This window comes from Notothenia rossii, assembly GCF_949606895.1.
Source record: "Notothenia rossii genome assembly, chromosome: 6".
Classification (NCBI taxonomy): domain Eukaryota; kingdom Metazoa; phylum Chordata; class Actinopteri; order Perciformes; family Nototheniidae; genus Notothenia; species Notothenia rossii.
Window position 1 is genome coordinate 80836460 of NC_136909.1, and position 71933 is coordinate 80908392.

Consider the following 71933-nt stretch of genomic DNA (forward strand, 5'->3'; position numbering starts at 1 on the left):
GAGAGGCTGATAACTACAGCTCAGTGAGGTAAAGGACTCTTGAGTGTTTAGATAGTTAACTTTAGTCTAAGTTCAAACGGTTTGGTCACAATTTATGTAAACGCATATTTCCAAGGCACTCCTTTACAATTATTGGGATAAACAGGTTTGAAATAATTTCAATGTATACTATAGGACAGTAACCAAAAATATCCTTTAAAACTGGAGATAAAAAAAAATGCATAAATAAATAAATGCTAATAGGTCAAATAAGATATGAATGAACAACACAAATACAATAAGTTACATTCATTTGTTATTGGCTATGGTAGGTTATTGGTTATGTTCACAAACTTATTTGATTACATCCACTTGTCTAAGATGACAACAGAGACTTTCGACCCAAAACCAGCTGTTGACTTGTGGATGCAAGCATCTAATCGCAGACTTAACCAGAGAGAAAGTAGTAGGCCTACATCATCAGCTACCATGTCTGACAGAGAGGAAGACAGTGAGGAGAACAGTCAGGAGGGTAGTGATGACAGCTTGTAGGATTACTGGTCGTGCTAATGTTGTCTTGTGTTCACCTCTGCATGTGTGTTCAGTGCCGTGTGTCAAATAAAGTCAAGACCCCCTCAAAAGTTACGGTTTATTTCATTTTAAGGATGATCACCAAGCAACATCTCCAGGTGCTCCTTTGAGAACCAGGGCAAAAAAGTTATGTGCACCCCTTAAAGGTGGGGTAGGTTATTTTGGAGAAACCAGCTCGAGTGCGCTAGAATTTGAAAATACACAGCCGGAAAAAATCTGCCACTTCCTTCAGACTTCCTTACAGAGCCCCTCCTCCAACACACACAAACGCGCACATGACCAATGAGGGCACGAGATAACTTTGTGCACAGATGGAAGGCTGACAGGCAGGTAGGCCATCCAGTTATTTTTGCCCGGCCGGCTAAAATAATTGGTCGTGCTTTATACAGTATACTGCGGCTTCCACAGATTACATTTTTGTATGTATTTATTGTCAAAGCATTTAATATATTCATTGCTATCGGGATGTTAAGAGCATTCCATGGAATATAACACAAAGTGTTTTCTGAAATAAATTACATTACCCCACTTTAAAATTAAAGAGATCAAAAAATAATGTTTGTAAGCTTTCAAAATGTGGATTGAAATTAGAGAGGGAGTGGAGTGTGTGTGTATTCCTTAGCACACAAAGTCTGCACACTAATATATCAGCTCTCTCAGTTCACAGAGAGATAAGCTCCAGTGGCGCAATCGGTCAGCGCGCGGTACTTATAAGACAGTTCCTGCAGAGCAATGCCGAGGTTGTGAGTTCAAGCCTCACCTGGAGCACTTCTATGACTGGTTGGACTGTAAACTCTGGTGCTTATTGCTTGACAAAGTGTTGGCACTGTGCGTGTTATGTATTACATATTGTGATACAACACCTCGGCCTGCCACTCAGTCCTGATTACTACTTCAGCGAACTCATTACAATGATTCATTGTGTTTCCATTTCCAAGACTCAAGTGCTTTAACTCCTGAAAAAAACAATGTTGTTCTTGATAACCACTGCATTTCTTCAGCCATCAACTGTTGGGTTCACTCGGGAAAATCATGTTTTTAAATGAGTTAAGCTGCATCATTTTGATGATCACCTTTCTTTCTGTTATGGAGGAACAAAGCCTCCTTGCTGTCAGAGGACGTCAGTGTACAGGTACAAGCTGCATTATTGAATGCTCCAGGCACAAAAGTTATTATCACAAACACACTTTCACAGATCCATACTTTATTATATTAGTACAAGTCTTTTCAACAAGTCTTAGGGTGAGAAAGCACATTGATATCTAGGATCTGAGCGTTTCTTATTGACTTTTCTGGGAGTATCTGCAGAGTTATGTTTTCAAATGTGACGTCTTCATTTGGAGAAACAAGTAACCTTTGTCCTCGGATGACAAAACAACACATCTGATAGATTTGGAACATAAACTGATATTTTTCTGGAGAACAAATGCTCCTATTTTTCGTTTCAGCTTTTCTTGGCAAAGCAACACATTGTGACAACCCTCAGTCCAGTTGCCCCTCACTACCAGATAGTACGTTTGACCCCCGCCCATTTTGAGTGTTTGATGCCCTGCGCGGCCTGCACGTCGACCCAGTTCAGCCGGGTGTTGGGGATCTCGTCCACGGGCTCCGGGTCGGGCCTCGCCCCCTCTTTGGGGCTGGCCACCACCACGGGCAGGGGGCCGCGCTGCCCCTGGTACTCCACCACGTGCAGCTGCTTCTTGTCCGCCAGACTCTGGTGGATTTGCTGCAGCATGGAAGAAGAGAAAGAGGTTGGTGAAAATAGGAATAAGGAGAAGTAGGTAAAAGATCAATGTGATTGCGACGCGTATCTCAGCGGGACAATTTCAAAAACCGTTGGTTTGTCTGATGGTAGAAAGGAAAACAGAGATAGAGGAAAGTTATATGAACAGCTCCAGAGACTAAACATCTGCAGTGTATCATAAAAAACATAATGTACACAGAGACACATCCTTTTCCTCTACATTATACACCTGAACGTCATAATGCTTTATCCCTTTCCGTTTTGTTTTACTCTTTGTTTGTTTTGTTACTGGTTTTTTGTTCATTTTATTTTCTGTGTCTAAAGATTTTTGTGTGAAAGCACTTTGTAACTTTGTTCGAAAGATGCTATGTAATCAAAAGTTAATTATATTATTATTATTATTATTATAACTTCAAAAGTGCATGGAGAAGGAGAAATGTGTGATTTTGGTGGTACACTTTGTTTCAAGGCCATTGCATTTCAGTTTGTGGGGCTTTAGGGTTGACCCTGATAACGGCTTAAAGCTTGTCTCATAATCAAGATGTTTCCAAGAGTTCCTGGAGATTTTTTTTGATTATCTGAAATGTTTAGGACCTCCCTTTATTGCATGGTAGCAGATACATTTTTCTTATGAAACCGTCCCATTGGAAAGCCCTCCCACTATCTCAACGTGACTTCACCTGATTGGCTAATCCGGTGAAGAAGGCCCTGGTGATGTTGAGCAGATTGACGGATCCTTCCACCTTGCAGTACAGGTCCTTCACTCCGATCAGTTTGCAGAGAGTGATGACGGCTCGATGGCAGCGCAGACCGTAACCTGCAGAGAACACAAGATAACATAAGACTTTATTTATCCCTGAAGGAAATTGTTGTGCCAGAGTTACACAAATACAATTAACACAGCAGCATATCTGTAAAACTGTACACTAACAGTGCAGTAAAAAGAGCAATTCAATATTTACAGGAAACATAGACGGTCACATAATTAATGTAAATATTAACAGTATTTAGTGGTGCAAAAAAACATAGTGGCAGATACACGTTATCATAGCACATTATCAATAATAATATTGCACATGTATAGCAGCGAGTGTTTGGTAATGATGGTAATGGTATTTATATTGCACACAGTGTTGGTGTGGAAGCTCTCAGTTCTTCCAACATACACACATTATCATCACCATGGGATACAAGGGGGGGACATTTATACAGTACGTTTTCTCTCACGGTATGTCGTCTGATACGAAGTGGGAAAAAGTAAATTATATTAATATTGCATATACAATAAAAACTTTAATATTGTGGGTTTTTTTAACCATCCTTTAGGGGATAAAGGAGACAATGTTTAGATTGTATGACCGTGAGATTTTACTAGTCATTGTTCAGGATGTAAAAAGGTGACATTTGTCCCAATATGCAATCAAAGAAATAATGATAAAAACGTTGCAATATAACTATCAATATGTATCAATATTTACATCAGTTAAAATATAGCTTTTCATACTAGAATATTAATATTTTACTGATAAAAGTACCAGTATATTTTTATGTAGAAATGGTTTGGAAAAGTACCTGTAAGGAAAAGGTGTTGCCTACATTTCTCTCATCTCACATTTTTCCTCATCACATGAAGTAATCAAAAGTAAGCTACACCTACCTACTAAATACTTAATGAACAGAGACGTACCTTCGTTTTGTTTCGTCATGCGGAGCGTCGTCCTCTTGAACTTGGAGTTAATGTCATGATAAACTGTTGGAGAGAAAAACAACCGAGTTACACTCTCTGGATTCAGACCTGGAAAGACAGAGAACATAAACACCTTATAACAAAGAGTCTGGTGAAGTCATGGTGCCAAGTGAAGGCTCTGGTGTTTCGTTATGCATGTTTCCTCCTGCTCTCCCTCAGGTCCTGTGTTTCTCTACCTGCCCACCAGATGTCCTTCCACATGCAGCAGCTGTGGATCATTATTTATTCAGACTCTAAATCCCTGAGCAGGAGCTGCTGAACCACGCCTGACAAACGGTGAAACTGTACAGGAAACTGCAGCTTGATGTTGCTCTTGTGTCACATCCCTTATAAAACACCACTCGCTGCTCTCCATTAATTAGACCCTCCAGAAAAACGCGATTCTGCGATCGCAGAATTTACCACATAATCATCAAGATGGCGCAGATTTTTAAAAGGTCGCATATTTATCAAAAGGCCGCATAATCCCCGCATTTTTCCACACAAAGTAAAAAAAAAAAAAAGTTAACTCGTCTTGACGTGACGTCCTCAGCTCGTGCATCACAGAATGTAAACAACACTGTATAGAGTGAACGTGCGGACGATAGAGAAAACACCAAGATGAAAAAATCTAATCCATCTACTTTACCGACGAACATTTTTACTAAAGACCGGGCAAAAAGTGGGGGGAAACTATTCTGCACCACGTGCAACTGTGTGTTGGAGTATAAGAGAACATCGACGGTGACGACCCACTTTGATTCATTCAAACATTCGAAAATGCTTTCTGCTGCTGCGGACAAGAAAGCCAAACAACTCACGTTCACCGAGGCATCAACCTCCAAAACCCTTTCGAGGGCTACAAGAAACAAAGTGAGTAGCCTACAAGATTGAAGCTGGTCAGATAATGAACGACTAAATGAAAACAGAATGAGGCGGAGAAGTGTGTGTGTGTGTGTGTGTGTGTGTGTGTGTGTGTGTGTGTGTGTGTGTGTGTGTGTGTGTGTGTGTGTGTGTGTGTGTGTGTGTGTGAGAGATTAAAATAGCCCAATTGCTTTTACAATAAATAAACATTGAATGTGTTTAATTGAATAGTAAAGGGGTTTAACGTTAGTGGCAGGTTGTGTGTGAGAGAAAATAAATAAGACAGCCCAATATTAAAAAAAATATTTTTTCCCGTATATTTAGCATATTTCGCAACTTCCCGCAATTTCACCGCATAAAATCACATAAAAACCCCGCATGTTTAATCGCATAATCAAGGATTTTAGCCCGCGTTTTCTGGAGGGTCTAATTAGTCCTCCGGTTTGAATACATTTGACTGAGTGAGTGAGGATTCGCTCTTGGATGCTGCACCATCAGAGGAGAGGAGTTAAGTAGAAGGAATGAACTGAGATGATGGATGAGAGGCAGCGAGAGAAGTTTGAAACTCAGAGGAAATGTCCTGCTGGGTGAGGAAATCTAAGATGCCATACTAAATGTCTCACACGCTGCACAGGAAGAGGAACATTTGCAGTCTCTGCAGGAGGTTCAGGTTCATTTGAAAAAGTGCGTCTTCTGTGTGAGGCATGACTCACAGACTGAAACAACGACACTGTCAAAGCAAGTAGAAAAAAAAAGAAGCAAATTCGTCCTCCAAGAGGTTTTGATTTCTTCCAACAAAAGTTTGAAAAACGCCAAAACGAAGCATCAGACATGCCGCCATATTCAAATGTATTCTAATTGATTCATTCGTTAACTTTCACTGAACACTGGAGCCACATGCTTATTCATAACCAACCCTGGTCCTGTCCATGGAGAGAGGGAATACTGCTGCCAACATGGACTGGAAGGTCAGTGGAGTGCTTTGTTTTGGTTCCCCACCAAAAACGACATTTTGTGGCCGGGTCCGAAACATCCAGATGTTGGACTTTCTGATAATGCATCTTAACATAAATGATGACAAACTGTTAATCACCAGCCCTCATCTGGTGGAAGAAATCCCAGGTCTGGACCACCACCAAAAACTAAAGTGGCCTGTATGCAATCTGGCCACTGGAGGTCACACATTTACTTAATTTGTTACAGCTTATTGACTTTCGAATAAACAAAAACCTTTCGGGTAAAAATAAAGGTGACAGAGGATTCAGCGTTTGAGCACAAAGGGTGACAAAAATGATCGTAAAGGAACCTGATCAATCACATATTTTTATTTGATTGCAAAACTAGCAAGATAAAGAGGCCCTTTTATGGGTTTTGGGGGGGGGGGGTCCCTTTCCTGTAGTGTGTTATAGTGGTATGTAAATGGTCCGAAACTGTTAAAATCCCTAAGTCCCCTCCAGAAACGCCTCCATTAGACTCTTTTGTTTACTTCCGTTACAGAAATAAATCCCAACAAGTTTGTCTTTCTAAAAAAAACTGTGAGAATAGGACGTAAGAAGTAAACAATTAATCACATGACGCTCCAGACAGGGTGCAGATGGTCCAACAGTGAGAGCTGGCATCCATGTGGACCTGCAGAATTTAAATATACCGCAGTTTTGAGCTCAAACTGTGAGGAAATACAGACTCCTCTCGTCTGGAACCGGGCCGAAACAGGAAGCCAACGTTCCCCTCCGGTGGGCGCTGGACGATGACTCACACATTCATCTCCCAGCAGCAGCACAACAAGCCAAATGTCGTTTCACAATGAGGAAGTACAAGTGGTGCACTTTCAGACCTCTCTTCACAAACCCCTTTTTTCCATTATGTGGCTTGTGTAGGTGCTAGCAGGTGATTTGAGGGGAAAGTGCTGAACAAGTGGAAGAAGAGGGGGAGGAGTGGGGAGGAGATGAAGGAGAGGAAGAGAGAGAAAAGGAAACTAGAGGACTTTAGGTCATGGAGTTGTGGAGTGGGAGAGGGTGTTGTGAGCGCCTCGGTTTCTAGAAGTAAAGCCACATTCATTTTCATGAGACAATGCTACGTGACTCACAGTTGGATCAGTATGAAACTAATTCATCTGTTAAAGGAAACTGAGCTGCATCCGAAACCATCTTGTTATTAAATTATATATATATATAAAGCTGAAAACGATATGAATATTAAAACGGAAACTTTGACTTCCACATAGGGCCTGGGAATATCAAATAGATATCATATGTGACCTGCTCTATCGAAATCAGTCGCATTGACCCGAAGACACATTTTGAGTTGTATACACTGCGGGAAAGAGTATATTCATAGCTTTCTAATGATATCAGGATTGTTTTTGTATTCCAAATATTAAGCGAAATATGTCACATTATATAATGACTTTTAGAAAAAGGCCTTCAAAGTTTCCTCGTCTCTGGAATCCGTCGATCTGATTGGTTATTAGCAAATGATCAAAATACTACGGAGGGAAGATATTTTCGTTTGGATTACTGGTCTGGGGGAAGCTTGCGAGTCTGTGTGTGTGTATACGTGTGTGTTTGTGTATTTTTGCGTTTGTGTGTATTGCGTTTGTTTCCCGGGGAAAACCCTCACGAGAAACGCCGGCTGTTGTTATGCCTGCTGTGACGTCAAGTTACTCCGTTCTCCGCTTGTAATTATGCCGTTACAAGCTTCAAAGTTGTATTTATCATCTGAAATTGCCGAAACAAGTTTAATATTCTGAAAGCCAAGACTTTGTTGGTTTAAAATCAAACAAAACACCCGAACCCCGAAAAAATAGTTTTTTACGCAAATCCACGTTTATTTTGAAATGAGCCGTTGTGACTTCCGACTGATTTCGATAGAGCGGGTCACATATGGTGATATGAAACAAGAAAAAACAAAGTTAGAATATGAACAACTTGGTAGCCGTAACATGAACAAATGAGTGTTGCATTAATCAACGGTAGTGTTTCCATGCTGAGTAACAATGAGGATGTTGTTAAAGACTAAAAGGAAAAAAAGGGGAAATGCACTTACTGGTCTTGTCGTTGTATAGCTCTATGTAATGCAGGTAGTGGATAGCTCGGTTCTTGGCCTGAAGATCACACAAACACATTGTTGGCATTGGTTTGCTACGTTTTTTTAGAATTATTATTATTATTATTAGCATCTAAGTTAGGAAGTTGCTGCAGTCATAGAAACATTTTATTAACGTGATTGTTAAGTTACAAAATCATAAGAAGCAGAACACAAATGATTTTCTCTGTGGGACTGCCCTGTGATGAAGCCTTTTGTAAAGAAAATACTGAGTTACATAATAATTGTGTACAGGCATATATTTATAGATGTATATGTGATGTGGATCTTGTGGCATTGATCAGGCAATATTTTTAAACTGGTTAGACTTTCTTGTATTACAGAAATCTGAAGGGACCAAGTATCTGTTGATGATATACACAACAGTTTGGATTTGTAGGCAAACAATTATAAATGTGGTTTTCCTAATCTGGGTTTAGTGGAAATGAAGGGTCCTGTTATTGACTAAAAGCTATAAAAGCACTACTAAATTAGCCTAAATGGAAGTTATTATTCATCAAAGCCCTGACACTCTGGTAAAACAATGTGTTGTAGTACGTCAATTAGTATTGTACTACTCAGTTTGACCTAATGACTCAATTATATATAAATACAAACATGGGGATATTAACACAAAAGCTGAATAACTAACAAAGAACTCTGCGGTCTTACCTTCCTCAGGGCTGTGTTTCTGTCTGCTGCTTTACCCACTGCAAATCCTGGTGGAGAGAAGAGAGATGAATTTGGTATTCATTGTTATCAATACTGCAAAAAAACGCATATATCATATATCTTATATGGTCATTGTAACATGTGTATTAAAGCAGCCCTAGCAGCCTCTGTAATGACAGATTGAAGGCAGGTGGATCTCAGGAGTCTGTGGAAGAGTTTCCTCAGCATTTCTGCACATTTGATTTTGTAGCTCACTTCTGAAAAGCTGTCAAATATATTTCCCCGTATCTACACAGAACACCTTATTTTCCCAATTTGAGAAATTCACTGAAACTGTCAAAGATTGATGTGATTCATGTTCAGAAAACTTTTTTTTTTAAAGGACATTCTTCTTCTTCTTCATTTCTTTCAAATTATTCTCCGTGCTGTGAAATAAATGTAATTTGCAGAGTGTCTAACCTGCGGCTCCTTTGCCGTTTCCCACGGCGATGAGACAACTGATGGACCTCTTCCTGCCCTCCTTAGCCGTCATTTTGAACACAGTCTTCACCTGCAGACAGCAAGAGATACAACATAAACAACAAACACTAACACAACCTGACTTCTATCACCTTCTGCGTATTTTAGAATAGATTTAATTCATGATCCCAAATTGTGAATTGATTTTTTAACACACTTATTATATAAACATTTATACCACTGTGTGTGAAGTGCCTGAAAACACGTTGAAATACCAACTACACACACAAACCAACTTAGAGAGTTTCCTTTGTGTGTTTTGAATATAGCTATAACTGTGTTGGACATGTTATTGGTGAAATTGGTCATTGTGTGCCATTGTGTTTGTACCAAGTGTATTTAATCAGAGCAAAAAATATCAGCCAATCAGCGTAAGCCATTTGTGATCTGATGTTATTTGTCTTTTTTACCCAAATCTCCCACATGAACAACGAGAATCCAAAACACACATTTAAAGAAGAGAGGCTTGTTTTCACTCTTATTGTACATGTTATAATAATGATGTAATCTTGTTTGATTTAAATCCAGTCTTTCAAATTGTCCTTGATTCCATAGTTTTTGAAGTTTCTGCTCCAGGCTAATAAAGGTATTGTTCCAACGAAAATAAGTGTCTGTGTGTGTTTCTGCGTAGGTGAAAGCATTTGCAGTTGTAGCACTACACCAGATTGTTAAGACCGTTTATTGTGTGTGTGTGTGTGTGTGTGTGTGTGTGTGTGTGTGTGTGTGTGTGTGTGTGTGTGTGTATGTTCAATCCAGACCAGAAAACCTGTCCAGATTTGAGTGACTTTTATCGATCTGTTATTAGGTACAGCGAGCAAACAGTCATCTAACACACACACACACACACACACACACACACACACACACACACACACACACACACACACACACACACACACACACACACACACACACACACACACACACACACACACACACACACACACACACACACACACACACACACACACACACACACACACACACACACACACACACACACACACACACACACACACACACACACACACACACACACACACACACACACACACACACACACACACACACACACACACACACACACACACACACACAGCAACCTGTCCTTCCTCCTGCACCACGCAGGCTGATTTACAATCTACAATTTATCACCAGGGGGCAGCATTGAATCACTACCCAGAGAGGAAGGAGTGGTGGAGAGAGGGGAAGTGATTAGGGGAAGGAGGAAAGATGAGGCTGGAGTTAACGAGAGGGGGGGAGAGAGAGAGAGAGAGAGAGAGAGGGTAAAGGAGGAAACACAGAGGTCAGAAGAGATGGATGAGAGAGGTGGAGGGCTTGAGGGAGGGGAAGAAGAGATTAAAAGGAGATTTTAAGAAAGAAGAAGGGACAATTAAGGATGAATTGCCTCTTTAGACATGACATTATTTAGATGACAAAACGAAGAGGAAACAAGGAAAGGAAAGTAGGAGGGAACGCAGCGAGGAATAAAAGAAAACTAAAAGGAGGAGAGACGAAAAGGGAGAGGAGGCAGGGCGACACAAGTGAGCAGCAAAGAGTGAAAGGTCTCCGTCTGTCCAGAGTCACAAGCAATGTGTGTGTTGTATTGTACACGTGGATGTGTGTGTGTGTGTGTGTGTGTGTGTGTGAGAAAAGAAAGAGAAAGAAAGACTGAGTAATTGTCTGATGAAAAGAGTCAGTGTGTGTGTGGTGTCTTGACAACAGATGAACACACTGCTGACTCCGCAAAAAACGTAATGAAGAACGAACACGAACACACATACGAACACACACACACATACGACACACACACACACACACACACACACACACACACACACACACACACACACACACACACACACACACACACACACACACACACACACACACACACACACACACACACACACACACACACACACACACACACACACACACACACACACACACACACACACACACACACACACACACACACACACACACACACACACACACACACACACACACACACACACACACACACACACCAGCTAGCCAGTTAAACGTATGAGTTCATTAAAGCAAGTTAATTAAGACATTTAGAGCACTGAATAGAAAATCTTTTAACCCTCATGTCTTATGAATAAAAACATTAGTTTTAGGCATTTTTATTTTCAAACTACTTAATAATTCTATGTTTAAAGCTGCGTTAATCAGCTTTTTTCTGTGAGCCAATTGGGGCCCAGAGAAAGCTTACACACACTTGATGAATCTTGAATAATGTTATAGCGAACTATTGCCAGTTTAAACATCCAGCGTCAGGATGTGGAGCAAAACTGGCCGATGTTTGTCAGATATTACTCTCCTTTTAGAAGTGAAATGAATCCACGTCTCCTACAGAAAGTGTCTGTATCTACGGCCTTGTGGTTTTCGAGCCGCCCGTACAGGACCACCAGCAGCTGTTCAAAGATTTGATCTGAGCATCAACACACACTTCATCTCGTACATTTATATTCCCGGCACAGAGAGCAGAAGTGACAGAAATACAGCGCTGAGTTTGAGCTGGGGGAAAACTTCAAAGTCCAGATCTGCTTCCAGCTTCAGGAGTTACGTAACACACATTTCACTGAGGGATTTATAATCTGACTGCAGGGGCTACAGCAGAAGGATTGGGGTCAGGGCAGCAGCAAACACCAACACACAACCCTACAGGCAACCACACAGACACACACAACCCTATAGGCACCCCACAGACACACACAACCCTATAGGCACCCCACAGACACACACAACCCTATAGGCACCCCACAGACACACACAACCCTATAGGCACCCCACAGACACACACAACCCTATAGGCACCCCACAGACACACACAACCCTATAGGCACCCCACAGACACACACAACCCTATAGGCAACCACACAGACACACACAACCCTATAGGCACCCCACAGACACACACAACCCTATAGGCACCCCACAGACACACACAACCCTATAGGCACCCCACAGACACACACAACCCTATAGGCAACCACACAGACACACGCAACCCTATAGGCACCCCAGAGACACACGCAACCCTATAGGCACCCCACAGACACACGCAACCCTATAGGCAACCACACAGACACACGCAACCCTATAGGCACCCCACAGACACACACAACCCTATAGGCACCCCACAGACACACACAACCCTATAGGCACCCCACAGACACACACAACCCTATAGGCACCCCACAGACACACACAACCCTATAGGCACCCCACAGACACACACAACCCTATAGGCACCCCACAGACACACACAACCCTATAGGCACCCCACAGACACACACAACCCTATAGGCAACCACACAGACACACACAACCCTATAGGCACCCCACAGACACACACAACCCTATAGGCACCCCACAGACACACACAACCCTATAGGCACCCCACAGACACACACAACCCTATAGGCACCCCACAGACACACACAACCCTATAGGCACCCCACAGACACACACAACCCTATAGGCAACCACACAGACACACGCAACCCTATAGGCACCCCAGAGACACACGCAACCCTATAGGCACCCCACAGACACACGCAACCCTATAGGCAACCACACAGACACACGCAACCCTATATGCACGACACACACAACCCTATAGGCACCCCACAGACACACACAACCCTATAGGCAACCACAGACACACACAACCCTATAGGCAACCAGAGACACACACAACCCTATAGGCAACCACAGACACACACAACCCTATATGCACCCCACAGACACACACAACCCTATAGGCACCCCAAAGACACACACAACCCTATAGGCACCCCACAGACACACACAACCCTATAGGCACCACACAGACAACCCTATAGGCACCCCACAGACACACACAACCCTATAGGCACCCCACAGACACACACAACCCTATAGGCACCCCACAGACACACACACACACACACACACACACACACACACACACACACACACACACACACACACACACACACACACACACACACACACACACACACACACACACACACACACACACACACACACACACACACACACACACACACACACACACACACACACACACACACACACACACACACACACACACACACACACACACACACACCTTGTATTGAAGTATATACAGCAAGTTTTTTTCATAGCTAATAAAAGAAAAAAACCACCAATAAGTTATTAATTGTCATGTTTCAACGGGACTTGAATATACTCATAGCAGTGTTTTGTCAGAAGGGTCTGTAAGTCTCCAGTGATCTGGAGCTTTTGGCTATACATTGGTCATTTTAGGCGACATCCACCCATTGCTGCTAATAAAGTATATACTGAAATAATGATGTGGTTCTGTAAAAAGGAGGGCAACAACATATTCTTTTAGAAACTCTAACTGTGCAGAGATCCTCTCCAGATGGCAACACTGTTTTCTGTGAATTAAAATCCAACACAAGATGTTATTTCTCATGTTTCAATGTGACTTTTATCTACTTGTCAGAAATGTGTTTGTAGCTTTACATTTCTCATTTTAGGTGAGATTCACACAACGCTCTCAATTAAGTATACACAGTAATAATAGTTTTTGTCAAAGCTTAAAAGCAAATTACACGCACTCAACATTCTGTGTGAGTCTTTTGGCTGCAGGCCCGTAAAAGGAGGGTAACAACATATATTTCTTGCTGTCTAAGAGTCTCTCCAGATGGGATCTTATACACTGTTTTTGTAAATTACAAACAACAAGTTCTTATTTGTTATGTTTTATTGGGACTTTTATCTAGTTTTCATCTGGTGTGTGTAAATGCACCAGGCGATGTTTCGCTTGACATTGGTCATTTTAGGTGACATACACACAATGCTGTTAATAAAGTATATAGAGTAATAATAGGGTTTTTTCCCCCCTCAAATGCAAATTACACACATTCAATATTCTGTGTGCAGTGGCAGCAGGCCTTTAAATAGGAGGGCAGCAACATCTCTCTCAAAGTAAACTCTCCACTTCTGCAGAGATTCTCTCCAGAAACACTGTTTTTGTAAATTCAATCCCAACAAAGTTCTCATGTTTCAATGCGTCTTCTTTTTGTCAGAAGTGTGTGTAAATGCCTGCAGCGATGTTGAGCTTTTGGCTTTGTATTTATCAGTTTGGGGGAAGTTGCAGCAGTTTGGGAGTGTTAGCGTTAGAGCAGATGGACGAGAGACAGCCTGGCGGTGGGAGGAAGCTTCATCTCGCTCTCACTGTTTCATCTCTTCTTTTCTCAATCTGTTGCTGCGTGTCTCCCTCTCTATCTCTCTCTGAGCAGGGGAGGAGCTTTCTCCACAGGGAGGCAGAAGGCACTGCAGCACAACCCTCCGCCAACGCTAAACACTTCTCCGACTGGCTGTGGCACAACCACACCTCGATTATTTTTCTAGGACTTTAAGTTGATATCTTGACTCTGAATAGTGAATCGAGAGTCTGTTGAATCCCACTAAAAGAAAACATGTCGTTCATATGCTGCTCTATCGGATACATTCTTGTCGGAGTTACGCATTTCTACTTTGTTTAATAGATTACATTTAGATCAATATTCTTATGACTGACCAAACAGCATCAATTCATTTGTTGGTCATGTGATCACATTGTGTGTATGGCACTTGTGATGTTTTGTCATGTTTCTACACCTGAAAGAAAGGTAGGTAAATAACGCTTTAAAATTGAAATACAAATATGTTAGAACAGCAAACCTTAAGGATGTGGATGTGAAATACATCTCGTACTGTAAAGTCTCTCGCAGGAAAAAAAAAAGTATAACCTCTTGAAATCTGAGGGTCAGTGAGATTTGAACGTATTTAGATCCAGATTAAAGTCTCCGTGTTCATTTTAAAGCTAAGGCAAAAAATGATAATCATCAAAGGTCTGAAATCTTAAACAGCGATCACTGTCCAAATAAAACTCTTCTGAAGTTTTTGAGATATCCCGCCCGCTGACAGATCCTGAAATTATGTTTGTATTAATTAAAACGATCTATATCTTGCACTGCTGCTTCAAATGTGTGGTCAGACTCATACGGATACTTTTAAAATAATCATGTTGTCTTGAAAAGCGTGTGTCATTCAAGGAAATTAGGGTAAAATAAATGCAGGTGATTTGTTATACTTCTCCATATACTGTATTAAACTCTGTGGGAAACTTTACAAGTGTAAAAGATTATTTTACAACAACAGATTATATTCTCACATTTAATTGATATTGTTTTACTTGTTGGCAATTTAGAGTAAATGTAAGTAAATATACAGCTTTGTGATACAAGAGCTCTGTTAATCATTCTAACAACTCAACACTGTTTCATTTAAAGCATCTTCACTGTAGCAGTATCACAGTAAATACCACCGATGACATTCCAAGAGCACGCTTGTGGACTGTCAGGGGGGGGGGGGGGGGGGTGATTAGCGCCGGTGCTACGCCGTGTTGTGCATGCCCACTGCACCTCGCGGGAGCGCGCCACAGCGTAAAGCATAAACTCCCAGACATTTCAATGATTTGTACGGCATAGTTAGGTCTGGAAACGACATCAGGGCATAACACCGGAGCCCTGCTGCGGGGAAACTTTGGCGCTGTTCTGAGTTTGTTCTAATCCGTCAAAATGACGGACTGCTTTCAGATTTTTCCGTCATTGTCAAAAGAATTCCGTCATAGACGGAATATATGCGGTTAACGCGACCTCTGGGTGCATTATAACTTTCTCAGTAAGGTACTCAGATGAGTACCTGGAGTCAGTGTTTGGTACGCCAACTTCTGGCTCCACTCAAAGTTATGTGATGGAGCCATCTATGGCGAACGGGGGTGGGGGGGGGGGGGGCTAGCTAGCACTTCAGGAAAGTCGACGGGGGGGGGGGGGGGCTAGTGGAGTACTTCGTGACCACAGAGCGTGAACGTTGTGATCAGCTGTTTTAGGGCAGTTCTCCAGTGGAGGGGGGGGGAGTCTCCCTCCGCAGCCAGTTGGCGTAATTTTTGGCACAATTCCGTTGTACAGACCGACGTTAACAGCAGCCCCGTCTGTGAACACGGAGACCGACTTTGCTGTCCGGTGATCTAACCGCCTTCTGGAAAAGCTTCACAAGTATGTCGGTACGCAAATGCGCTTTGACGAGATTTCAGATTGTTGCAGTGCATGCGTACCAGTTATGTGCACCCCTGGTTATATTGTTACTGTAGATAATTTCAAGAGGTAGTTAAAATCAACCTACATTTTGCTTCTTATTTACATTTTAGAAAGAGTTGTATAGTCTTGTATCTATATTGATATAAGTGCAGATATATTCACTTCAAGCAGGTCATAGCAGCAATTACTATGGTATGACTTGCTTGGTGTGAATATATCTGCACTCTCCTTGTTGTTTGGAGTTTGAATCTCGATGGTTTTTGCCTTTATTGTAAGTCGCTTTGGATAAAAGCTTAAGCTAAATTCAATGCAATAATGATATTAGACCAACTATTCTGTTACCCCTCTTAAAATCACTGTGATCAAAGGCATGGTTGAATGAAGATATATGATTTATATTATTGTAAGTACAATCGATAAATCTTCTCTGTGGTTGAGAGAGCATAATATCGGACATAGTTGGAGAAGCACCATTAATTAAAAAAAAATGAACAAATGGGATTTTAATTGTCTTCAATTACAGAAAAAGTCTTTATGATTTGCCGATGGATATCTTAAAATTACATTTACAGAGGAACGAGGTAGTAAACTTTTAACACCCTTTATCACAAATACAGGTAATGCTTTTAACAAATTAAAAGTCTCTCTATATTAACGCCCCCTCACTTTAGATATTACGTTTTGTCGGAGCCTCCTCTCAAAACTTTTAATCCAATTGAAAAGTTTTTGCAAAGTTTCTTTTTAGCATCCAGCCAGCTATCTGTTTACTTTCAAGGTTATTGTCCTCAGACAGAGAGAGAGGGAGTAAAAAGAGAAACCGTGTTGTGACACTGACGACACTCCATCTCCGTTAATGAAATCGCTCAGTCCTGTCCAAGAGGCTGGAGGGAGACCATGAGCATCACTTTCCCTCTAAATACCACTCTTTCTTCACCGATACCTCGGCCATCTCCCATCCCTTGCTTTTCTTTTCATCTCAGGTCCAATCTGGTGTTATTTTACTGAGACTGTGCCGGAGACGAAGCCTGACAGACATTTTTGAAGGCTGCAGTTCGAAATGTTAATGTAATGGATTTAATCATACAACATGGTGCCTATTTTTTTTTTTTTTTATTTCCCCTCGCTTTATTTAGCTTTTTTCCCCGTATTCTACTTTTGTATGTCTCTACATATTTCTTAATAAAGTTAACATGTTTCGTACGAATACAAAAATTATGAATGTATAGTTGTAGATGCCAGGTCAGTCACCATTTTAACTTTGCATTCTTTAAATCATGAACTTATATACTGTCGTTGTACATTCTCTCCACAATTACAGACAAACAATAAATATTTTGGCTGCCTCAAACAAACATTAAATATTTTGGCTGCCTCAAATGTTAGATGTAAAGTTGTCAAACTGCCCTTCTTGTTTTATTTGTGAATTGTTAACTTTTAGTGATTATTAAGAAGAACGTCAAACATTAGTCAAACATGTATACAGCATATTACAGTAAATACACTTTCATCATCATTGTTTTTGGAGTAAACCCTGAACAATATATGGGACTCCATGTTTTGAATGTATAGAGATGATCAGATTGATATAATTAAATGTAGAGTATATTTTAGCGTAGGTGTAAAGACTTATTGTTAATGACACCTTGTTCCTTTCCTCTCTCTCACCTCCTGACTTCCTAAACTCACTCTCACAACTTTTCTTACTCCCGTCACCCCACCCCTCCTCTTCCTCCTCCTGTTGGATGTGTTCACTAATGGCATGCGGGCGACATCGTCCTTGGGAGACAAGCCTTTTATTCCTTTATTCCAGTAAGCCCTTTTCATTTCATTAGGCCTGCATTTATGGTGGCACACACACACACACTCTTATAGAGGGAGATAGCACCATAAAAGCTTCAGTCAGTTTCAAGGGGGAAGCCTAATGTCTGTGACACCACCTTTATTTATGCAGACAGGGAGGCTGGGGAAGACTATCAATGACACACACACACACACACACACACACACACACACACACACACACACACACACACACACACACACACACACACACACACACACACACACACACACACACACACACACACACACACACACACACACACACACACACACACACACACACACACACACACACACACACACACACACACACACACACACACACACACACACACACACCAGCTCAATACTTTTGTGTGTGTGGGGGACCTTGTGGCATTACCCGCATTAGTTTAGTACGGACAGTCCATTAGTGCTGATTGAATGAAGGTAAAAAATGGCGCCACACTGAGAATCTAAATGAACTGGGTCTGTTACTTACAGCAGATCTTATCTTATCTCCCACACACACACAACACAAAATGTTTTTCTTAAAATAAAGCATCAAAGTGTAAAAAATATTATGGTGATTTCTCTTCAGGTATAACAAGGGTTATATGTGCTGCTTACTCTTTTAATTGTAGGGCTTATTTTGCCTACTTCTTGAGAGAAATTCCTCTTTTTTATTAGCCTTTTGTTCAGCATGGATACAAATGTGACATTTTAGAAATATCACTTGTTGGCCTCAGGAAGGACTTCAAATGCAGGTCAGAACCCAACTCTTTAACATCTCCCCTCACTTCAAAATGAGTAGACATTTAGTGTTATCCTTGCACAGCAGATGTGCCTCCAACACCAGCAATGTGTTCACGCCACACTGGATCTCCCACCACTTTACATTTCCTGAAAACAGTTTCCCCCACTGAGGCTTTCTGCTTCGTTGTTCTGTACAGTCTCATTCATTCACTCCCCCAGGTTTAACTCATTGTTCAGCTGTTGGTGATATGCCAATGCTGTTTTCTTATTTCCGTCACTCCAAAGCTCAGAGCACGTTGAAAAGGTAATAGTTTGATATATTTAAAGGAGCCCTAGGATGCACATTTTCAGGTTCATATTTGTATATGTTGTCCCTCTACTGTGACATGTTTACATGCTATAATGTTCAAAATGCTCTGATTGGTTAGCTGGCCGGCTCTGTTGTGATTGGTAAACCGCTTAGAGATGTCTCGACCCTTAGCCAATCACGTAAAATGTATTGGAGCGCTAGCCAATAGAAGCCTGAGAGTTACAAGGTGATGCCACTTTGTTACTTAAGTTAACAAAGAAGTCCAATGGAGGGAACTTTGGGGATTTTAGCCTTTGCAGACCATTTACATGCAAACAAAACTATATAACACACAACAGGAAAGTGGAACCCCAAGAAGCACAGCATTTTGTATTTTTGATTCAGTGGTGTTTTTTTGATACTCTAAATGTAGCCGTCTAGTTTTTTGTGTGTACTGATAACATTGAGAAAATATTAATATCAACATTCACTCACCTCGATGACACGTGAATCGAAGTCCTCATAGGTTTCTGTGAAGAGTGGGAAATAAGTTTAAATGACTAGGCTTGTACACTTAACACATTTGGCACAAGCACACACACTGTAAACAGATTAAACCTCGCTCCTGTGAGTGTTGCAAATACCCAGAAGCCCTTGCAGCAAGCGCAACGAGTTGACACTTCTCATTGTCAATGACCTCTGAAGGATGTTACTCTCCCAACAGCAGCCTGAGCACTTCTAAGCAATTAACAACAAACAAAGGGGCCCAAAGGAGAACACACACACACACACACACACACACACACACACACACACACACACACACACACACACACACACACACACACACACACACACACACACACACACACACACACACACACACACACACACACACACACACACACACACACACACACACACACACACACACACACACACACACACACACACACACACACACACACACACACACCATCTGCAAGAAACTAAACCTGATCAGAGAAAAGCTACATTAGTTACAGCTCTGAGTACGTGTGTGTGTGTGTGTGTGTGTGTGTGTGTGTGTGTGTGTGTGTGTGTGTGTGTGTGTGTGTGTGTGTGTGTGTGTGTGCGTGTGTGTGTGTGTGTGTGTGTGTGTGAAAGTGTCTGTTTATATAGGAGTGTGTGTTTGATGGTGAGACAGCTTACAGCATGGTGACAAAAGAGAGGCAATATCAAGAGGAGATGAGAGAAGCAGGCTGAGGAGGATGTGAAATAAACAACAAGCAAATAAGAGACTCGATTCAAGAAGAAGGAGATGAAAAATGTGTTTTGCGACTTCAGACGCTCGTCCCTCGACTGTCAGCAGTTTGAGGTAAATAGTTTAAACTCAATTTCAACAGCAATGACCGAGATGTAAACAAATGATCAGGCTGGGAACAGGAGGAAACATCCAGGTGTTCCTCAGGGTTTGTAGTGAAGAGTTGATTAAGAAGGAGATTAAACTGTATGGACTTCAGAGACTTTACAATGCCTTCATTTTTACCCTTAACCAAAAGTCCTGATATAAACCCTCCCTCACGAACAGGGAGGGAAAACTAATAATGTTGGGTCTAGACCTATTTTCCTTACACGATTTGTTCGATCAAGAGACGCCAGGGGCTATATAGACTTTCCTGCCATGACTCATAAGAATCTACAGCGGGAAACTGCCTTTCTTTCTAAAGTTTTGCAAACTAACACGTGCTTTTAAGTCTCTTCCAAAAGTTTGAAGTTAATCTGGATAAGCCTATAAATCAATAAATCAATTATACTACGAGATAAATACAGTATATTAAAATACTGTAGTGAATGTTTTTTTAAACTCACTAGACTCTTTTCTGAAGTAGTCTACTAATCTACGGCCATGCTAGCAGCTCTGTGATGCTGCATTTGAGCTAAAAGCATGCTAACATGCTAACAATGCTAGCATTTTGTTGTTTAGCAGGAATCATGTACTCCATCTTTGTTTAGCGTTCTTGAAAGCTCACATTTGCTGAATACGATAAACTTAAAAGCAGACTGATGGACGGACAAACATCGCCATGGATAAAATATGTCAGGTAAACATTAGGCTCTTGTCCAAGAACTGAGACAGAATTAAGACTAAAGTGTGTGGGAGGAAAGAGATAAATAGAGAAGGAGATGGACGAGAGAAAAATGACGAGACAGACTGAGTGTAAAACTGAAAGGAAATGGAGATAATGACAAAAGAGATAGAAAGGAGGGACGAGGCGGAGTGCAGAGTCAGGGGAAATCAAAGAAAGAAGTCTAGATATTAGAAAGAGATAATGAAAACTGTGTGATAGAGGGACAGAGTTCTGTTTGAGGAATACAGAAAGTGTCACAGAGAAAAGAAGAAGCCAGACATAGAGGGAGAGATTCGTTTCTAAATGAAGAAATTATCCCACTTGACGCTTTGGTCACACTCTCATCTTCATCAGTGATAATGGGCCACCATACTGGCCTGCCGCTCTTTCATTATCCATCTATTGCTTCATCCATCTCTTACTTCTAAGTCATCTCCTGTTTGACAAAGAGGAATAAGTGTGTCCAACACACACAACAAGTCTTCATGTTTCTATAGTTAAGACCAGGGGCCTCATTTATAACGCCGTGCGTAGGATTCACGTGGGAAGGTTGCTTACGTCGTAGAAATAAAAGAAATAGGTACGGACATTTTCCGATTCACCAAACATTGCGTACCGGTGAGGAAAGTGCGTACGGCACTTCCTACGCCGGTTTCCCTTTATAAATCACAATCGACTCGAAATGCGGTGCAGCTTTTGCGGGCTTCACGTAACGCCCATGTTTTCCTATAAATAGTCAAAGAAACGCCCTTTCATTCATTAATTCATTTTGACTGACTGCATGGAGAAGATCGCCAATGACGACAGAACAGCTAAAAAAGACATCTCACAAGGTGTCAGATTTTGGTTATTTTGGGGAGGTGGAGATAAATCATATTGTTTGGTGGATGCAGTTTGAACCAGAGTAGCAGCATGGAGGTCGGATCGTCACCAAAATAAATAAATAAGTGGTCCGAAAAAGGTTAATGACAAAAGAAATACACATAGCCTTCCTCAGGCAGTGTGTTTGTACCGGGGACAGGAGACCCCCCCCCTTGATGAGAAACTGTAAGAAATCCCTCCGGAGTGGAGTCATGACGACAGGATCTGAATTATTTGTTTGTATTTGGTTGTTTGTGTTCCAGCTTTCGTTCAGCAACTATATATCCATAATCCACTATGAAGCGACTTATCAAGTCTTGGCAAACGGCATAAAACAGGATTAAACATGTATTAAACATATAGGCTATATAAAACCATGCTCGTATCTACAACCTATAGAAATGCAAAACGGCGTCAGTTTAGACGTAATTCTGTCCTGCTTACCGCATCATTTATGAGAAAACATTTCATAACATTAACACAACATATTCGAGGTGGTTTTAAATAACATATCCGTATTTATTTATTTCTCCAAGTTATGTTTTTGTCTGCACTGAGGAGTCTCAAACAGGCGTTTGTTTCATCATTTTAAGATTGGCTTTAATCAATGTTTGAAAATAAATTCTTCATAAATGATAAATGAGAGGTAACATTTTATTTATGGTATTATTTCCACATATTTCTCTCCATTCTTCCTTCTGCCAACGGTGTTGCTGTTTCTCGTCTCTCCCGTTTTTGTGATTAGTGCGTACGCATGGGTTAGAGTTTGCGTGGAGGACCGCACGTTTTCCCGTCAAGTTAGTATTTTATAAATCGCCAAACATTGCGTAGAAACTGGCGTACGCCATTTTTTGAGCGTATACCCCTTTATAAATGAGGCCCCAGGTGTTTAACAGCCTTATGGCTGTGGGATGAAACTGTCCCTTGCGATTGCTTTGAAAAGTTGTATTCATAAACTAAATTAAACTTTGTTATCGCTCTTACCTGGCGTATGCCATTCTTTGAGCGTATACAGGGTATATGCAGGAATCCTGAAGTCAAATTTAATTCCTTTTAAGACCTTCTTTAAGACCCTTTCCATACATTTTAAGACCTCATCGCAACTTCGAGTTCTAACCGGTTACATTGGCGACACACTTTACCTCACATTTACTATATTGATTTTAAGATAGCACAACTAAACAGAGTGCAGACAGACTACTGAAGCCTCCTCTCCACATGAACTTCAACCTCTCTGTGAAGGTCCGGTTTAATGCAGTATGCTGCTTTGTTGCTTCTGTACTCTGTGCTCTTTCATTCCAGTAAAACTCCTCAGAAAACATTAGAAACCAGTATTTGACCAATAAACAAAACAATTGACAAAACTTTGAACTATGAAACATATTAAACTTTGGTGAGCTTCAGCGGGGTAATGCCATATAGGAGCTCTCTCACAAATACCCAGGGGTTACATTGGGCTGGGGCTGTCCGGGGTTAAGCCCTGGCACATAGGACGATGCTCTGACGTCATCACCCTCACACATTTGTCATATGTTTACAAAAAACGATATATATGTTAAGACTTTTCTCGTTCTTAATATAGACTATATTAGGGTCGATATGTGTTGACTTTACTTTAAAATAGTAGATCTCTGTGACCGGATATAGTTTGGCTTAGTGAACATGTGTCTCTTCCTTGGAGGAGCAGCATCGCCCGGACTCCGCTGCTCCTTCGCGGCTCCTCCGTGCAGAGAGCCTGCACTGCAGCGGTGTGTGTCAGCGACGTGCAGTCAGGGGAGGCACGGATTGGCCATCGGGAGAGTCGGGACTTAAACGCCGCGGCTTTCTGGCTAGTTATTAGCATGTGGGACCGGACAGCTTTGATCCCCATCGACAGACTCTCTCCTCCCCCCCCCCCCCCCCCACAGAGCGGAGCAAGGCAACAAAACTTAAAATAAGAAGCAGCATTTTACGGCGCGCTATGCATGGGGCCGCCTTGAGGGGGTTTCCCGACATGTCGTTTCAGTAAATGAAAGGGTGTTTCATGTTGTCGTTGCTGTGGACCTTCTTAATACCTTGGAAAATGCCGTTTAATACTTTTTAATAGCCTTAATTTTCGCTAAATTGATTTATCAACTTTTAATACTTTTTAAGACCCCGCGGACACCCTGGTATATCCCTTTATAAATGAGGCCCCAGAGGTGGAAGTAGTGCAGTACAAATACTTCGTTACTGTACTTAAGTACATTTTTCTGGTATCAGTACTTTACTCCACTACTTATTTTTTTGACGACTTTTTACTTTTATTTCTTACATGTTGAACACAAATACCTGTACTTTCTACTTCTCACATTTTCCAAACAGGCTGGTTCCTTTAGTCTGAATGTGTGTTTGGTGGCGTGATCATTATTATTTAGAGTCATTGCGTGCCTATTGATTTGAACACGATCCGTGTATCCATCATTTCCTGGTCTTCCCTAAAGAAGAGGGACCAATGAAAACGTTGTCATGTTGCCGTTGGTCACCATGGAAACATTCATTAGCTAACAATGACATTATTGTTCTATTCATATAAAGGGAGGTCAGGTACTCTTTAAAACAGCTGCTAGTTATGGTATACTTTTTACTTAAGTACATTTCAAAGCCCATACTTCTTTACTTTTACTTGAGTAAAGAAGTTTAGTCAGTACTTCTACTTTTACCAGAGTATTTTTAAACACGAGTATCAGTACTTCTACTTGAGTAAAGGATGTGAGTACTTTTGCCATCTCTGGTTAAGACTGTTTGGATGTTAGTTTACCTCCGTTGGGTCCAGGGTCCGGGGCTCCGATGCTGATGCCCCCCCAGGAGTGTCCGGTCCATCCTCTCTCCCTCTTCACCTTTGTCTTCCACCTTTTCTCCCACTCATCCCTCTGACGAACTGCACAAATACACAAACAACAGATTGAGATCATAGCCCTGAGAGCACACTGTGTAAAAAGTCGCTATGTTTCATTGTCAAAGAAATTTGGTAATTACTTTAAACAAATGAGATCACAGCGGAGACAAATTGGCAGCTTCTATCTCACACCGTGGAGCTGTTAGTGCTTCTGTTTCGCAAAAATAAAACGGTTCCCTCTGGAGTTTTTGACCACGTGTAGGGCGATGGAATGGTTTCCAATGTTGTTTATCTCATGCATGCAAGATGCATACACACAAGAATAAGGCAGTTCACATTCCTGTCAAAGGTTTCCCGCTGTTTCACTGATCGACAGGAGGCAAAGGCAGGGGAGGAAACGTTTTCTAGTAAGTAAAAATACCAAAGCTCAATTCTAAATACTTTTCTAAGGAACAGCTCTGCAAATGTTGTCTGGAGAAGAAGAAGATGCGTATTGATTTGGGATTAGTATCACTTTAAAGTTCTATCTCTTGAAAGATCATTTTCCAATAAGATAATTGCTTTTTTGCTTACAAAAAAAATATTAAAGACTTATTCTTGCTATGGAGAAAAACAGCAGGCCGTTATGTATCAGATATAGAGTGATATATTTGCACACAGTTTTTTAGTTAAGTCGTTCCTTCAGGTTTGTTTGTTTGTTATGGGAGCAGTAAGTGCATTGGTACACAGTTTATGATTTCATTTTCTATGCCTGCATGTCCAGAAACTAAAGTGTGTGTTCAGTGCTTTCTGTCTCTGTACCTAAATCAGCTTGCATCTCCTTCTGCTCACTCTCTCCTCTTCGACTCATGCTCAGGTGATTCCCGTCCTTCATCAGCGGAGTGTTCAGACCGGGCCACAGAAATCCACCACGACCTGTAGGGGAAACACAAAGAGAGAGGAGAAGAGACATCAGGGAAATGGACGACAACATATATTATACTTAGTTGAGTATTTCTTGTTATTGTCTCACCTTCTCCGACGTTCTGTCCTCGGTTCAGGTCTCTCTTCTGTTTACGTTTGGTCCTTTTCCCTCGACCCTTCCTGGCTCCTGAACCTGTTTCTGCCAACACACCTCTCCACAACTCCTCTGCTGTCACTGAAAAAACACATACCAACAAAGAGATTAAACTTAAAGGTCTCCTATTATGCTATTTGTAGGCATATATTATGGGTCTCAGATATATACAAATATGTAAAAAGTCTATGATGTGTTTTGCTCAAAATACCAAACAGATCATGCATTCTAGACATCCCTCATATCCATCTGTTTAAGCCCTGTTAGAGCAAAAGTGCATTTTGCATGATAGGTCCCATTTAACAGCTTTTAAGTTCTTTCAAATCTTCTACATTTTGACTGTATAAGAAGAGAAAACAAGGAGGAAGAGGTGTGATTGTGAGACATCTGGTCACAACTCTTATAACATAACAAATATATAGCATAACTAAATGCTACAACTTTACAGCAGTGAGTGTAGCTACAGCACTAAGCCATTATAGTTTACAATTGAACACGTCTATGAGAGTAATTTTGTGCAGCAGAACTGAATTAGGCTTCCCACTAAACTCAGGTGTTCCGAGGATATATCCCTTCTGGGGGAATGTAACGGCCCTTCCACACAGCGGCTTTGGAAAAAGCTTGCCGGCGGGCGTGTCTGAAGCTCGACCAACAACCAATCACATGAATCTCCCGCCCCTGACACACAAGCAGCGGTTTGATTGGCTAGAGCTTGTACTGGCATATGATTTGATTGGCTAACGCTTCCACCGAAAGCTTCAAAAGTTGAACATTGCTCAACTTTTGCAGCCTGAAACGCCAGGAAAGCTCCGCTCTGCTTCCCACAATGCAGTTCGGCGAAAAGTGACGTCACCCCATTGAAAGTGAATGGGCAGAAGCGTTGTGTGAACGGGACGTAAGGGGCTGGAAATTAAGACGTCTAACAGGTGACTTATGGGATAGCCAAGGGATTGTAATTAAAATACAATAAAGATTTAGTGTTTGCAATGACCTGGTACCTAAAGTGGGTGTAGCGTATTGCATGTAAGAAGTATAATCAACAGACTAAGACCCAAAGCTGCGCCATACAGGTACCAAGCTCAATCAAGGTATGTTAATGCGACCAGAACTCTGCCAATAGTACATTTTGTTGACATTCTGAAGATTAGGTCAGATACAGAGCCAATGGAAAGTAAAAAGCTGTTGGTGAGAGAGAAAAATCCATGTAGCAACACTTACAGGCACTAATGGAAACCAAGTTATTTTGATAAAGAAAGGTATACGCATTGTTTGCTTTAACTGACAAATTATGATTGTATTTCTCCAATAAGGCGACATAAGATTTTGGAAATAATCTTTTCAATAACTCACACTTGTTGAAGAAGCTGCCATGTCGGGTTTGCTGCCACGCTGTTGCAGGGAGCAGAGGGACGGCAGGGTTTCTTTGGAGAGACACAACCGAGGCTCGACTCGCCAACTGGGAAACATGAACTGCTCCTAGAGAGCGGAGCGACGCTGCACCTAGAGGAGAGAAAGATCCATTAAGTAAGAAGATGTAACAAAACTGCATTATGTGCATAAACATAGCAGGTTCGATATACAAAGATACAACTGTGGATTCAATCATAGCTGCAAACATCAGGCTTTGCCAATACTTTAACTTGAGAAATAACAAATGAGATGATTAGACTGGTAAATTACACGCATGCTTATACTGACTTTCTACAAAAACAACACAATTACAAATGTATATTATGCTAGTAGCAGTATCAGCCACCTTCCAAGTTTCTCCCTTAATTGGCAAGAATTGTCAACCCATTAACACACAGTAGGAAACGGAGACTGAGTAAAGGCAAAGCTTGATAATTTAAATAAAGTGCTGTTCTAGTATGTTGTAAGTATGCCGAATTAAAGCATAGACTCACCCATTGCATCACTATATATTCTTATTTTCTCAGAGGCATCTAAATGCATTTTTAAGCAGGGCGATATTAAATTGAACCAATATTGAATGAAGTTAGGTGGGGGTAATACAGGGCTGCCAACACTCACGCATTGAGTCTGAGAGTCACGCAATTAACCCATATCTCACGCACTCACGCCACACTTGCCTTTCCTCACGCAAGTTGTCGTCCAAAATAAATGTATATAAAAATAAAGTGAAGGAACAGCAAACCGAGCGGTCCACGAAATGAGACGGTCTTCTGGCTTAGTTCAGTAAAGTTGGAACGATATTGGGAGATTCTGATTTCACGGATCAATAACTCATGAACAAAACGTTATTCAGACACAAATGACGTCTCCTAAGTACCGTGGTAAGGTTGACAACGAACTACAATCACATTTTGATCCTCCGAGCTGGGCATATTACATTGGTCTCTATCCGCAGCCGGAGAAGAAACGAGTGCTCAGGGACCGTATGCAAAGTGCAACTCCGAAAAAAGAGAATACAATACTATTCAATCACTATTATAAAGCTTATTACTGCCAAACTCACTACACACATCAATAGTCTCCTGTGTGTCATACTACAGCAAGGAGTTTGGAAGAATATGCTTTTGAATAATTTTGGGGAATATTTATAATGTAAAATCTTCAATAAATATGGCATCATCTTAAATAACTTTACTATTATACAGTATATTTCTACCAAACTCATTATTTGCATTGTGGTTGTTAGCATCTGGTTAGCTAGCTGCGCTAACGGATATTAAAAGCTGTTTCTAAAACAAGGAGAGGGAGAGCTCTGTCCTGTCAGACTGAGAGAGATACAGCTCAGTGAGGTAAGGGACTCTCTGTTTAGATTTAGTCTAGTTATCTCAGTAGGTCTCAAACGTTTTGGTCACCATTTATGAGAGTAAATGAAAAACAGTTATGAAATACTATATGACAGTAAAACAAGAATACAGTTTAAAAGGTGAGTGATTTGTAAAATATCCATAAAGAAAAAGACAATCTGTTTACAGTTCAGTTTCATATGGGTGTTGAGATATGTATCCATAAATTCATTTTGCTCTCAAAATGCACCAGGTTGATCCATGTAACTTCAATATTTAGCATGCCCCCGGACCCCCCCAGAGGAGGTGAGGACCCCCCTTGTAAAATAGCACTTTAGCTCTGCTTACACCTATATGCCATTTTATATGCTGTGAGCTGATTAACGAGCCTTCATTGTAAGAGTCGCGGGTACGCTGTTTATGTGCGTATTCCACTGTAGCGCCCGGTACATTAATGGAAGTTAGCTAGTTTGTACATGTTCAATACATTTGTAACACATGAACGTTTCTTTTTTCGGTTCACCAAAAAAAAATCTCACTCCAAGCTGAACTCAAATGTTGGCAGCCCTGGGTAATATCATACATAATTTCAAGGCCAGGGTATATGGGAATCATTTATGTTTCCCATAATAACCGTTTGCAACGTTAATCACCAGTTCTAACAAATCCATGCTTTAGTTTTAGACTATTATGACAAGGATAGTAAAACTACTTTAACAAATGGATTAGATAGCATTACATGTGCTAGCAACACTCAACCTGACGTAAAAAAGCAACAGTGACGGGGAGTTTCATATTGTTTTGACGCAAAAGTCTAACATGTAAAGAACTTGATGTTATTATTGATTCTATGCAATGTTTGTGGATGTTTTTTTATCAAATTAAAGTCATTTTCTGGACAGCTGATGACAGCTCTGCAGCATCGCTAGGCTTGTCCCGGGTCATAAAATACAACCGCATATAAACAACTAGTCATACTTTTAAACGTAAATACAGTTAGCATACTGTAATATATCCACGTATGTGTTTAAACGAAGCTGTAGAGGATAAGAAAGATAAGTTATTCACCTCCCAGTGAGATACGGAGGGCACAGCACACCCGTATGGACGCCGCCATGTTGGAATTGTGAGGGGTCCTTCAGAGGACAACAATGCGTCTGAACGATGCCTGTTGAAAAATAGGTTTCGTAAGTTCTTTTCCCCTCCTTTCATTTTTGTTATAATATGTGTAGGCCTAAGTAGCACATTTCACTGATTATTATACTTGTCATCTATTTGTTTTACTTTAGGTGAATGCTACTGTGTGAGTTTGAAACTATTCCTAATGTTCAACTCTAGTCCATAGGTCTTTACAAACTTATTTTAATAAAAGGTATAGAACTTTCTGTCTCTCAACATTACGATACGAATCCACCTGTGATATTTTAAATGTGAAAGAAGATAAAACAGAGACGGTAACTCTTCCTCTTCTCAATTAGTCATCCCACTCCATCTTCATTAATTTTCATCCCACTCATTTCCATTTCCTGTTCAATTACACAGAACAGCACCTCCTGTTCCTCTTTAAAAACTCTGCCGCCATTATTGCAGGGATAAGGATCGGTGACACACAGACACACGCACGCACGCACGCACACACACACACACACACGCACACACACACACACACACACACACACACACACACACACACACACACACACACACACACACACTAGACTATTTTTGTTCCTTAATTTTATATTGATTTAATTGAGTCATCTTTGCTGTTTTCAAAAACTGTGTTTTTAAGCATGATGAAATCCATAATTTCATAAAACACAGTCTGTGAATCATATTGACTTGCATTTTATGTTTGAATCTAATAAGCTCTCAGTCCCGGGTGGAAAAGAAACGGAGGAAAAACAAATTAAGAGGATTTTTCAAGAGGCAGTCTGTTGATTGGCAGCAAATATAACAACCCCACAGATCCTTGGTTTCCCCATGTTTCTGCAGAAATGATTTATCGCATCAAGAGCAGTCGAACAAAGATATTTATAATGCAAAGAAGCTGCAGGAGAAGATGCATGCTGCTGGAGAAAAGGTGAAGTGGATAATGGAAGAGAGAGGGTGGGGAATTGAAATCCTGTTAACAGATGAATATAAAATAAAACAAGAAGCGCATGTCAATTATTCACATTGCATCAAGGAAACAGGAAGGAATCAGATGGGAGGATCGTGCTTATTGTGAAAGTTAAGAGAAACTAGAAAATGCGTGTGAATGCAAACTGTGAACTTTTGTTGCTGAATTAAGCTGAAAATGCAGCAAAAGCTGAATATTTTATGAGCTGAATGGCCTCTGTAGCTGCTTTTAGCAACAAAAACCAAGTAGCCTAAGTGTGTTGCTGAACTAGCGGAGAAATGCAGAAAAGTGAAATGCATTGCAATGACTTTGTTGAAAACTTGAAAGTGAAATATTAAACTGGAAGAGTAGGAAAAATGGTGAAGAAGCTTAATATTTCAAAGAAAAGGTTTAAAAAAGGTATAAACAATCAAATGTATAGCCTCAATGTCCTGAAATAGCTGAATAATTTAATAGTTGAATGGTTTATAACTGAAAGTAGGCTTAAGGAGTTAGATATGAAATGTAAGTAGTCGTGAATGAATGTATATTAAGAAGAGAAAAGAAAGTAAAACGGCTTTGAAAAGCAGCAGAATATTTTAACTGCAAACTTTTGAACTAACTTGATGGCGAGTAATCTGTCACCATGGCAACGGAATTTGATGAAACCCCATAATACGCTTAGATGTGTTGATGGCTGCATCGTTCCCAAACCTGTGAAGTTTTGGGCCGTTTGCACCGTGTGTTTCATGGTTAGCATTATGTTGACATGGCAACGGCATTTGATGAAATCTCAAAAATGTCCCATATATGTCTTCACGGCTGGACTGTTAGCAGACATGTGAAGTTTGAGCACTTTTTGACAATTTTCATAGGAGTTATAGCAATATTGTGTTTCATGGCGAGGGATGCGTTGCCATGGCAACAGATTTTGAGTAAAACTATTGGCACATAGACACACACACACACACAATCCTTTCACAGCACATCTCCATGGAAACCTTTGATCTCTGGGCTCACTACACAGGTGTTTGATAATGTTGTCACCATGGTAACCGTTGATCTCTGGGCTTTGTGATGGGCCCTAGGCCGACTCAGGTCCCTGGTTAGCCACTCCCCCAATCAGGAGAGATTGCTGACACCTGATTTTGGTTGTCAGTCTCTCTCTACTCTTGGGTTGCTTGTCTCTACTGGAGCTTGGTTTGTTTGTTTTTGCTTTATATACTGATGCATGTTCACACACCCACACACTACACGCATTACTGATTAATTGACTTCATAGTTAACTTAGTTTCTTTAAATAAATGCACTTTAATTGGATATGAATCATGTGTGGTCTCCTTCTCTTGTCCTTCCTTGAGCCAGGGCGTGACATGGGGGCTCGTCCAGTATTTGAACCCGGGACCTCTCGCACCCGAAGCGAGAATCATACCCCTAGACCAAATCCAGTGGTAACAAAATGTTGATTCCAAACAAACAAAGGAAACCCTGAAAAGTATTATAAAGGTTCATTTGCTAGACTGTGCGGTACTGATGGACAGGGGAGGTAAGAGCATTGTAACTAATTCTGTGTCTGGCTTAACATTTGAACAACAGAAATAATTGTTGATTCTTGAAAAAGAGGTAGAACAAATCAAATACAAAAAGGAACAAATTAAACTGGATTTGGAACTGCAAAAATTGGCTTTGATTAGGGCAGGTAAAATGTCTGCATTGGCTTTGAATGAGGAACTTCTAAGTTCACGGTTTGATGTTGCTAAAGTTGAATGAAAATTATATTGACACTTTTTTTGTCTGTTTGAGCGTGTTGCTGATTCAAGGGGCTGGCCTGATGAGGACAGAACTTTAATGTTGCAGTGTGTGTTTACAGGTAAAGCACAAGAAGCCTACTCCACTTTATCTTCTGACGCCTGTAAAGATTATGATGAAATCATTAAGTGAAATCGTCTGTTTTGAAGGCTTATGAGTGGGTTCCTGAAGCGTACCACCAACGTTTTAGAGACTGGCGAAAGAGTGGGAACAAAACACATATGGAATTTGCACGGGATTTGATCTTGCATTTCAAGCGCTGGTACTCTTCTTCTGGTGTAAAAACATTGGATCAGTTATGTGATTTAATCATTCTCGAGCAGTTGAAACAGTCTGTCCCTGAGAACATTGCAACATATATTAATGAGCATAAAGTCACATGTCCTAGGGAGGCAGCAGTGCCGGCTTATGAGTATGTGTTGACGCACAGGCGCATCTTTGGTGAGCGTTATGATAGGAATGAATCTCAGAAAGCAGGATCTTTGTCCCCAATGGCACAAGCAATGCAAATGTGTGTCATTATTGCCATCAACAGGGTCATTGGAAAAAAGAATGTCCTTTGCTAGAGGAGAAAAGCAACAATTTTCATGTGAAGTCAGTTGGTTTGGCTACAACTATTCATAATCCCAAAGTTGGTGAAACAGAAGTCTTGGCTCCATTGCAAATGCAGGGTAAGCCAATTGATATCTCAGAGGTTGAGTCGGATTATGCTTCGTTTATGTCTGACGGTTTTGTAACTCTAGTTGGGAGTGACAAGAAAGTCCAAGTCAGGATTTTCAGGGACTCAGGCGCTTTGAATACTTAAATTAAACTGAAGACAGTTTAATGACCTAGAGATATTCTATTATTCCACTGCTTACTGTATGTCCATGTGGTAAATAATGGTTAAAACCTCAGTAAATGAAATAAATAACGTGTTTAACAATTACAATTTTTAAAATTTTATTTTCATCTTATCACAAAGTAGAGGTAAGAATATATCCATCCTCTCTCTGCAGCTTCATGTCTTCTATTATTATAACTTTCATCATTGAGACAGAGGAAATCAATCATGATATTTAACATCACCAGCAGTAAAACAAATATCAGCAAAAGTGTGTTTATCAAGTTGTTTATTTGTATTATATGTGCAGCAAGTATAAAGAAGCAGCTGTTTGGGGAATCAGACAGACTCAAGCTATAATCGTTAAATACCTATTAAAAGAAAGGACACATTGAAAATCTAATTCTGAGACTAAGACACAAGTCTGTAGGACGGCAGTAAGCAGAGGTCTGGGTGGAGGATGTTCCTGATCGCTGTTTTGCTTTCTCCAGCACCTTGGGGTGTCCAGGTGGATGGCAGCTCTGTCCTGATGATCCGCTGGGGTTAGGGGTCCTTCTCCAGCACCTCGGGGGCTCCAGGTGGATGGCAGCTCTGTCCTGATGATCCGCTGTACACTTTTCAGATTAGGGGTCCTTCTCCAGCAGATCCATTTCTCCAGAATTGTCCTAATTACAGAGAAAAACAAGAGAAAAAGAAAAAAGTGAATTAATCATATTAAACACAGGGTTGCAGAAGTATTATTGCAAAATGTAACTCTAAGCATTTCAGACAAACAATCCCTAAAGGATCATTTAAAATGATGTACTGATCTGGTTGTTAAAAAACTAAAGAGATGAAATGACAGTCACACCTGCATCCCTTTGACAGCACGGCACAAACTAACATCAAGCAAAAGGCTGCTGTCTATTTTTGATTGTCTTATTATTATGGGATTAGGATAAATTAAATACAATTTAACCTAAATAAAAGATGATCAAATCTGGTGGAAATATTTAATATAGGCTTTTCTTTTAGCCCTACCTCAAAGCAGCATGAGCTGAATACAAAGGTTGTAATGTTGTCCCAAAGTTTAATTAACAGTACAAAATTGGAACATGTCAGATGAATAAATAAAGCTAACAGCAGCTACACGTCAGGGTAGCATTTTATAAATCCCACCGTACTGTAGGCTACACCGGTCTAAATGTTTTCACTTTGGTCTATGTATGTAATATAAAGTATAACTTATCTATAACAGAGCCAAGACCTCTGTGTGACTTTAGTAAACTTCTGAATTGAATTAAAAATAAGTGTAAACAACAGTGCAGTACGTCCAGCTAGCTAGTTAGCGTCACATATTTATCCGTATTATTTAACGAAAATGTACGTTTTAATGCCCCTTGGGTTTGACGTGTGTGACGTGTGTATCCTTCAAATTGGGGAAAAGTAGGCTGCATTCGTGGACCGCATTCGGAGGAGTCTCGTCTTTTAAAAAAATTGGGACAGCCTTCTTTCGGCGGAAGTGACGTATGCGGTCTACGAATGCACCCTTCGAAGGATGCAACCCCTGAATTGAGATACAGGGTCCTTCTCAGGTCGATTATTTTCATTTCCTCGCTCCTCGGTCCTCGGTATCACCGGAAGTTGATTTGTCTGCGCCATCTTGAGTACCGTCCCATGGCGCTTATTTCTGCCGGAGGACCGAGGACCGAGGAGCGATAATGGAGGAGCGATAATGGAGGAATCACCAGACCATCCTCCGATGAAATCCACAGATACTCGCCCCGTCCCCTTACTGTGTATCGCTCACTGATTGGACGATGCAGTGCATGCTTCCCTGGTGGGAGGGAGTAAACACAGGGAAACGACGCAAGTGAGGGACGCAAGGATTCCATTTAATCGACCTGAGAAGGACCCACGGCCATTCTCTCTCTCCTCTTGGGTTGCTTGGCTCTACTGGACCTTTGTTTGCTTGTTTTTGCTTTATATACTGATGCATGTTCACACACCCACACATTACTGATTAACTGACTTCATATTTAACTTAGTTTCTTTAATTAAATAAATGCACTTTAATTGGATATGAATCATGTGTGGTCTCCTTCTCCCATGTCATGCCCTGGCTCAAGGATGGACAAAAGGAGACCACACATGATTCATTCATTCAATATATGGCCCGGTTCCAGAACAAAATGACTCGGGGTGCATCTGAGATTACAGGGGGCGCAGCGGTAGTAGGTTTATGTGAACAATAGTGTCCGGCAACAGCAATGAAAAATAGCATTGATGTTCCCCAATGAACATATTATGGCATTTGCTATGTTTTGAAACCAAGCAAGTGAGAACATTTCAAGTGAGTTAAAAGTGCAATCCTGAAATATTTCATATAGTCCATGGCAAAAAAACACACAAAAGCTTCAAAACTGTACTGATAAAACAAATGAGAACATATTGTAAATCAAGGCAAATATGATTTGAACCAGCTCATGTTTTGAAAGGGCAAACATTGAAAAGCAAAAGTATTATTAAAACCATGTACTAAATCATCACTTTGGTCCCTGTGCTTGAAAACTGGTATCACATCATCATGTGAGGTTGACTTTGTGACCTGGAGAACATTTCAGCTGCAGCATCAGCTTGTTGATAAGCTTGGGATATGAGATCTTTTTGTAGCCATTCGTGGTGAAGGCATCTTCTGTGTATATTATAGGCCTATGCATTATTTTTGACCCAACCTTTCTACAAGCATGGCAGAATATGGCACTATTCACATGAATATTCTAGCCATTGTCTATTTTTATACCACGAGCTGCAAAATGACCGCCTAACCCCACTGCACAGGCGGGTACTTGTTTTGATATACCTGGGCAGGCTCTGTTTTGCCGTGGTATCCTGGCACCTACGGGCCGCAGAGGGGCTGCTTAGTTTCTGGCGACGAAGACTGCTGCTCCGGGGGCGAGTCAGGCGGGAGTAAGCTAGTGTCCACAACGGAGGGTAACGTGATGTCCCCATCTGACCTGTTGCTACTGTCTGCAGAAGATGCAGTGTTGCTGGCGTTTAGTGATGGTTGCTTTAACCATTTTCGTATAAATGATTATGCATTCATTGGGTGGTATCAGAGAGTTACAAGGGTCTGTAAATGCAATGAAAACATTTGGCCACAGCAAATCATTTATATTAAACATGTACTTTTTACTTTTGAATACTTCAGTACAAAGGACGTATTGAATCATTTAAGTGATATATGTGTACACATAACAGATCACTCATTAGTCAAAACTGTGCTACATTTGATTTAATTAAAAGGTATAATATGTGGTAAACTGAAGAGCCGTTTGGGAGCCGAAAGAGCCGGTTCTTCTTGGTGAGCCGAGCCAAATGATCCGGCTCACCAAGAAGAGCCAAACATCACAAAATAAACTGGTCAGACTACTGCTTGACCTTTCATCTAGAACCCACCTCACCTCTGCCCACTTTGACAACCTAGGATGGCTTAGAGTAGACGACAGAGTACAGCTACTTGCAATGGGCCTGGTCTACAAGATCCAATACACCTCTATGGTACCCATGTACATGTCAAAATTCTTCCCAAAGGTCAAGGAATATCATGATCATAACACCAGAGGGAGCTCCACAAATCATGTAAAACCCAGATTTGGCACAAAAAAAGGGGAATACACGTTTCGCAATTATGCCACATCAAGGTGGAACGCTCTTCCCACTACTGTAAAGAAAAGTAAAACTATACTTACCTTCAAAACCTCTCTTAAAGAGCACCTTCGGGGGAGAGCATTGCAAAACTGGCTCCGGTAATGGTACAAATCTCAACCTTTCGTACAATGGACAGCTTCCCCCCCCATCTATGTATATACTCGCATTTTAGACTCTGTTACTAACTGTATATCTGTAGACTTGGTATGTCTTAAATGTCCGGTTAGGATGTATTAGAACGAAATCTAAAATGAAATTTGTAAGTAAGCCATCTGTATGTAAAAAAACACCTGTATGTAAATTGTAAATAAGTCATCTGTATGTCAAATATGTCTTGTATGTCTTAAATGATATGATGAATTGGAAATGGGGGACCCTGATGTAAACAAGACGAAAGTCTTTCTCTGGTCTGCATCCCCTTAACAATTGTATGTTTTGAGCTGTACTGTACTGTACCCAATATACAAGCTGTTAATAAACTTTTCAATCAATCAATCAATCAGCCGGAATTCCCATCACTACTGTAGCTCTAGTCTCTGCTAGAAAGGGCCGGTGCCGCACAGCGTTTGGAGGCAAGACCAAACCATTACATGTAAGAGGGGGTGTTTGATACTTTGGATAATTAACTTTTGGAAGAAAATAAGTTAAAGGAATCATAAGTTTAGTGAGTACATTACCAATATGATGTTATATTAATGTTAATTACTGATGATTGATGAAAAGTTACTTAAAATGTTTTTCTTAATGTTCTAAAAATGTTTGGGGCCCCTGTCAGTCATGGGCCCTTAGCATCGTCCTAACTTGCCCCCTTACTATTCTTTTCTGTCTGATGGAGACTTCATACTGACTTCAACACGTTCCACATATTTTATACATTATTGGTGACGTTTGGTTTTAGTTCAAAAGTTTGCAGTTCAAATATTCTGATGCTTTTCAAAGCTTTTTTCCAGTTGTGTATTTTCAAATTCTTGCGCAGTCGAGCTGGTTTCTCCAAAATTACCTACCCCACCTTTAAGCTTCTTCACTATTTTTCCTAGTCTTCTAGTTTAACATTTCACCTTCAAGTTTTCAACAAAGTCATTGCAATGCATTTGAGCCGTAACAATTTTGATTCAAATCATTTCACTTTTCTACATTTCTCCGCTAAGTTCAGCAACACACTTACTTGGTTTTTGTAGCTAAACGCAGCTACAGAGACCATTCAACTAATACAATATTCAGCTTTTTCTGCATTTTCAGCTAAATTCATCAACAAATGTACACAGATTACACTTTACAGTATTCACACGCATCTTAAGCAGGAAATGCATTTTCTAGTTTAATATGCACTTATATAATTATATAATTAATTGCTTGAATAAATGAGTACATAAACAATAATGTTGTATTTTAAGTAAAGATAAATGTATACAAATATAAATAGTTAAATGAATATGGGAATAATTTAATCCGTGGAATTGTGATTTATCATAAATGTATACAAATGTGTGTATGTTTAATTTCTCTTTTTATTTTACTGAAGCACTTAATTATGCAATTAGACCATTTACTTTTGGATGCTAAACTACTCCATGGTAAAAGTAATCAAACTTTGTAAAGACGATCAGTATCATAGTTCCACGATGAACAATTAGATTTTAAAAATCAAAGAACTTTGTAAAACATGTGTATTAATTAAAATGTAAGTTTTTTGTTCAACAATCTTTTCATCAGACTGAAACATTTGGCTTAAAATCATTCTATGATGATATAGTTTAAACTAAAAGATGGTCAGGGGTCAGTTATATAAATAGGTTTTTCTAAATGACAAGTTATTAGTTAATATGATTTTTAAGAAAAACAGGTTTCAAAAATAGAATGAAAGAACATGTTAGAAGGAGACTTACAGCGATTGAATTTCGAGCCCTCCCGGATCAGATCCAACATACAACATGTGCTGGCAACACCTGTTGTCCACACCGTATTTGGCAAGGGCCCAGATTTAACCTTGCTGTGTAAGCAATCCAGATCGTATATGAGGGGGCCCAACAGAACAGAGACGATGTGGTGGAAGACCTTTGGAGACTTCAGCTTGTGGTAGGCTTATCTTCTGCTGTAAAGAATTTCAATGTATTCTGTATTTGCTCAATTTGTTTAAAATATAAATTCATTGTAAAAATATCATGAACAATTTTGTTGATTTAAGACCAATATGATATCTTCTCAACAGGATTGTGGAATATTTCTGACTTTTCAATAAGAGTGGAACAGGTATGAACATATTTACTACATTACATTTGTAAATATATTTTATTCCGTCAATCTAAGTTAGAAAAACGTTTTAATGAGCTAATTACTTTTAACTCCATACTGGAATGTGTTCTGGTAGCAGTACAGAAGAAAATAATTGAAGTGTGGACTGTTACCAATCCACATTTCAGTTTACTTCCTACCTCTGAGAGCAAAGTAGCTGACGCCCACACTGCTTCCTGGGACCTGTATAGTATCTTCCCACTGCTTCTAATACTAGGATGGGTTAAATTCAAAGACTACATTTCACTGAGTTTTGTGCGACGATTTAACGAGAATTTGAATTGAATCCTTCCATTTCAATTTCAAGGAGAATTCTATTTAATGGGGATATGTTTAATTTTCTTTGATGACGGACATTCTGGGCTGTTGAATCAAATTGATTGAACACATTAAAATAAGTAAGATTAATAAGATGTATCTTACTTGTATGTACTTCACAGAAATAAACTGCCACCATGAGTACCGACGCAGAGATGGCCTTGTATGGCAAGGCTGCCATTTACCTTCGTAAGCCAGAGAGGGAAAGAATTGAGGCTCAAAACGCACCATTTGATGCCAAGAGTGCTTGCTTTGTGTCTGATGTCAAGGAGCTGTACGTGAAGGCCACAATCCTCAAGAAAGATGGTGGCAAAGTCACTGTCAAAATACTGGGAACTGAGGAGGTTCGTATCATTAAATCAGTGTGTACAAGGAATTCAATTTGATCATTTCTCATGTAACACATTTCCTGTTCTAGGAGAGGGAGGTGAAAGAAGAGGAGGTCTTCCCATTGAACCCTCCCAAGTATGACAAGATTGAGGACATGGCCATGATGACCCATCTCAATGAAGCCTCTGTGCTGTATAACCTCAAAGAGCGTTATGCAGCATGGATGATCTACGTAAGACTAATTGCCTAATGAGACTGAAAAATGTTTGGTGGAAACATGAAGTTACATTTCAATTCTCTATGATATATTTTAGACCTACTCTGGGTTGTTCTGTGCCACTGTGAACCCCTACAAGTGGCTCCCAGTATACGATGCTGAATGTGTAAGCGCCTACAGAGGCAAGAAGCGTATGGAGGCTCCACCCCACATCTTCTCTGTCTCTGACAACGCTTATCAGTTCATGGCTACTGGTAAGTCATTACCACTCATTTAAAACACATCAGTATAGGGTTTCTGTTTTAACATGTATTTGATTGGTTTATGTTTTTTTTACTTTTACAGATAGGGAAAACCAGTCTGTCTTGATCACGTAAGTTTGTAACATTTACAATTTTACCAATTCTGTTTTAATTAAGATTAATCAAACATATTGGTCACGTTCTTAATAATCTCTGTCTCTACCTAGTGGAGAATCTGGTGCTGGAAAGACTGTGAACACCAAGCGTGTCATCCAGTACTTTGCAACAATCTCAGTTTCTGGACCCAAGAGAGACGCATCAAAGGTATGTTACTCTATGATGATGACGATTCGGATTCTTTATCTTTAGAAGTTTTTTCAGGGATGAACAAATGAAGTAGTTTCCTGACAGCTATTCTTAACCTGGATTTTAGGGGTCACTTGAGGATCAGATTATTGCAGCCAATCCATTGCTTGAGTCTTATGGTAACGCCAAAACTGTGAGGAATGACAACTCTTCTCGTTTTGTAAGTATGGAACAGTTTCTACACACGAGAGAAGCATTGTTACATTGCACATGTGGAGGGAAATTAATGATTATGTTATTTCAAACAGGGTAAATTCATCAGAATCCATTTCAACACAGCTGGCAAACTGGCCAGTGCTGATATTGAGACTTGTAAGTAACAATCCTTATAGTGTATACAAACTACTGTAAATCAGATTTAGCCTGGCACTGACATGATCAAAACTTGTAGATCTGCTGGAGAAGTCTAGAGTGACATTCCAGCTTGAGGAAGAGAGAGGCTACCATATCTTCTACCAGATGATGACCGGCCACATACCAGAGCTCCTTGGTAAGGAGAATTAGATATTGCAATTGTTTCAACCTTATTAGACTTTTACATTTATAAAAAATATCTACTAACATGTTTATTTTTTTTGGATTCTAGAACTGGCACTCATCACAACCAACCCCTACGACTTCCCCATGTGTAGCATGGGTAAGATCGTTGTGGCCAGCATTGATGACAAAGTGGAGCTGGAAGCCACGGATGTGAGTAATTTTCAATTCAACATATTTAAATAGACTTTGTGAAACAAATGCAACATCATTACAACTCTTTTAAGAACTTTTGATTGAACAATTGTGTTTTTTGTGTCTCTTGACATCAGAATGCTATTGATATCCTGGGCTTCAATAATGAAGAGAAGATGAGCATTTACAAGATGACCGGTGCTGTGCTTCACCATGGTAACATGAAGTTCAGGCAAAAGCAGCGTGAGGAGCAGGCTGAGCCTGATGGCACAGACGGTGAGTATTTAATCTTAGCTCAAAGCTTAGAGCTTGGCAACAATATTGATACATTTCTTGATAACATTGTGTTCTTCACAAATTATGATGGACATTTCTGAATTATTTTCAGATGCTGACAAGGTTGCTTATTTGCTGGGTCTGAACTCCGCTGACATGCTGAAGGGTCTGTGCTATCCTAGAGTGAAGGTCGGAAATGAGTATGTCACCAAGGGACAGACTGTACCTCAGGTAAACAATGATGATCAATATCCAACATTCGACTGTTTATAAACAAAAAATGTAGTACAGATTTCATTAGGAAAAAGATATGCGATGTCAGTTGGCATTTTCTGTACTAGTTCTAATTTAATTCTAAATTCAAGGGCGTCTTTTGTTCAATTTTAGTTTTGGAATTTTAGTGGCATGTATCTTGAAAATAATATAATATACCAGTTGTATATGTCAAAAATGAAATCACATCACTTTTTTTCTTTAAGGTCAACAACTCAGTGCCTGCCCTGGCCAAGTCTATCTATGAGAGGATGTTCTTGTGGATGGTCATCCGTATCAACCATATGTTGGACACCAAACAACCTAGACAGTTCTACATTGGTGTGCTGGATATTGCTGGCTTTGAAATCTTTGATGTAAGCCAGAGTTTGAACAATTTAGCAGTTGATACTTTTCAATAAATAATAGTTCTTATTGCCTATAAGAGATTATGAAGATGATATGTCCTTTTGCAGTTCAATACATTGGAGCAGCTGTGCATCAACTTCACAAATGAGAAACTGCAACAGTTCTTCAACCACACCATGTTCGTCCTGGAGCAAGAGGAGTACAAGAAGGAGGGTATTATCTGGGAGTTCATTGACTTTGGTATGGACTTGGCTGCCTGCATTGAGCTGATTGAAAGGGTAACCACTTCATTTATTATATCATACATCATATGTAACAGTTTTTTTATTTGTTATAATATATCACTAAATGATATTCCTCTTTAAACCTTTTCAAGCCCATGGGCATCTTCTCCATCCTTGAAGAGGAGTGCATGTTCCCCAAGGCCTCAGACACATCCTTCAAGAACAAGCTGTATGACCAACATCTTGGCAAAAACAGAGCATTTGAGAAGCCAAAGCCCGCAAAGGGCAAGGCTGAGGCCCACTTCTCCCTGGTGCACTATGCTGGTACCGTGGACTACAACATCTCTGGCTGGCTGGACAAGAACAAGGATCCCCTGAATGACTCTGTCATTCAGCTGTACCAGAAATCCTCAGTGAAACTGCTGGTTTCGCTGTATCCTCCAGTAGTTGAAGGTAAGATAGTAACTACAGTAAAGACTTTTAAAACCAGAGATAATATATACTTTTTACAAATCAAATGTATATTTGTAATATTATTTTATCTCATCAACTATTACTTGTTTATGCTAATTTGTTGACATTCTAACAAAACATCAACAGATGCCACTAAGAAGGGAGGCAAGAAGAAGGGTGGTTCTATGCAGACTGTGTCCTCGCAGTTCAGGGTAAGTTTTCTAAAAGCAAACATATCTAATAGATCTCTGTTTAAACTAAAACTCCCAATTGTGGCATTTCATGACATGAGACACCATTATGGATTACAGGAGAACTTGGGCAAGCTGATGACTAACTTGAGGGCAACCCATCCTCACTTTGTGCGCTGTCTGATTCCCAATGAGATAAAGACTCCAGGTACATATACAACAGTATTGAGGACTGGTTTGGTTTTTAATTCTGTGCTGCATCAACAGAAATACCTACTATTTACTCAAATAATTAAATATATAATATTTTTTGTACAGGTCTTATGGAGAACCACCTGGTTATCCACCAGCTCAGGTGTAATGGTGTCCTGGAGGGTATTAGAATCTGCAGAAAAGGTTTCCCCAGCAGGATCCTCTATGCTGATTTCAAGCAGAGGTATAATGTTTTTATACATAGAATTTGAACCTCTCATTATTACAATGTAATGCTCCTCCTGACAATAAACTCTTTCATATAGATACAAGGTGCTGAATGCCGGTGTCATCCCTGACGGTCAGTTCATGGACAACAAGAAGGCTTCAGAGAAGCTGCTTGGGTCAATTGATGTTCCTCATGATGAATATAAATTTGGACACACCAAGGTAAGTACTTTACATTTACTTCATAACTGAGCTACTGAATATTTACCAAAGACGCTGTACAGTGTATTTGTTGTATGTTACTTTGACTACGGTAGTATGTATTATACATGTAATTAATGAAACTACCTCAGGAGGTCAACTCTGGTAGCCTCTCGTTTTCCATCCCGGCAAATAATGAAAAATAAAAAAAATACTTCCTTGATTATGATGAAACAAGTGATTAAGACTTGGCCTTAAAACCATTCCATCCAACCAAAAACCATCATGTAAATAGGAGTCACATATTTAATTTTGTTTCTCTGCTTGCTTGTTATACAGTGTTTCAAGTGTTCATTATTGAATTCATCATTTATATTTCCCCTCCTTGAAAAAAGGTATTCTGATTCTGAAAACATATTTTGTTTCTGTTTGTTCAGGTGTTCTTCAAGGCTGGCCTGCTGGGTACCCTTGAGGAGATGAGAGACGAAAAACTGGCATCTCTGGTCAGAATTACTCAGGCTTTGTGCCGTGGTTATCTCATGAGAACGGAGTTTGTGAAGATGACAGCAAGGAGGCACGTTGAAAACTGCTAATTCTGATCAATGGTGTAAAGAAAAAAAAAGATATTGTCTAAAACCATTGTTCTCTGTGCAGGGAAGCCGTATACACCATCCAGTACAACGTGCGCTCCTTCATGAATGTCAAACACTGGCCATGGATGAAGGTCTACTACAAGATTAAGCCTCTGCTGCAGAGTGCTGAAACTGAGAAGGAGCTGGCAAATATGAAGGAGAACTATGAAAAAATGACAACTGACCTGGCTACTGCCCTGGCCAAGAAGAAGGAACTGGAGGAGAAGATGGTTTCCCTTCTGCGGGAGAAGACTGATCTGGCTCTGCAAGTAGCATCTGTAAGTACACGTCAACAGACAAATACGCTTTTTCATGTTTGTGAATATATAAGAGCTAACATGTATTTTTATGAAAATGGTCTAGGAAGGAGACAATCTGTCTGATGCTGAGGAGAGATGTGAGGGACTCATCAAGAGTAAGATTCAGATGGAGGCCAAACTCAAAGAGACAACTGAGAGACTGGAGGATGAAGAGGAAATGAATGCTGAGCTCACTGCCAAGAAGAGAAAGCTGGAGGATGAATGCTCTGAGCTCAAGAAGGATATTGATGACCTGGAGCTTACCTTGGCCAAAGTGGAAAAGGAGAAACATGCCACTGAGAACAAGGTTTGTAATCAATGATCTGTCCATTAGGTAGTGAGATTATAATTATTTATTTGTATTAACAAAATCTTTCTTGCACACTTAGGTGAAGAACCTGACCGAGGAGATGGCCTCTCAGGATGAGAGCATTGCTAAGCTGACCAAGGAAAAGAAAGCCCTTCAGGAGTCTCATCAGCAGACTCTTGATGACCTGCAGGCAGAGGAAGACAAAGTCAACACTCTGACCAAGGCCAAGACCAAGCTTGAGCAGCAAGTGGATGATGTAAGTTTAAAGTCACTTGATTTGGATATTCAAGATTATTCTTGAACATGATAATTAAAAATGTATACCTTTGTTTAGCTTGAGGGTTCTCTGGAGCAAGAGAAGAAGCTGCGTATGGACCTGGAGAGAACCAAGAGAAAGCTTGAGGGTGATCTCAAACTGTCCCAGGAATCCGTCATGGATCTTGAGAATGACAAGCAGCAGTCTGATGAGAAAATCAAAAAGTAACTTAGTTTTTCTGTTTAAACAACATATATTTTTTTAAAGAAGTGTTCAATTGCATGAACTCAATGCACTTTATCAATTTTGTTCACAGGAAGGACTTTGAATGCAGTCAGCTCCTTAGCAAGATTGAAGATGAGCAGTCTCTGGGTGCTCAGCTCCAGAAGAAGATCAAGGAGCTCCAGGTGAGATATTGTGTTACACTTAACAATACTGCATACATGTGTTATTATGTGTAATAAAGTGAATGATTGCTAAAAGAGAAACCATCTACATTCAACAGGCTCGTATTGAGGAACTGGAAGAGGAGATTGAGGCTGAGCGTGCAGCTCGTGCCAAGGTTGAGAAGCAGAGAGCTGACCTCTCCAGGGAACTTGAGGAGATCAGTGAGAGGCTGGAGGAGGCTGGAGGTGCCACCGCTGCTCAGATTGAGATGAACAAGAAGCGTGAGGCTGAGTTCCAGAAGCTCCGTCGTGACCTTGAGGAGTCCACTCTGCAGCATGAAGCAACTGCTGCTGCCCTTCGCAAGAAGCAGGCTGACAGTGTTGCTGAGCTGGGAGAGCAGATTGACAACCTCCAGCGTGTCAAGCAGAAGCTTGAGAAGGAAAAGAGTGAATACAAGATGGAGATTGATGACCTCTCTAGCAACATGGAGAACGTTGCTAAGGCAAAGGTACACTAGCATTACATGCTTTTTTTATTATATTATATGTTACCAATATGAATATAGTACATCATGTACATTATTTTGTGAATAAAATGTGATCACTGATCTTGTTGATTTCTTCCTCATTAGGGAAATCTTGAAAAGATGTGCCGTACTCTTGAGGACCAACTTAGCGAACTGAAGACCAAGAATGATGAAAACGTTCGCCAAATCAATGACACAAGTTCACAGAAAGCACGTCTCCTGACAGAAAATGGTATCTACATGTTTTTGGTGAACCATCTGTGGAGTATATGATTGAGAAACGTAACACAAACTAACGTATTATAATATCTTTCAAACAAGGTGAGTTCAGCCGTCAAGTTGAAGAGAAGGAAGCTCTTGTCTCTCAGTTGACCAGAGGCAAGCAGGCCTCCACACAGCAGATTGATGAATTGAAGAGACAGATTGAGGAGGAGGTTAAGGTAAGAAACCATTAAGATAGTATATATTTGTATGATTTGTTTGTGATTTAGAAATTGTGTAAAGGTTAATAATATTTCTTACAACAGGCCAAGAATGCTCTTGCCCATGGCCTGCAATCAGCCCGCCATGACTGTGATCTGCTGAGGGAGCAGTTTGAAGAGGAGCAGGAGGCCAAGGCTGAGCTGCAGCGTGGAATGTCCAAGGCCAACAGTGAGGTGGCTCAGTGGAGATCGAAGTATGAAACTGATGCTATCCAGCGCACTGAGGAGCTTGAGGAATCCAAGTGAGTGACATTCAAACTGTTAAATGGCCAGAAGTGTAGCATTTTAGCAACAACTCTACTGTTTCCTGAATTGCTGGTAATAACATTAGTATTTTAAAATGTGTATAGCTTCTTACTTTGAGGCCAATCCTTTAGATTAATTAATCCGGTAATTAGTTGTTTCAGTTATGCAAATATAACTAGAAAATAACTTGTAACTTTATGAGTTTAACTGAGCCACAAATACCTCCATTTTCAAACAGGAAAAAGCTTGCCCAGCGCCTTCAGGAGGCTGAGGAACAGATTGAGGCAGTGAATTCCAAGTGTGCTTCTCTTGAGAAAACCAAACAGAGGCTCCAGAGTGAGGTGGAGGACCTCATGATTGATGTGGAGAGGGCCAATGGCCTTGCTGCCAACCTGGACAAAAAGCAGAGGAACTTTGACAAGGTAACACCATTTACTGTGTTTGGTCAAAACACACAAACAATGACATGAATATTTATTTTGCCCTGATACTTTAACACAACCAAATAAACTGTATGAATTGTATTATTCAGGTGTTGGCAGAGTGGAAGCAGAAGTACGAGGAGGGTCAGGCAGAGCTTGAGGGAACACAGAAGGAGGCTCGTTCTCTCAGCACTGAACTGTTCAAGATGAAGAACTCTTATGAGGAGGCTCTTGATCATCTGGAGACCATGAAGCGTGAAAACAAGAATCTGCAACGTGAGTTCTACATAATGTCACAGAGTTCAACATGAGTTGGAAACATTTTTTGTTGATATTTTACCATTTAAGGCTCAACAATATGATAAACCCCATGTATCTTTCTGCAGAGGAGATCTCAGATCTGACTGAACAGATTGGTGAGACTGGCAAGAGCATCCATGAGCTGGAGAAGACAAAGAAGCAGGTGGAGACAGAGAAGACTGAGATCCAGACAGCTCTTGAAGAGGCTGAGGTATTTCTTTCCTGGGAGTTCATAACATAAAAAATCATCGACAAATATATCAGTGTTTGAAGGCAAAGATGAGTGTTTAATTGTTTGATTTCATTAGGGAACTCTGGAACATGAAGAGTCTAAGATCCTGCGTGTCCAGCTGGAGCTCAACCAGATTAAGGGTGAGGTGGACAGGAAGCTGGCAGAGAAAGATGAAGAGATGGAACAGATCAAGAGGAACAGCCAGAGAGTGACTGACTCCATGCAGAGCACTCTGGATTCTGAGGTCAGGAGCAGAAACGATGCCCTGAGAATCAAGAAGAAGATGGAGGGAGATCTGAATGAGATGGAGATTCAGCTCAGCCATGCCAACCGCCAGGCTGCTGAGTCCACGAAGCAGCTCAGGAATGTGCAGGCACAGCTGAAGGTATAGAAAAGGAACAGTTTATTTTCCAACTATGGTAGATTGGGCTACATTTTGGCATTCATGTATGTCTGATCTTTTTCTCACTAGGATGCACAACTGCACCTTGATGATGCTGTCAGAGCCCAGGAGGACTTCAAGGAGCAGGCTGCTATGGTGGATCGTAGAAACGGTCTTATGGTGGCTGAAATTGAGGAACTTAGAGCTGCTCTGGAACAGACAGAGAGAAGTCGCAAAATTGCTGAGCAAGAGCTGGTTGATGCCAGTGAGCGTGTTGGACTTCTGCACTCTCAGGTGAACAAACCTAATCATTTCAATAATTCAAGAATCAAATACAATTTCAACTAACATGAATATTAGGCATGTGATGACTTCAGAGGCTAAATATATTTACCTTTTAGAACACAAGCCTTGTGAACTCCAAGAAGAAGCTTGAGACAGACCTGGTCCAGGTCCAGGGTGAAGTGGATGACACTGTGCAGGAAGCAAGGAATGCAGAGGAGAAGGCCAAGAAGGCCATCACTGATGTAGGTTTCAATGCCATGTGTTCTTACTTTTAACGGCCATTTTTGTTGTTGACTTTTCTAATTAACATGTTTTGATGTCTCCTGTAGGCTGCTATGATGGCTGAGGAGCTGAAGAAGGAGCAAGATACTAGTGCTCATCTGGAGAGGATGAAGAAGAACCTGGAGGTTGCTGTTAAGGACCTGCAGCACCGTCTGGATGAGGCTGAGAACCTGGCCATGAAGGGTGGCAAGAAGCAGCTCCAGAAATTGGAGTCTAGGGTAAAAAAAGTCATACCAAGATTTATATAGCTGAAAGAAACCTTTGAAAACAAGCTGGATATTTAATGTTTTCATGTTATTCAAAAGGTGCGTGAGCTGGAAGCAGAGGTTGAGGCTGAACAGAGACGTGGAGTAGATGCTGTTAAAGGTGTCCGCAAATATGAAAGGAGAGTTAAGGAGCTCACCTATCAGGTATGGTTACTATCATAGTTCAAATGTACAATACCAATTCATCTAATATACTAACCTTTTTAAATATTTAAACATGCAAATCTAAATTGGCACAGACTGAGGAGGACAAGAAAAATGTTGCCAGGCTGCAGGATCTGGTTGACAAATTGCAGCTGAAGGTGAAGGCCTACAAGAGGCAGGCTGAGGAGGCGGTAAGGACAATATATACATTGTTTTGTAGATATGTGAAAATTATTGTTACCAGCAAATCTTGCTGATTGTTAAGATTACCATCACATTCTTATATTATATTTCAAAGTATTTGATGGTTTCTGTACCTTAAACTATGTATCTCTTATTCCAGGAGGAACAAGCCAATACACATCTGTCCAAGTGCAGGAAGGTTCAAAATGAGCTGGAGGAGGCTGAGGAGCGTGCTGACATTGCAGAGTCCCAGGTCAACAAACTGAGAGCAAAGAGCCGTGACTCTGGCAAGGTAACTATAAAGACATTTCAGCTTTTATGAATGAAAATTAAATTAAATATCTCTTAATGCAATACTTAAGTCTTGACAGAACAAATATAGCCCAAATCTTTATGAAATGAACGACAGAGAAAACATTTAGATGTATGCAGAGTATGATGTTTATGCTTGTGCATATACACTGTATGCATTTATATTTTGTTTGTTTTTTTACAGGGAAAAGAAGCAGCTGAATAAAGCACTTGAGTTGATTGGCTGTTTTTAATCATATAATATGATGTGACATATACCACAATAAACGTTTTTCAACATGAATGGAATTCTTCTTCTTCTTCTTATTTGACCAAATAGTTTGGCTCTCAATAACTTCAGTATAATTTCAGCTACATTCAAATCTCAAAAATATTCAGCCTTTTTCAGCACATGATGGGAAACTTTCAACTTGTTAAAAATACGTTATACTTTTTGAAATATTCAGCTTTTTAAACTCTTTTTTGAACATGTAACTAAATGGAATGAATAACTACACCGTGCGCCAAATGCTAATCCTGCCACATACTTTCAGCTGGAGACTTCATTCCAACCTTCAAACGGTCACAAGATATTCAGCTATAAAACTCATTCCTCAGATTTTTGATATTTTTTACACATTTTGAGATATTTATCTTAGTTTGGAGCTTGGTAAAGAGGCCTTCTTCAAATGTTAACATTAGTCTGTATTGCACAGCTCGTTAAGGCTTAGAGTGCGTGATGTCACAGCTAGAGTGGAGGAGGGCTTGAAATTCGCCTTAAATCTTTTTTTTAAAAACTGCCATAATTCCCAAAACCTACACTCCTGGGACATCATTGTATGCTTGAATTGCAGGAAAACCTCTATTAGGTTGAAAAATAAAAACATTTTAAGCAAAGAACTTTAAGAAAATGCCTCTTGAGGGCATGACGTGACAAACAGTTTCAACATGTCTCCATTAAGGCCCATTGTAAATTCAGCCTCATCTTTCATCACAGCACCAGCTGCACACCTTTAGTTAATCTGCCAAAAAGCCACATTATTGACCCGAAAGTACACAAAAATCAGACTGAGATGCTCCTCAGGGTCCTGACATGCTCCACGCATTGACATTTTACCGATAGCAGATACCGTATTTAAACTATAGTTAGAAATGTAAGAGGTTTATTTCTCATTCAGAACAATGGAAAGGCTCTCCTTTCACTGATCACTGCACATCACCATGGTAACCTTTGATCTCTGGGCTCACACACAGATGTTTGATAACGTCGTCACCTCAAACACAAACACAACGACTATCTCAGCCTATTATTTTCTGTCTGATGGAGAATTCATACTGACTTCAACATGTTCCGCATATTTTATACATTATTGGTGACGTATGGTTTTAGTTCAAAAGTTTGCAGTTAAAATATTCTGCTGCTTTTCAAAGCATTTTTACTTTCTTTTATCTTCTTAATAGACATTCATTCACTACTACTTACATTTAATATCTAACTCCTTCAGCCTACTTTCAGCTACAGAAACCATTCAACGTTTACATTATTCAGCTATTTCAGGACATTGAGGCTATATATTTTGTAAACCTTTTCTTTGACATATTAAGCTTCTCCACTATTTTTCCTACTCTTCCAGTTCAACATTTCATTTTCAAGTTTTCAACAAAGTCATTGCAATGCATTTGAGCTGTAACAATTTTGATTCCAGTCATTTCACTTTTCTGCAGTTCAGCAACACACTTAATAGTTTTTTGTAGCTAAAAGCAGCTACATAAACCATTCAACTAATAAAATATTCAGCTTTTTCTGCCTTTTCAGCTAAATTCAGCAACAAATGTACACAGTTTACAGCATTCACACGCAGGATATGCATTCTATATTTATGGATGCCTTCCATATTTAACATGAAGCATTCTCTCTATTTTTTTAGAGGATCTTCATCTTGGCTGATTTTGCAACAATGCTGTTTATGTTTAACATAAAACCACACTTAAACACCTAATTAACTCCATAAAGACATGTTAAATGTAGTTACCAATTATCAGGAGCTGTTTGTTCTGAAAGTACTTTTTAACACTTCTTTTAAATTCCCATAGACACCCGTTGTTCCCCGAGGTGTTTTCACTTAATCAGCTTGATTAGGCCCTGTCTGAGTGTGGGGGTGTGTACAAATTATTCCCTCTCTCCTGTTTGTTTACTTGCACCTGTTAGTGGAGGATAAATTATCCCTTATCATTCTTTTCGGAAATAAACTTTGGTCACCCCCACTAAATCACTCCATCCGACCTGAACCAGAGCACTAATCAGCCGCTGATTGAAAACAGCTGTGCAGGTGTGCCAGGCCTTTAATGATCTCATCAATGTTCATCAACATAGAAACATTATGGGTTTCCTGGGTAATTTCACATATACATATAAGTAATGGCCATCAGTTATAATTGAACATCTTTGGTTCTTTTTCTTTACTTGTTTGGTTTGGCAATTGACCTAAGATACATTACCCATGAGTCTCAGCATGCTTTCAGAGGGTTAAATTAGAGTCGTAACAAATTCAAATTGCTTTATGATTGTGCTTGGGATCAAAAGACTGCCCTTAAATTGCAAATACATCGTTGCTGATCAGCTTAACCCTTCTCTTGCGTTTCGGGTCAAAAGTGACAGAATGACTTTTGTTTTAATCATAAATATTGTGTTTTTCATCCAATTGCCTCAATACCTTATGTTATCCACCACAATTGGCCTCTGAACTTATACACTTGATGATCACCACTTGCATTGAATTTTGAGTGATTTATTCAACAGTGAAACACCCATGATGTTTTCGGTCAGAATTGACCGCCATAGAAAATGAATGGGTATGACCGTATTATGTTCATCCTGCAGATGGAAAATATCTATACACACACAACTACATACACACACACACACACGCACACATAACTACACACACACACACACACACACACACACACACACACACACACACACACACACACACACACACACACACACACACACACACACACACACACACACACACACACACACACACACACACACACACACACACACACACACACACACACACACACACACACACACACACACACACACACACACACACACACACACACACACACACACATGTTCTGTTATGGTATATTTCTCTTTCAATAAATGTTCATTGAGGAAAACAGTATCAGTGTCTTATTTTATATTCATCACAGTGAGTGCAGTGAATGCTGAACTTGATGGGCCCACCAGTGGGTCAGGGCCATGACATGAAGCACTAGCTTGCCTGTATCAAATCAATACATCCCATACATCATTGGAACGGGAAGAATCTCAGCTACAACGCTAACTAAAGCATTCCCATCTCCAGTAAACACAGCCTACATGGCAAGCATTTTTATAATACACAGTATTGTAAAAATAAGCACTAACTTTGAACTTACTGCCAACAATAATATGAGATTCACCCCTGGTGTCATTCTGTATGTCACCCCTTGATATACTTGCTTTGTCTGTTCAAATGAGATGTCAACCATCAAAATTGGACAAGGGGTTCCAGAGATATCACTGTGCAAAACACACCAGTCAATTTTGACTGAAAATAGCATGGGAAGGGGGGTATCATTCTGAGCATAGTAAAAGATTTGTTCTAAAGAAATTCCCCCAATGTGGTTTATTTTGCTCATTTCATTTTAAGCCATGTAGGGGTGGCAATGAAGCTCTGACGGTCAGACCACCACAAAAAAACTCAAAACTATTGGATAGTTATGCAATTTTAAAAATGTGAATAATTTATACTCAGGAAAAATGTATCCTACTACTTTAGCGATCCCTTTACTTTTTATCCAGCGCCACCATACTGTTGAGATTTGTGGTTGTGAGTGAACTATCCCAACAACTAACAGATGAATTATCTTGAAATGTGCGTAAAAATATTAATGTTCCTCTCAGGATCATTTGTATTATCTTTGGTGATCTCCTGACTTTTATCCAGCACCTTCATGATGTAAAATATTGGATTTGAGGAGAGTTTATATCCTTCCTAGCCTTGACAAAGTTCCATATCTCAGTAACCCAACATAAAGGATGCACAATATACTTCCTCTAACTTAACGTCTCTGTACAACCCAATCAAAAATAAAATGTATCAAACAAACAGCTGACCCTTTTGTCTTGACTCAGCCCACTCAGACATTGAAATCAAACTGGATCAGAAACGTTTTCTTTCTGAATCTCCAAGACAAACTTCTCTAACTTTGACTCTCACTGAACTTCACCAGCACTGTGTTTACCTCAAGAGAAATTATGTCCCACTCTTCCCTCCTCCGCTGTACAAAGCCAAGAGAAGTGACTCAATCTTTTACATAAAACCCTGGATGAAGCTGTTATTATGGGGCAATTATTTTTGGAGGAAAATTGCTGTAGAAAAGTCATTGATTATTTCAGCTGCGACTCCCTCACAGCTGGGCGGCTGTCTTTTCTTTAGCAGCTCTTTGATTGCAGCTCTCTGCAGTACTGGGAAAAAAGGCTTTAATATTGAGAAAATTATCTTGAATAAGGTTCAATTGAGACGTGTATAATCACTCTTGTGTGTGGAAATCATGTTCAAAGGCTAGAGCTGCTGATTGGTGGCCTGCTGAACAAGTTTAGAGACAGCTCTATGCCTGTGTGAACATAGCTGCTAATGTCATGTTTAAAAAAAATAAAAACAAGCAGGTGGTCAGCGGAGGTCTACAGCTTGAAATGGTCCAGACTACCTGAATTTTCCCATCTTGTGTTAAAGATATAGATGAAAAGAGGTGGATGAAGAATGGGGGGGGGGGGGGGCGATAACGAAAGGGGGTGAGGTAATGCTCCGGTTTTGGGACAAAATTAACATGGGATCACTCCGGTCATTGTACGTACTTCGTCTCACTGGAATATTAACGGTCAGATTGAATACAACATCGACCCAATTTCTCCGGTCAATGACGGGAGAGTTTTGAAAGTGACAAAACACTGTTCCACACATTTAAAAACACATAAACAATTAAACAATGTTTACCCAGGATTCAGGCACCTTCCCTGGCTTGTAAAATGTGGTGATGCGCCCTGGAGGTATCATAGTATTTAAAACATGTATACCCAGGATTCAATCACTTTTCCTGGCTTGTAAAGTGCTGTGAAGCAGCCTGTTCTCTGGGTGCAGTCTGGGTGGGAGAGCCATGTGCTGCAAGGAGCTCTCCGGTACCTCATTCACACCAACGCAACTGCGGTTCAAGCTCCGTGTTAGAGCTTTTCAGGTTCAGAACCGGTTCTTCGGTTTAGCTCCGGCTCTTTTCACACTGCCCAGAGTCCGACTGGTGCTGCGTCATTGCGTCATCGTTTGCGCCATGACGTAACCGTTTGCGTGCCTGCTTCATAAAGCCAAACCGCGCGGAAACCCCTCACAGCTGACACCGACAACAACAACAATGGCCGATTGTGCTCCAGCTTCCTCTGTACCTCTTCAGAAGACCAGATTCCCAGTAGGTAGCTGGTCTCTTCAGTGGACCACTGCTGCTTGTTAAGTTTCTCCATCGTTGTGTACAAACTGGATAAAACGCCAGCTTTTTGTTGTTGTTCAGGAGTTGATCCCGCCCCTGTCCCCGCCTCGACGTAAGCGTGACGCATGTGGTGCTTTTGCTCTGGCCGGACAATTTTTTGGTGCTCGAAATTAACCGGATTCCGGAGCTAAGAGGCTGCTCCGCTGCGGTGTGAAGAGGAAAACCCGGTGCTTTTCAAGCTCCAGCTCCGAACCGGCCCTGAAACACCGTTGGTGTGAATGAGGTATGTGTGCGCTCTGTGGGTCTCACACCCCACTTCTCTCTGGCTGCTCTCTCCCTCTATTCACATCGCTTTCCCCCTCCTTTCAAAGACTTATTGCTGGGTAGGAAAGCCATGTGCATCACCCTGGATCTCTGCATATGTGCCTCTGAGACTGAGATCCCGCTAACAGCGGTGACTCTGCTGTGTTTACCTTCTTGTACATTTCATGAGTTAAATGTGGACAAAATGGTCAGTTTTCTGTCCATATCACCGCATGTTTATGCAGGCAAATGTACATTTGAATTAAAACAGTTAAATGCACTTTTAACACTCACCTACCCATGATTCAAGCTGCTTTCCTGGATTACAAAGTGCATTGAAGCAGCCTGGATCTCTGTATATGTGCCTGTGAGTCTGAGACCTTGCTAACAGCAGTGACTCTGCTGCCAGTATTATGAACAGATTGATCAGTTTTAACACTCATCTACCCATGATTCAAGCTGCTTTCCTGGGTTACAAAGTGCTGTGAAGCAGCCTATTCTCTGGGTACAGTCAGGGTGGAAGAGCCACCTGCAGCTGCGTGGAGCTTTCTGGGTCTCTGTGAGTCTCTCACACCCCGCTTCTCTCTGGGTCCGACCTGCCTCAATTCACACAGCTCACACAGAAGAGGTGGGGTGATGTGCCCTGGGTCTATGGGTCTGTCTGGGTCTCTGGGTCTCTGTTGGTCTCATACCCTGCTTCTCCGGGGTGCTGGAGAGTCATTTTCAGGCTCCTCTCTTAATTCTGTAATTCGGAGCACAATTGTACCTTTTACTATTTAAATGTATTTGTATTATATATGTTTGGGCTATAAAAGTGACACTTCTGGGTGACTTGGTCAGTTTATGGAGCTTAGCCCACAAATCCTGGAGGTTCCAGGCCGAATTTGGGAGCTCATAGGCGGCCTGCCATGCGCCCCCACCCGCGGAAAGAAGAAAGAACAAAACGGTCAATTATATCTCAAAATAATCAAAAATGAAGTTTTAAATACAATTTTGAAAAAAAAGTGCCAACAGAGAAGGGGCTCTGAAAAGCTCAACCTGTTGGCGCTTCGGGCCGAAGCCCCGGACACTTTTCCACTTCTCCGTTGCAACTTACAACGGAGAGGGGAAACCAAGCTTCCCCTTCTCTGTCAAAAAAATGCATTCATCCATTTCAGAGTACTGTCCGCACGAAATCCCAAACCTGGTTTTTGAGAGGACTCAGAAAAAAAAAACGGCTGTCTGATGTCCTGGAGGAATTCATCCGATACATGTGCACTCTGGCTTGGATGCATTTGTTGCCTGGAGACCCCCCAGCCTGGTTCTTACCAAACTTTAAGTTTTTGAACTGGTCTCTGGAGAAATGCAAGGGGAGTTGACAGGGGACTCTACCCGCCTTATGAGGCACTATTTTCGGATAAATTTTTTCATTTTTACCCCTTTTTTATGGATCTCCAAAAAGTTAACTCAGACTTCTTTCTGACTGGAGGAATGCAAGGGGAGTTGACAGGGGACTCTACTCGCTTTATGAGACACTATTTGCACTTTACAAGCCAGAAATAATGTTTAAATGGTCGGGAAAAGTGTTTTTAAACGTCTGGAAGAGAGTTTTAGCCTGTCATTTTGCACAATATCATTTAACATTAAACCTCTCCTGGAAATGCACAGAATATGAATTTTTAAAACCCAGGAATAAGTGTTTGAAAGGCGGGGAACAGTTGTTTAAAATAGTCTGATACCTCCAGGGCGCATCACCACATTTTACAAGCCCGGGAAGGTGTCTGAATCCTAGGTAAACATTGTTTAAATAGTCTGATACCTGGCACTGTATCTGCCCCTGGGAACCTTCAAGGTTATATTAATGTTTTATTATTTATTTAATTATCACATGATTTTTACAAAAACAGTATACAGAGTATACATAATATACATAATAAAAACATGATCAGCGGGGGCCCGGGGACCATATTAGCCGTCTAACTTGTACGGTGCACCGGGGAAAACAGGTTGAGTCCACGGCCCCTGCCCCCTCCTCAGCAGTATCAACCGGCCCTGAAGAAGAGGTATCGCTGCTCTCAGCCCCTGAGCCCTCTTTGGAGGTATCTGACAGCGGTAGACCTCCTTCTGATGATGCTGCTGCAGCTGCTGCCGCCCTGATATGGAGCGGATTTTCAATCCCTCCTTTATTCCAGGCTTATTCGCGTAGAACCGGTCTGCAGTACTTACGTCTTGACACATAAACCTGGCGAGAATCAACCTGCTTTCTGGATCTTGGTGATGCTTGATATTGTCAGCCAGGGCAGTGCGCAGGATTGTGAAGGTGACGGCTGTTTCTAGCCCAGCATCAGCCCAAGCCCTCTTCAAGTGAGCGTTCAGGTTCTTGGAGGCGTACGTCCCCGTTGTGAAAAGGAAGAATTCATTCTGAGGACCCGACGAGCCCTCTTTTATCCCCATCCACCGCATGACCCAGCTAAACTCCTTTACTGTAAGCACCAGCTGTGCTTTGCCAAATGTCTTGGCAGTCTTGTGATCCTTCACATGGATGATGTAGCCCTCAGCAGTGCCCCTTCTGTCCGCCTCAAAGACCTCAGTGTTGGTCATGTTTCCGTACACACCCGGACGGTGGCCATTCAGGAGGCTCCAATGGAGGGTTAGATAGCCATATTGCAGGTACTGGGTGATTGAGGTCGGATTGCTAGCCATCAGGTCAAGGAGATCAGGGATGCGCTTCTCAGCGGCCGCCATGGCGGCGAGAAGCTCCGTCTGGCTCGGCAGACGATCCAGCTTGTTCCTCTTCACCTTAAACTGGTGGACAGTGAAGGACTTTTTCGTTCATGTTGGCTGTCACCTCTCTGATGATGTGGGTCATATCAGACTGGGTGAGCCTGCACCCCCGGAGCTTTGACTCAGACAAGTACCTCAGGAAATGGTTCACATTCTTCAGGAACAACAGCGATGTTGTGACTGCCCGGCCCGACTTTGAAATATACTCGCTCCAGCCACGGACCCTCTTCGTGTCTTTTAGGAACAGCCATTCTGACAGCCGGTTAACACCATGGGCTATGAATACGAGGAAGTTCTTTATCCGGCTGACCTTGGAAAGACAATTTTCTTTCCGTTTTACTGTCGGTGCGACACCCTCACAATGATCCCTGTATGTCTGAATGTACGTCTCCATGCTTTTAGGCAATGTGATTTCACGCATGGTATTCCCCCGTCCTTTCCCAGTGGACCAGTGATTTGGGGGAGAGGGCCAGTCCTTAGCCAGATTAGCTTTCAGCTTATTGTAGACAGACGCACAGGTCTTCTGGCATACAGGGGTCTCACTACCGGAGGCTTCTGGGGACCGCATAACAGTCTTGACCGGGGTCTTGAGAGGGGTCTCATTACCAAAGGCTTCTGGGGACCGCATGACAGTCTTCACCGGGGTCTTGAGAGGGGTATTGCTGCCGGAGGCTTTTGGGGACCGCATGACAGTCTTGACCGGGGTCTTGAGAGGGGTCATTACCGGAGGCTTTTGGGGACCGCATGACAGTCTTGACCGGGGTCTTAAGAGGGGTCTCACTACCGGAAGCTTCTGGGGACCGCATGACAGTCTTGACCGGGGTCTTGAGAGGGGTCTTACTACCGGAGGCTACTGTGTTTATGCCGGAGGTACTTGAGATTGCCAGGCCCTTAAATCGTATACATTCTTCCTCTTCCTCAAGCACAGCAGCAGTGGCACTCTGCTTCCTGGGTTTTAGCCCCTTTTTCAGCCTGGAGCGCAGGGTCTTCACCTCATCAATGAGGGCATCCTTCTGAGCCCTCAATGCCACATTTTCCTGCATGACCTGCCTGCAGTCCTCTTCGTCACATTCGGTATGTGGGGAGAAGGGTGGAGGGTGCACCGGGTATTCGTCCTCATCGTCTATATCCAATGATGTAGCCATTCCAATGATGGGATTAGTCTCTGGGAGGTCATTGAGCAGCAGCAGGGCCACACCATGCTTCAGCCTTGCCATGACCTGATGTGCCTCATCTCGGGAGAACTTAGGGTGATCATGAGTTACATGACGGTCTAGTGTCTTCCCAGCATACGAACACCCTGTGATGGGACAGGGTTTGGTCCGAACATTTATACTGCCACTGGCCATTTTAAGAATGATGCCTCTTTCCTCCAAGTTCCGCACTGCATGTTTGTGCTTAAGGTGCTTATTCAAAGCTAGATAGAAGAGTCTACACACCGGGCATTCGGACGACATCCTTACTAAAACAGACACAATGAATTGTATTTAAATTATTTTCTGTTTCTCCGTTTATATGCGTTAGCGTAACCGGTGATTGCAACAATGGGTCCGATGCTTCAATGCATGGTACACGGACCAAGGGAGGACTTGGGTTACCACCGGGTTAAATGGTCCCACCTCCGCACCAACGCGGGGCTGGTGATGGCAACATTGGGTCGGATGCATCAATTCATTGTGCCCCGACCATGAGAGGGTTTGGGCTGCCCCGGAACCAGGCAGTACCCCAGCAGGAAACACTTGTTATGGTCAAAGGAGGAAAGAGTGATAGAACCGGGGTAAAGCAAATAAAGTGTCCGACAATAGTGACTTGTGAGGCGGCCAGAGATTCTGTCATCTCTCGGTCCTATCCTCCAGGCAATGCGGTGACCAGAACTGGGTCAAATTGACCAAAATGTTAAAAAAATGAGTTTCAATCCATTCATGGAAAAGGCTGAAAATTTAAAAAAAGTATCAGAAAATAGTGCATCATGAGCCCGCAAGAGTCCCCTGTCAACTCCCCTTGCATTCCTCCACAGTCAGAAAAAGTCTGAGTTCACTTTTTGGAGATCCATAGAAAAGGGGTGAATTTGAGAAGATGTATCCGAAAATAGTGTCTCATAATGCAGGTAGAGTCCCCTCAAACTCCCCTTACATTCATCCAGAGACCAGTTTGCAAACTTAACGTTTGGTAAGAACCGGGCTGGGAGGTCTCCAGGCAACAAATGTATCCGAGCAAGAGTGCACATTGAGCGGATACATTCCTCCATGAAATCAGACACCTCTCAAAAACCGGGTTTCCGATTTTGTGTAGACTGTAGTCTAAAATGGATGAAGGAATTTTTTTGACGGAGAAGGGGAAGCTTGGTTTCCCCTCTCTATTGTAAGTTGCAACGGAGAAGTGGAAAAGTGTCCGGGGCTTCGGCCCGAAGCGCCAACAGGTTGAGCTTTTTCGAGCCCCTTCTCTCCGCTTCTCCATTGGCACTCTGCCGTTTTTTTGAATTGTGCTACCTCCAGGGAAGAGACCGCGAAAAGCACCTCTCTGTAGCCCCTCACAGACCTCCAAAGGACGGACTACAGACCTCCAGCATGTCTCCCTAACATGGGCAAACAGGTTTTTCACACCTCCAGGACAGCCACCGCGAAAAGCACCTATCTGTGGCCCCTCACAGACCACCAAAGGACGCAATACAGAGCTCCAGCATCTCTCCCTAATAGTGAAAAAACAGGTTATTTCACTCCTACAGGAGAGAGACTGCGAAAAACACCTCTCTGTGGCCCTTCACAGAGCCCCAAAAGGACGGACTAAGTAGCTCCAGAATCTCTCCCTAACATGGGCAAACAGGTTTTTTCACACCTCCAGGACAGAGACCGCGAAAAGCACCTCTATGTATCCCTAAAAGCGGGGTGGATTTTGCAGTGCTTTACCGTCCGCCCATCGGCATCCATATTTGGCCTTCTTCACGGCACCCCCCCTGTGCTGGAGGTTCACACTTTAACTTTTTTGTCATATTCGTCTTTCCACGGGTGGGTGCACCTGGCAAAGCTGTGTACCCAAACTTAAGCACTCTCACTCTGACTAAACACATAAGGACATCCGGGTAAGACCTTAGTGCCCCTGGTAAACCTTGCGAATCCATGTCGTTAAATGAGCTCAGTAATTTACTGCACAACATCACATGGGTAAATGAGCTCCGTAATGCCCTGCAATATCACATTTGGTTTATTTTAGAAATTGGGTCGATGTTGTATTCAATCTGACCGTTAATATTCCAGTGAGACGAAGTACGTACAATGAACGGAGTGATCCCATGTTAATTTTGTCCCAAAACCGGAGCATTCCCTCACCCTGAGCTAGAGACTTCATTCCAACTTTAAAATGATCACAAAACCTTCAGCTATAACACTTGTTCTTCAGATCTTTCATATCTTTTACACTTGTTGAGATATTTAAGCTAGTTTGGAGGCTTTCCTCAGATTTTAACATTAGTTTGTATTCCGCTGCTCGTCAAGTCTAGAGTGCTTTGATCTGAAAACAGAGTGGAGGACAGCTTGAAATTTGCCCCAACATTTTCTTTAAACTGCCATAATTCCCAAACCCTACACTCCTTGGACATCATTTTTCATGAAAAATGTAGGAAAACCTCTGAATAAACCTCTTACATTTCTAACTATAGTTTAAAAACGGTAGCTGCTTTCGGTAACATGTCAACGTGTATGTGTGTGCGTGTGTGTGTACCAGTCTGTCTGTGGGCGTGTCTGCTCCGACTAGATGATGTCACTCAGGTGTGTGGCCCCAATCTGCCCAGCAACATCATGGTAACCAACTGCAGAACTCCTAAGAGTCACATTAAGAATGCATTAAGGATTATGTCTGACAATTTTGCCACCTGTTCAAAAACTATGGCTCCTATCAAAAAATTAACAGACCGTGAGCATGAGGGAACCCCAATTAACTGATTATTTATTTGTGGGTTTTGTGTGTAAAATGTGGAGATGGGAGCAGTTTGTTTAAAGTTTACTTCTCTTTGTTCTGAAGAAAGAACCGGACAAATCTAACATGGGAGTCTATTGGGAGCTAGGTGGACTTTTTGACAAGTTTTTGTGTCTTCATGCCGTCAAGAGGCATTTTGTTTAATATGTTTTCTTTATGTTTTCTTTATTTTTCAACGTAGGAGAGGTTTTCCTACATTTTTCCCAAAAATTATGTCCAAGGGTTGTAGGGTTTGGGAATTATTGCAGGTTTAAAAAAAAGATTTGGGCGAATTTCAAGCTCTCCTCCACTCTGTTTTGAGATCAAAGCACTCTGGACTTAACAAGCAGCTCAATACACACTAATCTTAAAATCTGAAGAAGGCCTCTTTACCAAGCTCCATCAAAGTTAAATATCTCAAAAAGTGTAAAAGATATGAAAAATCTGAATAACAAGTTATATAGCTGAATGTATTGTGATCATTTTAAAGTTGGAATGAAGTCTCCAGCTGAAAGTATGTGGTAGGATTAGCATTTGGCGCACGGTGTAGTTAAAAGAGGATTTGAAGGTTCCTCCCATTGAATTCCATGTTCAAAAAAGAGTTTAAAAAGCTGAATATTTCAAAAAGTATAACATATTTTGATAGTTTGATATTTGAATGTTTTCTGTAGCTGAAAGTATGCTTAAGTTATAGAGCCAAAATAATGGTTGAAATAATAATAATAATAATAAGAAGAAGAAGAAGAAGAAGAAGAAGAAGAAGAAGAATTCAATTAATGATCAAAAACGTTTATTGTGGAATATTTCACATCATATTATATGATTAGAAACAGCCAATCAACTCAAGTGCTTTATTCAGCTGCTTCTTTTCCCTGTAAAAAAACAAACACAATATAAATACATACAGTGTATATACAAGCATTAACATCATACTCTGCATACATCTGAATGTTTTCTCTGTCGTTCATTTCATAAAGATTTGGGCTATATTTGTTCTGTCAAGACTTAAGTATTGCATTAAGAGATACTTAATTTAATTTTCATTCATAAAAGCTGAAATGTCTTTATAGTTACCTTGCCAGAGTCACGGCTCTTTGCTCTCAGTTTGTTGACCTGGGACTCTGCAATGTCAGCACGCTCCTCAGCCTCCTCCAGCTCATTTTGAACCTTCCTGCACTTGGACAGATGAGTATTGGCTTGTTCCTCCTGGAATAAGAGATACATAGTTTAAGGTACAGAAACCATCAAACACTTCAAAATATAATATAAGAATGTGATGGTAATCTTAACAATCAGCAAGATTTGCTGGTAACAATAATTTTCACATATCTACAAAACAATGTATATATTGTCCTTACCGCCTCCTCAGCCTGCCTCTTGTAGGCCTTCACCTTCATCTGCAATTTGTCAACCAGATCCTGCAGCCTGGCAACATTTTTCTTGTCCTCCTCAGTCTGTGCCAATTTAGATTTGCATGTTTAAATATTTTAAAAGGTTTCTATATTAGATGAATTGGTATTGTACATTTGAACTATGAAAGTAACCATACCTGATAGGTGAGCTCCTTAACTCTCCTCTCATATTTGCGGACACCTTTAACAGCATCCACTCCACGTCTCTGTTCAGCCTCAACCTCTGCTTCCAGCTCACGCACCTTTTGAATAACATTAAAACATTAAGTATCCAGCTTGTTTTCAAAGGTTTCTTTCAGCTATATAAATCTTAGTATGACTTTTTTTACCCTAGACTCCAGTTTCTGGAGCTGCTTCTTGCCACCCTTCATGGCCAGGTTCTCAGCCTCATCCAGACGGTGCTGCAGGTCCTTAACAGCAACCTCCAGGTTCTTCTTCATCCTCTCCAGATGAGCACTAGTATCTTGCTCCTTCTTCAGCTCCTCAGCCATCATAGCAGCCTACAGGAGACATCAAAACATGTTAATTCGAAATATAAAAAGAAAATGGCCGTTAAAAGTAAGAACACATGGCATTGAAACCTACATCAGTGATGGCCTTCTTGGCCTTCTCCTCTGCATTCCTTGCTTCCTGCACAGTGTCATCCACTTCACCCTGGACCTGGACCAGGTCTGTCTCAAGCTTCTTCTTGGTGTTCACAAGGCTTGTGTTCTAAAAGGTAAAAATATTTAGCCTCTGAAGTCATCACATGCCTAATATTCATGTTAGTTGAAATTGTATTTGATTCTTGAATTATTGAAATGATTAGGTTTGTTCACCTGAGAGTGCAGAAGTCCAACACGCTCACTGGCATCAACCAGCTCTTGCTCAGCAATTTTGCGACTTCTCTCTGTCTGTTCCAGAGCAGCTCTAAGTTCCTCAATTTCAGCCACCATAAGACCGTTTCTACGATCCACCATAGCAGCCTGCTCCTTGAAGTCCTCCTGGGCTCTGACAGCATCATCAAGGTGCAGTTGTGCATCCTAGTGAGAAAAAGATCAGACATACATGAATGCCAAAATGTAGCCCAATCTACCATAGTTGGAAAATAAACTGTTCCTTTTCTATACCTTCAGCTGTGCCTGCACATTCCTGAGCTGCTTCGTGGACTCAGCAGCCTGGCGGTTGGCATGGCTGAGCTGAATCTCCATCTCATTCAGATCTCCCTCCATCTTCTTCTTGATTCTCAGGGCATCGTTTCTGCTCCTGACCTCAGAATCCAGAGTGCTCTGCATGGAGTCAGTCACTCTCTGGCTGTTCCTCTTGATCTGTTCCATCTCTTCATCTTTCTCTGCCAGCTTCCTGTCCACCTCACCCTTAATCTGGTTGAGCTCCAGCTGGACACGCAGGATCTTAGACTCTTCATGTTCCAGAGTTCCCTAATGAAGTCAAACAATTAAACACTCATCTTTGCCTTCAAACACTGATATATTTATCAATGATTTTTAATGTTATGAACTCCCAGGAAAGAAATACCTCAGCCTCTTCAAGAGCTGTCTGGATCTCAGTCTTCTCTGTCTCCACCTGCTTCTTTGTCTTCTCCAGCTCATGGATGCTCTTGCCAGTCTCACCAATCTGTTCAGTCAGATCTGAGATCTCCTCTGCAGAAAGATACATGGGGTTTATCACATTGTTGAGCCTTAAATGGTAAAATATCAACAAAAAAAAATGTCCAACTCATGTTGAACTCTGTGACATTATGTAGAACTCACGTTGCAGATTCTTGTTTTCACGCTTCATGGTCTCCAGATGATCAAGAGCCTCCTCATAAGAGTTCTTCATCTTGAACAGTTCAGTGCTGAGAGAACGAGCCTCCTTCTGTGCTCCCTCAAGCTCTGCCTGACCCTCCTCGTACTTCTGCTTCCACTCTGCCAACACCTGGATAATACAATTCATACAGTTTATTTGGTTGTGTTAAAGTATCAGGGCAAAATAAATATTCATGTCATTGTTTGTGTGTTTTGACCAAACACAGTAAATGGTGTTACCTTGTCAAAGTTCCTCTGCTTTTTGTCCAGGTTGGCAGCAAGGCCATTGGCCCTCTCCACATCAATCATGAGGTCCTCCACCTCACTCTGGAGCCTCTGTTTGGTTTTCTCAAGAGAAGCACACTTGGAATTCACTGCCTCAATCTGTTCCTCAGCCTCCTGAAGGCGCTGGGCGAGCTTTTTCCTGTTTGAAAATGGAGGTATTTGTGGCTCAGTTAAACTCATAAAGTTACAAGTTATTTTCTAGTTATATTTGCATAACTGAAACAACTAATTACCGTATTAATTAATCTAAAGGATTGGCCTCAAAGTAAGAAGCTATACACATTTTAAAATACTAATGTTATTACCAGCAATTCAGGAATCAGTAGAGTTGTTGCTAAAATGCTACACTTCTGGCCATTTAACAGTTTTAATGTCACTCACTTGGATTCCTCAAGCTCCTCAGTGCGCTGGATAGCATCAGTTTCATACTTCGATCTCCACTGAGCCACCTCACTGTTGGCCTTGGACATTCCACGCTGCAGCTCAGCCTTGGCCTCCTGCTCCTCTTCAAACTGCTCCCTCAGCAGATCACAGTCATGGCGGGCTGATTGCAGGCCATGGGCAAGAGCATTCTTGGCCTGTTGTAAGAAATATTATTAACCTTTACACAATTTCTAAATCACAAACAAATCATACAAATATATACTATCTTAATGGTTTCTTACCTTAACCTCCTCCTCAATCTGTCTCTTCAATTCATCAATCTGCTGTGTGGAGGCCTGCTTGCCTCTGGTCAACTGAGAGACAAGAGCTTCCTTCTCTTCAACTTGACGGCTGAACTCACCTTGTTTGAAAGATATTATAATACGTTAGTTTGTGTTACGTTTCTCAATCATATACTCCACAGATGGTTCACCAAAAACATGTAGATACCATTTTCTGTCAGGAGACGTGCTTTCTGTGAACTTGTGTCATTGATTTGGCGAACGTTTTCATCATTCTTGGTCTTCAGTTCGCTAAGTTGGTCCTCAAGAGTACGGCACATCTTTTCAAGATTTCCCTAATGAGGAAGAAATCAACAAGATCAGTGATCAGATTTTATTCACAAAATAATGTACATGATGTACTATATTCATATTGGTAACATATAATATAATAAAAAAAGCATGTAATGCTAGTGTACCTTTGCCTTAGCAACATTCTCCATGTTGCTAGAGAGGTCATCAATCTCCATCTTGTATTCACTCTTTTCCTTCTCAAGCTTCTGCTTGACACGCTGGAGGTTGTCAATCTGCTCTCCCAGCTCAGCAACACTGTCAGCCTGCTTCTTGCGAAGGGCAGCAGCAGTTGCTTCATGCTGCAGAGTGGACTCCTCAAGGTCACGACGGAGCTTCTGGAACTCAGCCTCACGCTTCTTGTTCATCTCAATCTGAGCAGCGGTGGCACCTCCAGCCTCCTCCAGCCTCTCACTGATCTCCTCAAGTTCCCTGGAGAGGTCAGCTCTCTGCTTCTCAACCTTGGCACGAGCTGCACGCTCAGCCTCAATCTCCTCTTCCAGTTCCTCAATACGAGCCTGTTGAATGTAGATGGTTTCTCTTTTAGCAATCATTCACTTTATTACACATAATAACACATGTATGCAGTATTGTTAAGTGTAACACAATATCTCACCTGGAGCTCCTTGATCTTCTTCTGGAGCTGAGCACCCAGAGACTGCTCATCTTCAATCTTGCTAAGGAGCTGACTGCATTCAAAGTCCTTCCTGCGAACAAAATTGATAAAGTGCATTGAGTTCATGACATTGAACACTTCTTTAAAAAAATGTATGTTGTTTAAACAGAAAAACTAAGTTACTTTTTGAATTTCTCATCAGACTGCTGCTTGTCATTCTCAAGATCCATGACGGATTCCTGGGACAGTTTGAGATCACCCTCAAGCTTTCTCTTGGTTCTCTCCAGGTCCATACGCAGCTTCTTCTCTTGCTCCAGAGAACCCTCAAGCTAAACAAAGGTATACATTTTTAATTATCATGTTCAAGAATAATCTTGCTTAGCCAAATCAAGGGACTTTAAACTTACATCATCCACTTGCTGCTCAAGCTTGGTCTTGGCCTTGGTCAGAGTGTTGACTTTGTCTTCCTCTGCCTGCAGGTCATCAAGAGTCTGCTGATGAGACTCCTGAAGGGCTTTCTTTTCCTTGGTCAGCTTAGCAAGGCTCTCATCCTGAGAGGCCATCTCCTCGGTCAGGTTCTTCACCTAAGTGTGCAAGAAAGATTTTGTTAATACAAATAAATAATTATAATCTCACTACCTAATGGACAGATCATTGATTACAAACCTTGTTCTCAGTGGCATGTTTCTCCTTTTCCACTTTGGCCAAGGTAAGCTCCAGGTCATCAATATCCTTCTTGAGCTCAGAGCATTCATCCTCCAGCTTTCTCTTCTTGGCAGTGAGCTCAGCATTCATTTCCTCTTCATCCTCCAGTCTCTCAGTTGTCTCTTTGAGTTTGGCCTCCATCTGAATCTTACTCTTGATGAGTCCCTCACATCTCTCCTCAGCATCAGAGAGATTATCTCCTTCCTAGACCATTTTCATAAAAATACATGTTAGTTCTTATATATTCACAAACATGAAAAAGCGTATTTGTCTGACGTGTACTTACAGATGCTACTTGCAGAGCCAGATCAGTCTTCTCCCGCAGAAGGGAAACCATCTTCTCCTCCAGTTCCTTCTTCTTGGCCAGGGCAGTAGCCAGGTCAGTTGTCATTTTTTCATAGTTCTCCTTCATATTTGCCAGCTCCTTCTCAGTTTCAGCAGTCTGCAGCAGAGGCTTAATCTTGTAGTAGACCTTCATCCATGGCCAGTGTTTGACATTCATGAAGGAGCGCACGTTGTACTGGATGGTGTATATGGCTTCCCTGCACAGAGAAAAATGGTTTTAGACAATATCTTTTTTTTCTTTACACCATTGTTTAGAATTAGCAGTTTTCAACGTGCCTCCTTGCTGTCATCTTCACAAACTCCGTTCTCATGAGATAACCACGACACAAAGCCTGAGTAATTCTGACCAGGGATGCCAGTTTTTCGTCTCTCATCTCCTCAAGGGTACCCAGCAGGCCAGCCTTGAAGAACACCTGAACAAACAGAAACAAAATATGTTTTCAGAATCAGAATACCTTTTTTCGAGGAGGGGAAATATAAATGATGAATTCAATAATGAACACTTGAAACACTGTATAACAAGCAAGCAAACAAACAAAAGGAAATATGTGACTTGTATTTACATGATGGTTTTTGGTTGGATGGAATGGTTTTAAGGCCAAGTCTTAATCACTTGTTTCATCATAATCAAGGAAGTATTGTTTTTTATTTTTTATTATTTGCCGGGATGGAAAACAAGAGGCTACCAGAGTTAACCTCCTGAGGTAGTTTCATTAATTACATGTATAATACATACTACCTTAGTTACAGTAACATACAACAAATACACTGTACAGCGTCTTTGGTAAATATTCATTAGCTCAGTTATGAAGTAAATGTAAAGTACTTACCTTGGTGTGTCCAAATTTATATTCATCATGAGGAACATCAATTGACCCAAGCAGCTTCTCTGAAGCCTTCTTGTTGTCCATGAACTGACCGTCAGGGATGACACCGGCATTCAGCACCTTGTATCTATATGAAAGTGTTTATTGTCAGGAGGAGTATTACATTGTAATAATGAGAGGTTCAAATTCTATGTATAAAAACATTATACCTCTGCTTGAAATCAGCATAGAGGATCCTGCTGGGGAAACCTTTTCTGCAGATTCTAATACCCTCCAGGACACCATTACACCTGAGCTGGTGGATAACCAGGTGGTTCTCCATAAGACCTGTACAAACAAATATTATATATTTAATTATTTGAATAAATAGTAGGTATTTCTGTTGATGCAGCACAGAATTAAAAACCAAACCAGTCCTCAATACTGTTGTATATGTACCTGGAGTCTTTGACTCATTGGGAATCAGACAGCGCACAAAGTGAGGATGGGTGGCCCTCAAGTTAGTCATCAGCTTGCCCAAGTTCTCCTGTAATCCATAATGGTGTCTCATGTCATGAAATGCCACAATTGGGAGTTTTAGTTTAAACAGAGATCTATTAGATATGTTTGCTTTGAGAAAACTTACCCTGAACTGCGAGGACACAGTCTGCATAGAACCACCCTTCTTCTTGCCTCCCTTCTTAGTAGCATCTGTTGATGTTTTGTTAGAATGTCACTCAATTAGCATAAACAAGTAATAGTTGATGAGATAAAATAATATTACAAATATACATTTGATTTGTAAAAAGTATATATTATCTCTGGTTTTAAATGTATGTACTGTAGTTACTATCTTACCCTCAACTACTGGAGGATACAGCGAAACCAGCAGTTTCACTGAGGATTTCTGGTACAGCTGAATGACAGAGTCATTCAGGGGATCCTTGTTCTTGTCCAGCCAGCCAGTGATGTTGTAATCCACGGTACCAGCATAGTGCACCAGGGAGAAGTGGGCCTCAGCCTTGCCCTTTGCGGGCTTTGGCTTCTCAAATGCTCTGTTTTTGCCAAGATGCTGGTCATACAGCTTGTTCTTGAAGGATGTGTCTGAGGCCTTGGGGAACATGCACTCCTCTTCAAGGATGGAGAAGATGCCCATGGGCTTGAAAAGGTTGAAAGAGGAATATCATTTAGTGATATATTATAACAAATAAAAAAACGTTTACATATGATGTATGATATAATAAATGAAGTGTTTACCCTTTCAATCAGCTCAATGCAGGCAGCCAAGTCCATACCAAAGTCAATGAACTCCCAGATAATACCCTCCTTCTTGTACTCCTCTTGCTCCAGGACGAACATGGTGTGGTTGAAGAACTGTTGCAGTTTCTCATTTGTGAAGTTGATGCACAGCTGCTCCAATGTATTGAACTGCAAAAGGACATATCATCTTCATAATCTCTCACAAGGCATTAAGAACTATTATTTATTGAAAAGCATCAACTGCTAACTGTTCAAACTCTGGCTTACATCAAAGATTTCAAAGCCAGCAATATCCAGCACACCAATGTAGAACTGTCTAGGTTGTTTGGTGTCCAACATATGGTTGATACGGATGACCATCCACAAGAACATCCTCTCATAGATAGACTTGGCCAGGGCAGGCACTGAGTTCATGACCTTGAAGAAAAAAAGTGATGTGATTTTATTTTTGACATATACAACTGGTATATTATATTATTTTCAAGATACATGCCACTAAAATTCCAAAACTAAAATTGAATCAAAGATCGCCCTTGAATTTAAAATTCTGTTAGAACTCATTGACAGAAGTCCAACAAATGCCAACTGACATTGCATATCTTTTTCCTAATGAAATCTGTACTACATTTTTTGTTTATAAACAGTCGAATGTTGGATATTGATCATCATTGTTTACCTGAGGTACAGTCTGTCCCTTGGTGACATACTCATTTCCGACCTTCACTCTAGGATAGCACAGACCCTTCAGCATGTCAGCGGAGTTCAGACCCAGCAAATAAGCAACCTTGTCAGCATCTGAAAATAATTCAGAAATGTCCATCATAATTTGTGAAGAACACAATGTTATCAAGAAATGTATCAATGTTGTTGCCAAGCTCTAAGCTTTGAGCTAAGATTAAATACTCACCGTCTGTGCCATCAGGCTCAGCCTGCTCCTCACGCTGCTTTTGCTTGAACTTCATGTTACCATGGTGAAGCACAGCACCGGTCATCTTGTAAATGCTCATCTTCTCTTCATTATTGAAGCCCAGGATATCAATAGCATTCTGATGTCAAGAGACACAAAAAACACAATTGTTCAAGCAAAAGTTCTTAAAAGAGTTGTAATGATGTTGCATTTGTTTCACAAAGTCTATTTAAATA

At 41.1% G+C, this 71933-nt stretch overlaps 3 protein-coding genes across 3 annotated transcripts in view; 1 reads left to right on the forward strand and 2 right to left on the reverse strand.

Moving 5' to 3' along the window:
* Positions 1–1791: 1791 nt before the first annotated feature.
* mrps5 (mitochondrial ribosomal protein S5) lies at positions 1792–30035 on the reverse strand. Its single transcript, XM_079687512.1, has 12 exons — positions 29925–30035; positions 27451–27600; positions 26056–26181; positions 25845–25958; positions 24966–25085; positions 19710–19744; positions 9120–9210; positions 8661–8707; positions 7950–8007; positions 4002–4064; positions 2995–3131; positions 1792–2296 (listed from the first exon to the last, which is right to left on the reverse strand). Exons 1-12 carry the CDS (start codon positions 29971–29973, stop codon positions 2072–2074), a joined length of 1215 nt encoding a protein of 404 aa, XP_079543638.1. The 5' UTR covers positions 29974–30035; the 3' UTR covers positions 1792–2071.
* A 9453-nt stretch (positions 30036–39488) lies between these two features.
* Positions 39489–50331, forward strand: LOC307043092 (myosin heavy chain, fast skeletal muscle-like). Its single transcript, XM_079687326.1, has 40 exons — positions 39489–39529; positions 40012–40233; positions 40308–40451; positions 40534–40690; positions 40782–40809; positions 40906–41002; positions 41112–41204; positions 41293–41356; positions 41436–41534; positions 41631–41734; positions 41854–41992; positions 42105–42223; positions 42472–42621; positions 42721–42891; positions 42990–43290; positions 43438–43502; positions 43602–43689; positions 43800–43917; positions 44000–44123; positions 44540–44676; positions 44757–45012; positions 45098–45340; positions 45423–45599; positions 45678–45823; positions 45916–46006; positions 46105–46494; positions 46618–46744; positions 46834–46952; positions 47040–47236; positions 47479–47662; positions 47773–47938; positions 48049–48173; positions 48271–48579; positions 48667–48870; positions 48978–49103; positions 49191–49361; positions 49449–49553; positions 49649–49744; positions 49897–50028; positions 50233–50331. The coding sequence occupies exons 2-40, from the start codon at positions 40027–40029 to the stop codon at positions 50251–50253; spliced, it is 5790 nt and encodes a 1929-aa protein (XP_079543452.1). The 5' UTR covers positions 39489–39529; positions 40012–40026; the 3' UTR covers positions 50254–50331.
* Positions 50332–63352: 13021 nt separating this feature from the next.
* LOC307043091 (myosin heavy chain, fast skeletal muscle-like) overlaps positions 63353–71933 on the reverse strand; it is a 10327-nt gene continuing 1746 nt past the window's right edge. Inside the window, exons 10-39 of the mRNA XM_079687325.1 lie at positions 71698–71836; positions 71467–71585; positions 71058–71207; positions 70788–70958; positions 70389–70689; positions 70177–70241; positions 69990–70077; positions 69761–69878; positions 69555–69678; positions 69001–69137; positions 68666–68921; positions 68341–68583; positions 68082–68258; positions 67858–68003; positions 67675–67765; positions 67187–67576; positions 66937–67063; positions 66729–66847; positions 66445–66641; positions 66019–66202; positions 65743–65908; positions 65507–65631; positions 65101–65409; positions 64810–65013; positions 64577–64702; positions 64321–64491; positions 64129–64233; positions 63938–64033; positions 63654–63785; positions 63353–63451 (exon numbers count right to left, since the gene is read on the reverse strand). Coding sequence (XP_079543451.1) covers positions 63431–63451; positions 63654–63785; positions 63938–64033; positions 64129–64233; positions 64321–64491; positions 64577–64702; positions 64810–65013; positions 65101–65409; positions 65507–65631; positions 65743–65908; positions 66019–66202; positions 66445–66641; positions 66729–66847; positions 66937–67063; positions 67187–67576; positions 67675–67765; positions 67858–68003; positions 68082–68258; positions 68341–68583; positions 68666–68921; positions 69001–69137; positions 69555–69678; positions 69761–69878; positions 69990–70077; positions 70177–70241; positions 70389–70689; positions 70788–70958; positions 71058–71207; positions 71467–71585; positions 71698–71836 — 4797 coding nt within the window. The 3' untranslated portion in view covers positions 63353–63430. The remainder of the gene's footprint in view (positions 63452–63653; positions 63786–63937; positions 64034–64128; positions 64234–64320; positions 64492–64576; positions 64703–64809; positions 65014–65100; positions 65410–65506; positions 65632–65742; positions 65909–66018; positions 66203–66444; positions 66642–66728; positions 66848–66936; positions 67064–67186; positions 67577–67674; positions 67766–67857; positions 68004–68081; positions 68259–68340; positions 68584–68665; positions 68922–69000; positions 69138–69554; positions 69679–69760; positions 69879–69989; positions 70078–70176; positions 70242–70388; positions 70690–70787; positions 70959–71057; positions 71208–71466; positions 71586–71697; positions 71837–71933) is intronic.

Bases quoted from the DNA above. Each gene is read 5' to 3' on its own strand.
- mrps5 (XM_079687512.1), bottom strand. From the start codon at position 29,973: ATGGCGGCGTCCATACGGGTGTGCTGTGCCCTCCGTATCTCACTGGGA. The intron at 9,211-19,709 runs GTGAGTGAATGT...TGCTGTCTGCAG, and splicing joins TCGATTCACGTGTCATCGAG to GTGAAGACTGTGTTCAAAAT. The intron at 4,065-7,949 runs GTAAGTGCATTT...TCTCTCCAACAG, and splicing joins GCTATACAACGACAAGACCA to TTTATCATGACATTAACTCC.
- LOC307043092 (XM_079687326.1), top strand. From the start codon at position 40,027: ATGAGTACCGACGCAGAGATGGCCTTGTATGGCAAGGCTGCCATTTAC. The intron at 42,892-42,989 runs GTAACCACTTCA...AACCTTTTCAAG, and splicing joins GCATTGAGCTGATTGAAAGG to CCCATGGGCATCTTCTCCAT. The intron at 45,600-45,677 runs GTAAGTTTAAAG...ACCTTTGTTTAG, and splicing joins TTGAGCAGCAAGTGGATGAT to CTTGAGGGTTCTCTGGAGCA.